The sequence below is a fragment of the Chenopodium quinoa genome, unplaced genomic scaffold (assembly GCF_001683475.1).
Source record: "Chenopodium quinoa cultivar QQ74 unplaced genomic scaffold, ASM168347v1, whole genome shotgun sequence".
Classification (NCBI taxonomy): Eukaryota; Viridiplantae; Streptophyta; class Magnoliopsida; order Caryophyllales; family Amaranthaceae; genus Chenopodium; species Chenopodium quinoa.
Genome location: NW_018743020.1, coordinates 506,025 through 578,113, shown reverse-complemented (window position 1 = coordinate 578,113; position 72,089 = coordinate 506,025). Strand labels below are relative to the sequence as shown.

The 72,089-nt window shown below is 37.7% G+C and overlaps 1 protein-coding gene and 2 long non-coding RNA genes across 5 annotated transcripts; 2 read left to right on the top strand and 1 right to left on the bottom strand.

Moving 5' to 3' along the window:
• The first annotated feature begins 4,900 nt into the window (after positions 1–4,900).
• Positions 4,901–19,359, top strand: LOC110729977 (LEC14B homolog). Of its 3 annotated transcripts, none has more exons than XM_021909761.1 (10): positions 4,901–5,042; positions 5,679–6,049; positions 6,157–6,276; positions 8,333–8,410; positions 9,985–10,167; positions 12,587–12,664; positions 15,940–16,115; positions 16,366–16,524; positions 17,074–17,134; positions 18,982–19,359. In XM_021909761.1, the coding sequence occupies exons 1-10, from the start codon at positions 4,985–4,987 to the stop codon at positions 19,168–19,170; spliced, it is 1,473 nt and encodes a 490-aa protein (XP_021765453.1). In that variant the 5' UTR covers positions 4,901–4,984; the 3' UTR covers positions 19,171–19,359. The 3 variants fall into 3 exon arrangements, with proteins under 3 accessions (XP_021765453.1, XP_021765455.1, XP_021765454.1); XM_021909763.1 differs by having other exon boundaries at positions 4,935–5,107; XM_021909762.1 differs by having other exon boundaries at positions 4,935–5,107; positions 5,458–6,049.
• An 18,774-nt stretch (positions 19,360–38,133) lies between these two features.
• LOC110729976 lies at positions 38,134–39,533 on the top strand. Its single transcript, XR_002512982.1, has 2 exons — positions 38,134–39,052; positions 39,130–39,533. It is a non-coding gene; the product is annotated as an uncharacterized LOC110729976 (long non-coding RNA).
• Positions 39,534–64,674: 25,141 nt separating this feature from the next.
• Positions 64,675–70,848, bottom strand: LOC110729975. Its single transcript, XR_002512981.1, has 3 exons — positions 70,315–70,848; positions 64,872–65,376; positions 64,675–64,780 (listed from the first exon to the last, which is right to left on the bottom strand). It is a non-coding gene; the product is annotated as an uncharacterized LOC110729975 (long non-coding RNA).
• Positions 70,849–72,089: the final 1,241 nt, after the last annotated feature.

Genomic DNA, 72,089 nt, shown 5'->3' with positions numbered 1-72,089 from the left:
CAATAATGTTAATCAAAATTACGCACATGAAATACTTAGAATTTTTTGAGTCTCGTCCACTCATTCTAAATCATTGCCGAAATAAATTTCAGGAATTAAAATAGAAATCCTCTCCAGTGGAGTCGCCAAAAACTATAGGGAATATTTCAAGCGTTAATCCCCTAGCTTGAACCCCACTGTGATCATACACTAAAGTACGGTGGCGTCCAAAGGGAAATACGATAGAGCAAAAGAGTCGCCAACAAGTTGTTTAGGAACTTGTAAACCGTTCACGAGGTGAAGGTTACACCCCTTAACGATCCAAGAGATCGTCAACTCCATAAGGTCTTGAACCAAATAGGGTTTGGGGATGAAGGTACAAATCTAACCTAAAAGAGATTGAACCTGCCCTAATAATAGGCCTCTACTTTATTCTGATCGTATTCATGTGCGCTTTCTGACTAACATGCAATTAATAGGATTAACCCTAAACCTGTTTATCTATGTTGGTTGAATATAATGCACAAATAAACTATTATTGGCGATCACTTGAGTTATAATCATAATTAACCCTAAACAAGATTATTAATTATCTTATTAAACGTGATTACAAGTACCAATTCCCTTTAAACATGTATAAAAGGTGTGATCAAGCAATGAAAATAAATATAATCAAGCAACATAATAATAAACAATAATAATTAAAATCATAATAATAATAAAAATAATAATTATAATAATAATTATTATTATAAAAATAATAATCATGTTAAAGCATAACAATAGCAAGATCCTAGGCATGATACTAACAAGATTAATAACAAACCCTAGCATGTCACTAAGCATTAAAAATCAAAGCTTTAACCCTAACATGATACTAACAACCATAAATATTAGGAAGAACATAGGAAGCATCATACTTTTAATCATATTTGATATTAAATTTACCCTAAACATGATACTATGAATTTATTGTTGTCACCCTAAACATCAAATTAAGGAAAATATCCTAACATGATGCTAGGAATCATAATAACAATCTAAGAATGATTTCTATATAATAACATCAATAAAAACCATTAAAGTACTTAGTTGGATGCCTCGTACCTCTTTCTAATAACAAAATGGACACGTTAGTAACTTCAAGGAAAATAATAATTAAAACAAATTAAATTAAATAATTATTAAAAGAGATATTTGGGACCAAACCCTCAGAAATTAAAACCTTTCACGTCTAGGGCGAAGGCAACTTCGAACAATGCTAGGTGTTTCTAGTGCTAATGTATGAGGAATTGTGTTTGTAAAAGGGTAGTTTAGAAAAGAGAGAGAGAATCAAGAAATTCTTTGAGAGTTGGTTAATGAAAGAGAGATAATTGATGATTAAAAAAGGGGAGATACGACCTTTATTTATGGAGAAAAAAGAGGGTCGAAGAATAAGAAAGGAATCCGAATTCGAATCGAAATAGAACTCGATGGACATCAGTTTTTGCGGATTTTGTTTTTATCATATCTTTTGATCCAGAAGTCCAAATAAGGCATATGATATGTCGTTGGAAATCTCTTGAAGTATAATTTCTAACCCAATTAGAATCAGATTAAAATATTTTGCATATAAAAATATATGGATGAAATAGTAGGAAGGTGTCAGTTTTGGATATAGTTTCATATCTCATTCATATCTTTTTCGTTATAGCTCGGATTTAATATTATAATATATCATTGGAAAGATAATTTCAAGATCTATCCAACCATATAAGATTTGGATAAAGATTATGAGGCACGAAAATAAAATTTGACTGTCTTTGAAAATCTTTAAATTCGAATAGAATTAGGATTTAAGAAAAAGGAAAGTTTTAAAAAAGGAAAGTTTTTATTTAACTCAAATTCTTTGATTTTATCTTTTCAAAAAGGATAATTAAGATCTTTTAGAAACTTATAGAATCTTCTAATTAATCCTAATTATTTTAGGAATAGGATTTAAACCTTTGGACCCTCCACATGATCATTGGGTCGTAGGTAAAATCCGATTTGGGCCCAGTTTAGTATTTTGGCCATAACTTCCTCATTATTCATCGGAATTGGACTTATAATATATTGTTGGAAAGGTCTTTTCAAGCCCCATCCAACTAAATCATTATTGGACCCATATCATGGACCAAACTAAACATGAATGCACGTTTTTCAAAAATAGGGTAAGAAAAGAAATATTTTCAAAAACAGAAAGAAGAGATATTTTAATAAAAACATCCTCATCACTAGACTTTTCACACTTTCGCTTTGTTTGATATCAAATGACGTAAAAGTTATTCATCACTGGGTTTAGTTTTGGGGAGACACATTTGGGTGTCTACACTTATGCTTCTGATTTCATAGAAAATCTTGCTCTGTTAAGAAAACCATTACAACAAAAACTCAAAAAAGAAATAACTTGGAACTGGAAGTAAAGTGATTCCAAAATTGTTCAAGATTTAAAAGCTATGTGTAAAGATCATCTTGTACTAGCACTACCTACTAGTAAAGATGATTTAATTCTTGAAACAAGTACTAGTAATGAGCACTAGAGTGCTGTGTTAAAAATCAAAGAAGGAGAAAGACTCTGTAGATATAACAATGAAAGTTTTAATAAAGTTGAGTTAAATTATCCAACCATACAAAAGGAAATCCTTGCAGTCAGTAGAGGGATCGAGAAGTTCTTAATTTTCTTAGCCCCTAAGCAGTACTTAATAAGAACATATTGCAAAGGCATACTTGGTTTTGTTAAAAAGAATTTGTCTACTATGCAAGCGCAAGGAAGACTCATGTGCTGGCAATTATGGCTTAACCAATTCTCTTTTACTGTTGAACATATACAGGGATCCGAAGAATTCTTTGGCAGATAGTTTGACTAGAGAATTAGCCAATGGCAAAGAAGCACAAGACATCAGAAAAACCTCTTGCCCATCAACTAGAAAAGATGGAGGCAGAGAGAAAAACTCTTATTGAAGAAACTAATAAAGCAATGGAGCGGTTTCACCCTCCAAATGGGCCTTCATGGAGGATATGATTTTTTCATAAAAAAAAGAGATCTCGAGATGGTTTGATTAAAAGTTGTCATGTGGCATTTGAAGGTTCATAATGTACGAAGTAATGGTCATGATCCTGCGACTCATTCCAGATATTCAGAATATGACACTAAATAAAATAAAAGATAACGAATTTAGATTCCGGTACGATATAGTTGTATTAAGGTCATACAAGTTGTATGATGTTTTTGATATATGGGAAAGTAGAATAATGTTCAACACCAATTCAGCGTGGGTATTGTGTCAATTCATCCACATTCTCTGGAATGGAGGGCACCATATGTGGCGGAACACTACAAAGCTTGGGATTATGGAATGGTTTATAACATTGTACCATTTCCTAATAATAATACTACTTTCTTTGAGAAGCTCACAAAATTTCAAAGGTATATATTTAGTAGAATTTATGATGCAACAAAATACAAAGGAAGAATTGAAAAGGTCTAAGTGCAAAGTGCAAACATTGAAATGGTTGAAGGAAAAGTTAGCTCTCCACATTTCCTGATCATGTTTGAAGATGTTCATCGCAAAATCAATATCCAATCTGTATCAAGCACAGACGAATAAAAGATCCTACAGAGGCAAGAGCTTATGGATTTTTCTATATTACTCAATATCTTAACCAGTTCATAACGATAAAGGAAGAACCACCAGTCATAATACATGTGGGAAATACCACAATAGTAGCACTTGAATGGTTAAGAAATTATTTAGAAGGAGTATTATATGGCGAATCAGTGTATGATTATCTTGAACAAGTTGAAACTAGGAGATATTTATCCTTAGAAGGAAAAGAGCACTTATTGAAGATCTTTGTCACATGGGATGAATCATATGCTGCCAAATGTGTGATGGATCTCGGTGTAGAAGAAGATAGCCAAATGTATGTCCATGATGAAGACAGTAAGGACAATAAAGGTGGTCTACAAGATATGATGGAGTCCTGAGCCCACACCAGCAATTATGTACGTATTATACTTTTACTATTGTAGCACGTTTTATTTATCTTTGGAAAAGCAATGAACGATATTCACTTGCTGAGTCGTGGTTTTCTGTAAACCATAGAAAGTATCGGTGACCTTTGTAAGCCTTCCCCTATATAAAGGACATTAGGCAAAGAAGTCAAGGCAGGCTTGAAGTGAGTTGGCTAAAGCATTTCTAAAAACAAGAAAATTCTCTAGAGAAAATCCTCACCTTAAGAGATAGATTGGTTCTCCATCTCTCTTAAACTAGAGAAAAACTCTATTGCTTGTCATGTCTGTTTAGACTTTCTGTTTTTAATTTTGTAAGAAATGAGTGTTGTAATCTTTTCAAATTAAATAAAAAATTTAATTTCAAAACGGAACATTATTCTTTCAAAACTTATGTCACAGATGAGTTATTTTTATGTTTAAAAGTACCATCACAAATACAATAGAGATTGTTTGAGTAGAGACTACGATTCAGGTAGGAAACGAATTAGATCTGTGTTGTGCTTGATTTAAAGAAGACATGGTTGGGGTTAGCTACCTTGATAAAGCGGAAAGCTCAAAATGCCGGAGGTTCCATTGTCAACTAAGTCAGGTATTGGTCAAAACTCTCTAAGTAAAACATATTATATTGCGAAGCATGGAGGACTATAAAATATAAACCTTAATCTGTTTAAGATATAAGTAGTAAAGTAGTGATAACTAGTACCAATAAAAGTCATATAAGTGATTATCAAATCAAATAATAGTAATAATTAGTGTATTATTAAAAACTGCTATTTTAAATTAAGGTGCTATTATTAATTTATCTAGTACTGTTATTGATTTATTAAGTTAAATAAAATATGTTAAAAAAATTGATATCACTTGGTGGTATTGGACTAGGTGACCTATAGAGGGAGGGTAGCGGACGACTAGCGATCATCATTCCCCATTGTCGGATAGTGTTACATTGGCACAAGAAGAACATTTTGGATGGTTAGCAAGCTTGTGACGTGTCTCGCTCTTCTGCTTCAGTTCAACATTTTTTTAAGTAAGCGCACACTCTCTGCAACTTCTTTGTCTTCAAAACCACCAAACTCCTGCTCATTTGCCATAGTAAGTTCAACAAAACTTTGAGTGTTTATAATATTTACTAAATTCCTGTTTTTGAAATTTTTGAGTTGATTGAATTATTCAGCAACATAATTGATGTTTTAGTCGAATCGATCACTTGTTTGAATAATGAATCGGATGATTATGTTATCAGAGTCTGAAATTGCATTTTTTAATTTGATTATTCTTGTAGAAATGGTTTGGATGAAGAGAATTTGAATTGATGCTTTAGTCGAATTGATCACTTGTTTGAATATTGAATTGGGTGATTATGTAATATCAGAGTCTGAAATTGCATATTTATTTTATTTTATTTATTTATTTATTTTTAATTAATTTGATTATTCTTGTAGAAATGGTTTGGATGAAGAGGATTTTTGTGGATGATCACGGGGAATAAGATCGAATAAGTTTTTGATTCATGTAGCCGACAATATCTTTTTTGAAATAACATTTTGGTGCCGTCGTTGATGTCATTCTTGTAGAAGAATTGGTGAATTAATTGAAGTATTATTTATTATAAAGTTACGTGGATGAAGTTCGTTGAATTAATTGAATTCGTATAAAAAATTAGGTTATTGCACAATGACAAGTTCTAGGAGAAACACCAAGTTTTGTGATGAAGCAAGTGGTAGTTCTGCTGGTACTAGCAGTGAACATTTTGATCATGAAATTGCCCAGCTCACAAAACTTAGATCAGGACCTAATGAGTATATTAGTAAATTGTTTGGTGGGAAGAACAAGGATTGGATTTCGCCAGTGAAAATGTTGGCTGCCCGCGAGAGTAATTTTTTTCGAAAATCAAAATTCTCAATGGCAGATGGTTGTCATATGCTTAGTAGATATTTGCCTGTTAATGGACCTTACTTGGTGGACCAAATGGAAAGCTGTGCATATGTCTCGCAATTTTCATCTGACGGTTCATTGTTAGTTGCAGGATATCAGGTATTCTTTTAGTTACTTGTACAAACATGGCTGAGGCTTGCCAATATGGTTTATCAGTTTATACGTATTGAGTTTTGATCTTCTAATTATGTTTTTTTTGGACATAGGGAAGTCACATTAGGGTATACAATGTTGAAAAAGGGTGGAAGGTTCAGAAGGATATATTGGCTAGGAGCTTGCGTTGGACGGTCACTGATACATCCCTATCTCCTGATAAACGCTATCTTGTAAGTTTGTGAAATTTATGTGATTTGGTGTAAAAAAACCCTTAAGGTATTTGTTACTTATAGGGCAATCATTTTACTTCTCTAAGAGGAACCCTTAAACCTTATGATTATCTAAATTGATTGTTTTGACCCTTTAGAGGCGTAGATTCCTTGCACAGTTATTGTAACCACCAGATTTGGAAGGGTAAAACTTATTGTAATCATTTTACTTCTCTAAGAGGAACCCTTTAACCTTATGATTATCTAAATTGATTGTTTTGACCCTTTAGAGGCGTAGATTCCTTGCACTGTTATTGTAACCACCAGATTTGGAAGGGTAAAACTGTTAATTCAACTGTTTTGATATGGAAAATCATGATAATTCAACCATCTTTTGATTAACTTAGAATATTTTAAGTTGTTAACGACAAATTTTCCTACATTTATAAATATATAATGATTAAGAAAAATTGCATAATCATTAAAATTTCCTTTTAAAAAATTCAAAGTTAGACAAGGTTTGATCCCAAATGTTAGAATTATGTCCTTTTGATCTTATATAAATGGAGGAGAATCATTTGCATGCTTGAGTGGCAAATTACTTTATCTGTATTTTGACTAAATCTGTTAGATACTAATGCTATGGATGTTGAATGTCTTATACATGATTTGCATATTGTATATGCTGAAAAGTAATTTATTTGCTTTTGGTAAACATCTCTTCTAATGCTCAATGCTTTGCTAATCCTTGATTCGAGGTAGTTATTACTTATTAATGCTTTCTTGTTAATTCATGTTAGCTTTTACTACCAGCAATTTTTATTTTTTTTTTTTTTTTTTTTTTTTTTTTTTTTTTTTTTTTTGTGTCTACTATGCCATTAGTCACTCTAATGAACCATGATCTACCACTTCCTTTTTATACACTTCAGATCAAACTATTATTGTTTGGTTGTTTATTCAATCTCCATTTTGAATAATGCTAGATAAACTTGACTGTGACTCTTCTCAGCTGCCCATGTTGCGGTTGGTCTTATTTTGTGTTGATATATGCATTGAAAGTAACTAGACTACTCTGGTATGGTTAAACTTTATTTATACTTGAACCTTGTTGCAGCTTAATTTATTGGAAGAACATGGACAGTAACCTAGTGTAGTAGTGTTAGGCTATGTAAAGATCAAATGAATAGATGATAGTTTAACTATGTGCTATGTCATCTTTGGCTATAGATATTATACTGTATCATTACTGGCTTCCCTAGTTGTCGCTGCCCTCTTGATGCCCCCGCCATCATCAATGTTCCTCTTTATCTCTTTTTTTATTGAAATTGTTTAGTTCTGGTGGGTTTTGGGGGTTTCAGGGGCCAGTGGGCTGGTTTATGAGTCGGTGGGTTGATCTACATTGGGTTTCGGGTGGTTGAGTGTGGGTGGGTTTCGGGTGGGTTGGTAGCTTTATGGGTGGATGAGAGGTGGTTTTGGGGATAGATGGGGTGGTTCGAGTAGTGGGTGGTTATGGTGGGGTTTTGAGTGGGTATGAGGTGGGAACCGGCAGGGGCAGGGACGGAAATGCCAGTGCAAGTTTGGGTGTTGTGATGGTTGGGCGGTACTGGAAAAGGCAGTGTTGGGTGGTGCCAATGAGGCGATGAGTAGTGCGCTTGGCAGTGGTGTAAGGTATTTCAAGAAAGGGAATGGAAATAGCATGGGAGGTGGGGGAATCAAAGTAGAGGACTATAGGGAGAATGGAGAGGGTGAGGGGAATAATTGAAATGTTGTTACAAAAAACAACAGGAAATAGCCTAGTTCATTCTCTTTCCCATTGATCATTACCCCATACCAAACACCCCCTAATTATGTAAATAGTTAGCTATTGTGGGATAAAGGAACTATAAAGCTAAGATTCGTGATTTGTTATCTTCATTGAGTTGATGCTCATGTTACCATAATTACTAAATCATCTAGATTCTAATAGATTCACTATGGTGTTAAAATATTGTCATTACATATTGGCTATTACCATTCTGTGCTAATTCTTTTTCATTCATCCATCTAGCTAACATAGGTTTGGTATTTGCAAGTGCAGGTTTATTCAAGTATGTCACCCATTGTTCATATTGTTGACGTGGGATCTTCAGTTATGGAGTCTCTTGCAAATGTTACGGTATGTCTCAAATTAAGTCAGAAGTGGCTTTTGGATTTTTGGTTCATTCATGATATGTTCCTCTTTCATAAAACAGATTAATAAGATTACTAATTTATATTTTGTTTACTGATATGTGGATAGATGAGTTTCCCAATTTGGTGGGGTTTTTATTTATTTATTAATCATAACCCTATTATTTCCGAGTCTTGTTCAGCCCATTGTGTTTTCATCCCTTTTTAATTTCTGAACATGGACGTCAGTCATGCTCAACAAATTTTTAGAGTGATGGCAAGAGTGTCAGAGAGAGGGTTGGAATTTGGCAGAAGCTAACTGACACATCCCCCCCCCCCCACCCCACCCCACCCTCTTTTTTTTTTTGGAAAAATGGAAGTAAAAAATAATCTTACCTTTGCTTGCTCTTCTGAAACCAATCTCACCTTTCAATTATTCCAAAACAATCCCAACTTTGAACGGCTTAAATTTTGTCATTGTAAGTAAATTTCAGCTATTCCTCTTAGAGGATACCTTGTTCTCTTTGGTTGAACTGCTTCACATTGTAAATAATATTTCGTTAGAAAGATGAATATTATAAATTTTATTTTCTGATATTTTCTATTTTGTACATGTTCATTTTGGCAAATATCAACTTGTTTACAATTTCTGTGAAACTGGGAAGTAGTAGCTAGGGACTGCTAAGATAAACAAAGTTGTGTGTTATGTACTACACGCTCTAGGAAAGAAAGTTGCAAGAGAATTAAACAAGGAAAGCTTGAATTGATTGATTGCTAATGATTTAAGGGGATATAACAATAGCTTTAGGCTATCAATCTCTCTCAAGTGACTTGAGGGCACAAGTCTCACCAAGTTTCACTCAATTTTCTGGACAAACTTCTTGATACACAAACTACCTTACTTATACTAAGGACCCCTAATGGTCAAGCTGACCTTAATTTAATACATGTGGTACTTAGCTAAAATAGAAAGACCATAAACAGACATAAAAGAAACTGATGGCTTTCCTTCCCTAACTCTTTCTTAATTAAACTTGTCTTGTTGCATTCCCCTGCTGCCGCCCCTAGCGATTTGCTGCTGTCAACCCTAGCTGCTTCCCCCTTTTTGCGCCTTGTATACACAAAAAGAGGTGGTTGACTGGGGTTGTTGACCCAGTCCATAACATTGTGCATTATGTATGCTGCAGCAATAATTTCTAGATTAATTATTCTCATTATTACTTGTTTAAACTCCCAAATAGCTATGTCGTTATATGAACGTTAACACTGGTAGATGTATTGAGCATAAACTTAAAGATTCTCAGTCAAAAAAAAAAAAAAAAGTATGCTATCGATGAATACAGCTGTACAGTTAAGTCTTAATCCTGGAGTAGCAAACTGTAGATTCTAAGTTGACAAGTAATTTATGTCAATGATCATCATCAACTTGTTCAAAGTCTTATCCTTATCTTCTTTCTTTCTATACCAAAGCTATATTCCAACCTGTATAATTTCAGTTCTTTTGTTTTCAGTGCTAATACTGTTGGCTTATGCTATACAGATATAATTAATCATTAATTTTTAAATGTAATACTGCTTTAGGAAATTCATGAAGGTCTGAACTTATCAATAGTCGATGGTGAAGACAATGGGGATAGCTTTAGTGTCTTCTCTGTAAAGTTCTCAACAGATGGTCGAGAGATTGTGGCTGCAAGCAGTGATAACTCTATATATGTCTATGATCTTGTAGCAAACAAGCGAACTCTCCGAATACATGCACATGAGGTATTTCGGCTTCTATAAAAGTCTTATTATTTACCTATGCTTTGTCACTGTGTGCACCTTTTCCAATTATGTCTTGAGGAAGCTTCGAATTCTTATGAAGTATATTTGTTTTCCTGGTTAATACATTGGTTATACATTGGCCTTCATCCTAAAGTTATTGTATCTTCGGTTATGTTATGTCCAGAAAATTTCCACTTCTGAATGTGTATGCAGTAAACTTTTAAACTTCCTGATTCACCCTTCAATGTAAAGATGATACTTGTTAGAAAATGATATCTCTAGTCTTTTATGTTTAATTCGAACTCAAGTATTAGATAGGATAATTTTTGGTGCCCAGTAACTATTTACTAGTAGTAAAATACAAGATCATAATGTGACCCTTTTAAAGGTGGGTTTTTCTTAGAAAGAATAGTTTTAGTATGCAGGAATAAGAGGGTACGTCACATTTTTGTTCCTAAACTAATTTTGTAAGTAAGAGGCCCATGATTTAGAATTCACTCATTCTTAGCATTATGTATTAGAAAACCAGATCTCTTACCCACATTATTTGTAATTTTTAATGTGATTGATAAATCCTTACAAAAAGTGATTGAAACTCGCGTACTTTAGAAGAAACTGTCAAGTGTCAGGTTTCTGAATTTCTCTTGGTCTTGAGATTCTTTTTTAAAGTGTAGTGTGACCTGCTTTGATATCTATCCTACTAACTTAAATTGGCTCTCCTCTTTGTTCCTGGAACGTGGTTGTAGAAAAGGTCTCTGTGCAGTTGGGCGGGTGGGAAAGGCTTAGCTTTCATGACTTACACATTGTTGTAACCTTCTCTTGTATTTTCCTTCCCCATCAAGCTTCTGATGGGTGTAGCTGGCTGGAGAGACTTATGAAAGATGTTTCGTGGTTTGAGAGACTTATGAAAGATGTTTCGGGGTAGGTGAGGTCGTGAGGGTAAGTGGTATCACCTTGTTAGACAGGCCTATGTTTGCATTTCAATAGAGGATGGTGGTTAGGTTTTGGTATTTTGGCGTTGGAAAACATTGTTTTAGTGACATGACTGCTGTTATATTGTCACATGGCAGTGTCTCGTTACTGGAGGTTATTTGTTATGGTTGTCATCCCTTGGATTTCCACTTTTATTCTTCCAGGTTATTCATTGTATATGAAGTTTTGAAGGCGAGAAGGGTATAAACTAAAGGTCCTTTTTATTTATTGATTCCGCTGAATACAAATTTATAATACGTAATAAGTCAAAATATTAAACTAAAACAAATGCTACCTAGAAAATTGTCCTTCCTTATATTAACTTTAAGTATGCCATTAATTGCATGGGAGTATATCCATGCTTGTTCTAACTTCTTACATTTTTAGATTATCCTAGATTAGGATTATGCTGAATGGAGTGTGTAAAAAAAAAAAAAAAAATGATAGGAATTCTTGAAAATAAAGTTACTTCTTGCATAGCTGGTCGGATGGATTTGAGATATTGTAAAATGATGGACAAAAGGGAACTCCTTGTTTTGATTTCCTTTAGCTCAACTGCATGCAAGCTCTTAAAATATAGGATTGAAAAGAAAAAAAAAACAGTAGTCCCTTAGAACTAAATTCCAAATCGAAGAAGAATATTCACCAACTTGCTAGCTCTTTTAAAAAGTTTAGAGGTCTCCGATCCAGTACTGACCTCATTGTTCCTGGTACTGTTTCTGAGTCAGTCCCACAGTCTGATAATTTTGTTCTAGAATCTGTTCCTTGAGTCGTTGATTTCCTTTTTCCCTAGATCCATATCATAAAATAGAAATTGTTCTCCGTACTATTCTTTCCTTTTTCAGGATTTGGTCAATACATAACATGCCATACCCCTGAATTGCCAACTCATAGGGTATAGAAACCATTGACCTATAGCTCAAAAGATTAGTTAATGTCTTTTGCAGTGCTATCCTCTCTGATGGCAATATGGCATCGCTTAATTACTCTTACCAAACAAGGTGGTAACAGCTCTAGAAGCCTAAACCTCTAGTTAAGGCTTGGGAAACTTCTAACAACTTAAGTTTATCATCCACTCGCGTGTGTGTCGCATGTGTTCAATTAAGTTATATGAGCTGTGTTATTTACTTATTTGTGTTATTGTGGTGGTTGAACAACAAATTAGGCAAATTTCTTTTTATAAGGGATTTTTTTTAATACTGTGAAAAGGCTGAATGGAGACTTCTTCCCTTGGTCTGGATATTGCGCTGCGGGTTTATGTTAGTTTTTTGTTGCTAAAGTTCTTATTTACTTTAAGCTTCATCAACTCTCCCATTTTGTAAAACAAGGTTTGGCTTCTTTAAACATAAGCAGAATGTGTGAGTTTAGCCTCATAGTTTTCTTGTAGATTGTTTGATTTTATCTCTTGTATTACTGTTACAAGTGTGTTGTGGATTGTCTGTTTCAGGAAGATGTTAATACTGTGTGCTTTGCTGATGAATCTGGTCATCTGATATATTCTGGAAGTGATGATAACCTCTGCAAAGTAAGTCGTTTAATTGTTTTTGCTTAGATAATTGACAGGGTAAAGTCGTATCCCCTAATAAAAAATAATTCCTAAATCACTAACTAAGGTAGATAGGGAAGTAGGGTCGATCTCCACAGGGAAACAAGTCTTTTTACTCCTAATTAAATATTATAATCTAAATTATTTAAGTAACCAATATTTATGAATGAATAAGAAACTAAACTAAAAAGAGTAGGAATAGGGAGAAAATAATATATAAAAGGTTCTAGGGCATAGGTTCACCAATAAATAAAACTCCGGGGTAAAATAGGGTAATCAATCATTGACATTGCATAAATAACATGATTAACAGGCTCTCGCAATTTATTAACCAACATAGATCTAACAGGCTCTCGCACTTTACTAGATCTAAGTTCTTATTGAAAATAGCCTTTATCAAATTAACATCTGCTCGATTCATCAATTTAATATTGCTATACTTTTACAAGCCGCAATTGTAAAACATTAAAACAATCCAATTAGAAATTATCATGCAATACCAACAATCAATAATAGTCAATCATCAATGCATCAATTAATTAACCAGATTGTAAAGGGCTCTCGCTACTTATTACAATCACACAATTAATTTATCGGTATTAAATCTCATCTCTCGAATCTTGACTTAACCATTTATAAATTAACTTGCCTATTGAAACTAGACCTAAACATTAATTCTCATCTCTCGATTCTTGAATCAATATTGTCAAACTCATGCATAAAAGATAGGCCTAATCTAGTCACAGAGCATTAAATCAATCAATAGGAAATTAATCTAGCATTGATAATCAACAACAACGATTTACCCCTTCATATTATTTATTAGATCCCCATAAACCCTAGAAATTAAACTACTCACACATAATAGAAACTAAACAAATCAAAGCAATAAAATAAGACATGATTAAAGGAATAGAATAAATAACTAAGATTAAGGGAAGAGAAATCGTTACCGAAATAAATCTGGAATTAAGAGTAGAATTAAGAACAAAAGTTTAGAGAGAGAATTCTAAGAGAATAATTAAGAGAGTAAAGAAAAAGTAAAGAGGAGAAGAAGAAGTGATCCTAAAATCGTATTATGGAGGAGTATTTAAACTCCGTACAAAAATCCTAAACTAAAACAAAGTAAAACGACGCTAATCGTCTCCTAAATATACACGCGCCCGATCGGGCGAGGCATCGCCCGATCGGGCGCGCCTTTTTTTACTCCAATATAAATCTCGCGCCCGGCTGGGCGCGTCACCGGGCGCTTCTCCCACCCGGCCAGGCGCGGGCGCCAGCCTTTTTGGCCGGGCGGATCATTTGGGCCACTATTTGGACTTCGATTGGGCTCCAATTCTTCGGGCCAATCTGGGTTTCCTCTTTGGGTCTTGAATACTCGGTCCAAATGCCCCGGTATCACCTATACCGAGCCCTTAATCACCGGTTCGATGACTCCAACCAGCCTGGGCTATAAAATCTGGTCGTGCTTCTCCAATGCTCGTGATTGCTCCAAAATATCTCGGGAAAAATACTCCAAAAGCATAAATCCCTGCAAAAGTCAACCAAATCTACGAAAACACTAGAAAACACCAATTAGTAATAAAAGTGGCTCTAAAGAGCCAAAAACACTACTAATTACGACCAAGGGACGGGGGTAAAATACTATATGAAATGGACACATCAATAATTCGGCATCCATATTCGTTTCAAGAAGCAAGTCGAATATTTGGTTCTATTCTTTGGAAAATTTCACATACTCCATACCTTTTTCAATATGACGTGAATACTTGCACCAGTCTTCACAGTATTTTTTATAATATATTTTTTTTATTTTGGTGCTCGAGATAGTAAATTATGTATGTTCCAAACTTCCAATTGCTTATTAATGACAATGAAGGAAAACTACAGCCCTCGACTAATGTAGCCCTTTTCAAAATCTAATCAACCAAAACAAACTACAAGCTGGGCATCTTTGAACTTCAATAGCAAGTAATCCAAAGGAAGGAACCTAGCAACCTTTTGAATTTTCTATTGGATTAAAGCAGAATTGCAGAAAATATGACTATCGGAATTTGTATTGCTGATTCATTTTCATTCAGATTCCAATTCCCTGGTATTTTCTTCTTTAATGCTTAGCGGTGTTCACTATCCTAAAATTATGTTGGTAAAACTGTACTGAGTGGCTAGAGAGATTTAAAGTGCGGTTCAGGCCTTGTTTCAAAAAAGTGAGGTTATCTCTTACACATTGTTTGGATAGAAGATAATGGAAGGAAAAGAAAAGAAGAGAAAGAGAGGGGGACAAACTTTCTTGTTTGGGTAAAGGATTGAGGGAAGGAAGGGAAAGGAGAGGGAGGGATCCATTTTCCCTCTCTCTTTAATAAGTATAATCCCTCTAAAATTGGAGAGATTTGGAGGGAAAATGGAGTTCACTTCCCCCTCCCTTTCTTTCCCCTTCTCTTCCTCATATTTCCCTCCCCTTCCTTTCCTTATTTTTTATCCAAACAAAGCGATAATGTATTTGAATTAGATTCTTTCTCCTAATTTGAAAAATTGCTGTGTTTAGTTTAGGCCAATGTTTCTAGGTGTATGAAATCTGGTGAATGAAATAACTTTACTCCTGCTAGTGTATATGTTTTTGGTAGAGGAAGAATTGATAAAAAGTCATTGGTGGCTTGCTGATGCTGGGTGAGAGCAGTGACTTGTAGGTGAGTGTTGATGGGGAGGGGGGCTTACTTTTCGAGAGATAGTGGGGGAACTTACTTTCTAAGAGATAATCTAAGAAACTGATTAGATCTGTGGGTAATTAATTGTTTCATTGTTTAATCTTATCAATTAATTTAAATGATTGTAAAATTCTATCTGGGGTATATTCGTAAGCATTTTCCAAACGACAAGGCACCTCAAAATGTAAAGCTTTGAGTCTATTTTTGTTATCTCTTTATCTTTTTTGAACTAAAAGAATTTATTTCTCAATTACTATAATATTCTGTTCAAAGAAGCTGCACCTGAAAATTACAAACCTGTCATTTAAACAATTCTGTCAATAGTTCTCGTGTTTGTTACTTGGTTACTAGTCATGTATGTTAAGCTGAAGTTCTGGCCTTTCTATTTCATGTTATGACCAGTTCCAAATTTGTGTCCAAGTATGGATGCTTTTGGTCATGCAAAAATTTAATGAATATCATGTCTTGTACTGCCATTTTCATGTCTTTGTCTGATACTGTTCTACTTATTTGCAATCTTAACCAAAATAAAGTGCATATTTCTTTTAGGTGTGGGATAGGCGTTGCCTCACATCAACATGTCAACCTGCTGGAACATTAATTGGTCATCTGGAAGGCATTACATTTATTGACAGCCGTGGTGATGGACGTTATTTTATATCCAATGGGAAAGATCAGACTATCAAACTGTGGGATATTCGTAAAATGTCTTCTAACTCTGAATGGTAAATTTTATATCCAATGGTAAATTTTATAACCATTAAATAACATGATACATCCTTTCTTATGCAAAGCTTTAATCTTTAATTGGTACAGACCTCCTAATATGTAGATCGTAGAGTATTGAAAGTAAAACTTGAACCATCATTGATATTGTACTAAGAGATCTTTGTCAGTCAGTTCTTATGTTGTGTTACTGTTTATAGTCTACGTGCTTGTTGAGCATAACAATTTTTTTCTTTGTGATTCTTTCAGTGCTACTACACCAAGAAACTATGATTGGGATTACAGATGGATGGATTACCCTGAAGAGCTTAAGAAGTTAAGACACCCAAATGACCAATCTCTGGCTACATATAGAGGTCATTCAGTCCTTCGCACTCTAATACGTTGCCACTTCTCCCCGGAATACAGGCAATTATTTTCTTCTATCTTGTCATGATTTAAGAGATCTGCAACAGTTTTGCGTTACAACAATTTGTTGCCTAGTCAATGAGTTTTGTTTGAAACATTTTGAGTATATTAAATGCTTTGGCTAGAAATCAAAATTTTAATTTTTGGTTGAAGATATTCTATAATTGACTCTAATTATCCTTCTCAAGATGATAGGGGCCAGTTAGAGCTTGAGGTACTAGTGCCGGCTGAAATAACTGCTCTATTGCTGCCACAAAAGCACCTAAGCTTCTATATTATTAAAATGACTGATTTTAACATCTAATGATTTTTCAAAATTCTGTATCATGAACATTATACACATAGCTAGTGATTTCACTTGGTGAATTTCTCCTTGCATCTATGCTATTCATGAGAATTATTCGATGGTACATTGGTGAAAATACTCCAAAATAATGGTAGCAGGGATTTTTATTTTCACATAGTGGTTGCCATTTTACTTGTTTTGTGGTGTTGGTCAAGTAGCATTTCTTTGCTTTAGATTCTAATGCTTGTGTTTTCTTGTTGCAGCACTGGTCAAAAATACATTTACACTGGATCAAATGATGGGACTGTCTATATCTATGATTTGGTAAGTAGTGATTTATACCTCTTGTGCTTAATGAAATTTATTTTGGATCTAACATATTATAACCTTCATAAAACAATTTGCACTCCCATGAACAAGAGTGGTGTTCTAATAAAAAAATAAAATATACTTTTACTTCTTTTTAATTAACTTTCTTAATACCCGTGAAATCAGCCCAAAAGGGTCGTTCTTTCGGGGATGAAGGGAATAATATGTTTTAATCGATTTGCGCGTGAAAAATGTTCCGTTAAAGGTTTTGGGGGCTATTTTGTCTCTTAAGGGTCTAAATTGAGCTCAGATTTGGCAAAAAAATAACTTAAATGCCTCGTTTTCCTTATTAAGTAATGTCTCGATTTACGTGTTTACGTTTTAATACTTAAAACGAGGCATTTATTTTATTTTATTTATTTTTTTTTTTTTTTTTTTGTAAAATCTGAGTTCAATTTGGATCCTTCGGGATTTAATGGAACATTTTCCAACACGTAAATCGATTACAAAATATTAATAAATTGAGAGTAGGCCCCACTAACGGTATTTTTAACGACGGGATAACGGCAAGGTTACCGCATGGAAACAAAATGTATATTGGGGTTACAATGTAGAAAGTGATATATATAGGGGCACAACGTAGAGAAGCGAAATTAACAGAGTTTCTATATAGAAAAACCTTTTTTATTTTTACGGGACTGAAAAATTTACATCTCTTGACGATGATTCAAAGTATAACTCCAATTAAAAAAAAAAAACTCCAGTTATATTAAGATCCCACGTTTTTGGACTCGTAGTATCTATTAACTATTACTCCCTCCGTTTTTAAATACTTGCTTCACTTTTCTTTCCCGACCGTTTTTAAATATTTGCTCCAATTCTATTTTTGGAAAGCTTTTACAATATTTAATTCATTTGTCATACTTGGTGGATCCAACATAATACTCTTTCTCCTCCTATTCTTCCACTACTTTTGTTTTTTACAATTTTTTATTTTCTAACTAACCTACTACCTTCATATTTTATTATTTTATCCAATTTCTTTTAAAACTCCGCGCATGGAGAAATGGAGCAAGTATTTAAAAACGGAGGGAGTACTAAAACAAAATGTAGATGATGTCATCAATTTCTTAAAGTGCTTACCATGTCAAACTTTCACAAAAAAAAAAAAAAAATTCCCTCCAAATTTAACATATGATGTCATTAATATTTTTATTTTTTGTTTTGCTAGAAAGTAGGACTAATTAGGTGTGAAACTTGAATTTGACATCAATATTGTTGTATATACTCCACACTACTTTTGATATTTATAATACAACAATCTTAAATAGACATAGATATTGGTAGCTAATTATATATATTTTTTTTGAACAAATCAATAATACACATTTTTTAAGATTTTTTTTTAATAGTTATTTATCTTCCACTCTAAACGTATAAACTTATTGAATTATACATTTATACAACATTAATACGAAGTATATTTAATCTAACCATCATTTTTATATATAATTAATAACATAGTAAATATTACATTATGATACAACATTAAATAATAACCATTTTTTTATGTACATTTTTTTAATAAATATTTATATAATAATTATTTAAAAAAAATAAATAATGAGCCAAATCATATTAGAAAGTTATCAACAACAAAAGATAAAATATATAAAAATTACTAAAGCCACCGTAACGCAGGGGTACTACTCTAGTTGTCCTAACAAAATAAAAGGGGGAACTCATTGCATTGGGAATTGAGATGCCAATATTGTGGATTGTATAAGTCCTGTCCTTTTACATATTTCTTCTGTGTTAACAGATTTGCTTTACTTAAACTTGTCTCTTTTCTGCTTAACTAGGTAACTGGAGCGTTGGTTTCCAAACTCAGTCATCATGAAACTACAGTGAGAGATTGTTGCTGGCACCCTTATCTCCCAATAGTCATAAGCTCATCATGGGATGGGATGGTTATCAGATGTGAATTTCGAGGCGATGAAGTAAATCCGCCTCCTCTTAAGCGAAGACGTCGTAGAAGATACTTGATATAAACTTAGCATTGGCCGTGGATCAAGCGCGCTGACTTTTATAACAAGAGCTGTAAATTCCGATGACACTGGTTTGTAGATTATAGAAATTGCGTTGTAAAGTATGCCGGTTTTTTTTCCTTCTGTTCAACGATTTCCATGGAAGATGTTAGAAGATATCGTAATTCCTTAATTATGACATTCTTAACTAAATCCCAGCCTCGTCCATGTAAGCAAAATGCTCAAAACAAAAAAATAAAAGGCGGTTTTCTTGTAAAAAAAAAAAACTGCTATTTAAACAAGCCAAACAATACTTACAGAAATTAAGTAAAGACTATAAAGAAAAATCTCACATCAAAAACATATTTTTCTCCAAATTTATTAACTTCTCCACTAAAGAACAGGCTGTAAACCATTGATAACGTCCTTGTGTCTTTTTAAAATGCAGCAATCTCACAAATTCGTGCAGCATCAAAGAGCGACCTCACAACAATGCTATTTAAATGAGGGTAAGTTGGGATTTTTGTTAAAAAAAGGTCATAATTAAAGAACTTTATTACGTAGTAATATATTCTACTCCATCCGTGTTTTTTAAGTGACACAGTTTAACCGACACGTAGTTTTAGGAGATTTTATTGATTTTAGATGTTAGTGGGGTAGGTTGGAGGAGTGAGAAATGATAAAGTAAAAGAATGTGAGAGGAAGTGGGGACCATGAAAGGAGTGAGAAATGATAAAGTAAGAGATAGTGGGGTGAAGATATATTATTAAAATCTAAGGAATTTCTAAAAGAGGAAGTGTGTCACTTAAAAAAAATGGTTGTTTAAGGAAAGTGTGTTACTTAAAAAAACACGGAGGGAATATCATTATACATGTATATTGTTTATTTTTTAGGGCACTAAAGTCATTTATCTTGACTTGTTTGTTCCTTGCTATTGTCTTGAAAGCCTATTGTAAATGTAATCCAGGAACCATCCAGAGAATATGATCCAAAACTAACTACTTCCTTGGGTTATTTTTACGTGACATACTATCTTCCGTCGTATACAGTATTAGAAGCATTATAACTTTATTAGTGGTTTGTTCGGTTTGGTAGATTCTTCTTATACGAAGTAATGTTTTTGGATTATATGTCTAAATAAGTAAATATGTTTTGTTAAACAAACTTTGCATTATGGCTTTATTTGTGCACATAATAAGTAATCCACATACTACTTCCGTTACAGGTTATGTACAATGATTAGACATTTTCCCTCTCTACTTTATGTCAAATCGTTGCACATAACCAGGTTATAATAAAAACTAGGAACTAATCTAGGCCCTTAGATCATGTTAAAAGGACGGTCAACATGTTTCCTGTATCATTAATGGCATTTTCGTAATATTTCAACTTTACAAAATGATTTTCAAATTCATTTCTAAAAAATAAATGAAAAGTTAGTAAAAGTAAATGAAATCAGTCATAAATGATGAGTGACATTTATGTCACTCTTAGGAAGTATTTTTAGAGTAATTTTCGTGTTTATTTTACCTTATTTTCCCTTTTATTCTCTTGTTTTCTTTTAAATAAAGTTTCTAGTTTATTTCTTATTTTTAATATGTTTTAATTTAATTTCTTTATTTAATTGGTTTCTAGTTTATTTTCGTATTTTATTTGCTTTCGATTTATTTTATTTCGTTCCTTTTCTTTGTTACAATCATAGTTTTTATTAGTTTTAAGTTTATTTTGTTATTTATTTGATTTTATTTACTTGTATTATTTTATTTAATTTTTTATTAGTTTAGCGTTATTTCTTTTATTTTCTATCACACCAACGTTTCCCCTGCTCCCTCACTCAACCAACCAACCACCAGCTCACCACTCCAGCTCCCACGCAACTGCTGCCACCACAACCCAATCAACTCCACCACACAGCAGTCCACCAAAACCGGAGCAGCACCGTGCAACCCAATTACCAGCCACCCGCATCTTCGCGCAACCACCAACCCTTCACCCACAATCAACCACCAAATTCCAGCCACAACAAAACACCAACACGAGCTGCAACCACAACAACCTCCGCATCAACCAACCATCACAAACCACCTGCAACAGCAACAGCAACAAACACAACAACACCAGCACCTCAATTCCACTTCCACGCAACCAGCACCCCGCAACATCCCTCACACCAACCATCCCGCAACAGCAAAACCAGAGCAACCCGCATCTCCAATTCTCCAACCACCACCAATCTCCACACCTACTGCAATTCGGCCCCTTAATTAAGCAAATATCAGAGTAAATTTTGATTTCAATCAAGTTCGGGCAAACCGCATAGGAGTTCGATCGAAATGCAAAAAAATGTCAAAAGAGTCGGAAACTTTGGAGGTTTTGTTATTCGAAGAGGAGTGGTCGAACACACCCATGGTTCGACCGAACCAACCCCGTAGTACGGTCGAACCAACCATCGGTTCGATCGAACCATTTCACGTGACTCGCACATGATGTTTAATAAAATCGAACGGTTGATATTGAAGGCCGAAGCGAGGATAGCCGATGAAGATGGTTGATGAACGGTGGTGATGGAGTTCAGAGAAGCCATAAAATCGAAGAAAAAGAAAAAAAAAACGTCTGTTGGTTTTGTGGGAATTGGAATTGTGGGTTGTATTATTCTTTTTCTTTTAATTTATTTCTTTTCTTTCCTTTTCCCTTTTTCTTATTTCTTTCTTTTATTTTTATAATTAGTTTCTTATTTTATTTTTTCCTTTTTACTTTCTTTTTTTTATTTACTTAGTATTTTACTAGCTTGGTATATATACCCATTTTTGGGGTAATTAGTGGAGGATGAAATAGAACAATTACCATTTATTCAACTCTCTAATTAGTTTTAGGGGAGCTTCTCTCTCTAGGTTTAGGTTAGGATTAGAGTAGTTTAGATAGAGAAAGTGAGTGTTTCACCATTGTTGAGTTTGGATATTAAAGAAGAAGATTGATCATCTTGTTTGTAGATTTTCACATTCAATCAATGAGAATCTCTAACTCTCTCTCCTATATTTTATTTGCTTTCTTTTGATTATTATTTTAGTTGTTGGTATTGCTTGTTAATCATGTTTATTCTTGATTATTTATTAATTAATCTTGTTATTAGCATGATTAGTGAGTAATTTCCCCATTAAGGGGATGGTTGTGGTGTAAATGGATCTTGAGCATGTTCTAAGGTTTAGAATTGATTTATTTGTGATTAAAGTCTTTATATGCTTGATATTCTTTAATCTTCTTGCAAGTGCACATTGTTAGTTGATTAAAGGTGAATCATTGCTAACAAGGAACGGAAGTTGACTTAGTTAAGGTTCATTACTATCGATTGTTCTTTGATTGCACCTCCCAATATATGGTTCTAGTGTGGAAACATAGAGGCTATGTTAGGAGAAGTCAATTGACCCCGGAAGGCGGCTAGATTGGATCTTTTACTTTGATATTCGAGCATGTTTAGTTCATAATTAATTCAATTTCTATGCCTTTGTTTATGTTCAATTGAATGCTATACCTAAACTATTTCCCTTAATGTTTTATTTCTTGTTTTAGCATCTTTAGAATTTAGTCTATTTATCTCTTATTCTGGACTAGCTTAATTGTCGATAACATTTGGTGGTGTTTATTCGTTCCCTGTGGTTTGACCCCTATGCTTGCCTTATACTCGTATTAGGTTTGTTTAGGTTGTATAAATTGTATTTGATCTAGGGATAGACAATTGACGACGCGTTTATTCCTTGTCAAATTGGCGTCGTTGCTGGGGAACGACTTCCATTACCGTTGTATTATCTTATTGAGACTAGTCCATTGTACATATTTTTCTTTTTATGTCTATTTTCGTAGACTTGTAGGGTTTTTGAACTATAATGGTTGTAATCCTTGTGAAGCTTGTGAGATTTGTTATTCTGGCATGAATGAACAAACGAGATATGAAGTTGAAAGTAGGTTTAATGGCGAATTTCAAGCATTATCGGTTCATAGTGCTTGGAGCTTTTTTGTATGGTTTTCTAAGGATGTACGCAATAGGGCATGTAATGTTGTTAATTTTGATTCTCAATGTGATAATAGTTTTATTAGTGGCATGAATCCCCATGATTTGTCTTGTGATCCTATTTGTGAACCTAGTACAAGTGATTTCAACTCTTTATCTCCTATTGTTGATGATGAATCTCATTTGCTTGATTATGCCCCCTCTCCCCAATATGATGATGCTCATGTTTATAATGTGAATGATCCTCCCTCCTCATCTTCTTGTTCTTACATGGCTTCAAATGATTTCCCTTATGCTTCTAATGAGACCTTTTATGAGGGTAATTCTATGGAAAATTTGAAGGAAGAGAAGATAATGAAGATAATGGAGATGATGGAGAAGTATAACGAGATGAGGGAAGTTGAGAATAGGGAGACGAAAGCTAGAATGAAGATGCTCGAGAGCCAACTCTCAAGAAAATGCCATTCCTTATTTTCTCTTCCCCATATGAGTGAAGATCCCATTAGAGAGCATTCGAGTGATGGTGAAGGAGTTGAAAATGAAGAGAGTGTTGATTTTGAAAATCCTAATCCTTCTTCCCATCTTGATGAGTCTCAAGTGTATGTTTGTGACCCTTCAATCTATGAGTATATAGACTCTTTTGAGGTAATGTCCCACATATTTTTCGAGAGTCATATGAGGACTTATAGATTATTGGATTATTTCATCGAGAACGCTTCTTGGGACTTAGATGAGTTTGAGATGAATATACCTCCATTCATGCACGATTTTGGGACCTTAGGTTTTGAGATAGTTGAAGGAAAGGTTGTCTATTGTGGTGAAAAGGAGGATAAGGTTGATTCCCTTGGAGTTTTTGGGCTTGAGGGAGGTGTAGATCGTGAGTGCCCTTCATTTGAGGATTCTATGATTGATTTTCATGCCCTCATTGGCGATGTGAGACCTTGTGGTGAGGGAGTAGCTACCCCTTTTCCCGTTTCTCATACCCCTTTTTCTCTAAGGCTCGACCACATCCTTCCTTACCCTATTTCTCTCCCTTCCTATCTCAAAGAGCCTATTGGGGAGCCGCCCTCTATGGATGATTTTCATGTCCCTCATTCCATCACTATTGAGGAAGAGAGGAATTTTGTCAACCAAAAATTTTGTGATGAGGATTTGCCTTTTTCCTTTTCTTTCCATTCTTCTTTTCCTTCTTCTACTTCCTAATTTCTTGAGTTTCCTTTCGATCCTTCTTCTTCTTTCTTTTGGCATCTCCTTCTTCACTTGCGTGCAATGATTTTGTTGCACGTTCTTATTCCGTCATTTGCCTATTTACACCCCATGAAATGTGTAGTATTGCATTTGACAAGCTCTTGCGTACGTTGAATTATTATTTCCTAGAGCGGTCTCGCTTGGACGTTAAACAAGCCTTTGCGGGAAGTAACCCTTGTATTATTGCTTTCATTTTCCTTTCGTTTTAGATTAGATTTTCTCTCATGGACGTGTTTGTGTTTCTTTCTAGGTACACAACTCGATATACTCTTGTGCATTGGTGATGATCAAGAATCAAGGAAATGTGCCTCAACTTACCCATGTGGAATTCAAGCCTTATTTGTAGAGATTGTGGATCCTATAAGGTTATTTCGGGTTTTTTGTGTGATTTTGCATTTTCCCCATATCCGGTAATATCCTTCTTTTCCCTCTCTCTTACTCATTGTGACTTGAAGATCATGTGTTGGTAATGTTGGATTAATTTCTTCTTTTTTTCCCCTCCCATGGATTATTTGGTCTATGTTTGAGCATGTTGCCTCATTCAAGCTTGGGGTAGGGTATTCTATCATGTTTGGTGGGATGTTGATTCATATATGCCATGCACTTGAGTATATGCGTTTCCATGTTTTCCATGCTTTTGAAAAATCCAAAAAGATTTTCGTTTTGATCAAGGCAATTAGGTGTTTTGTCTTTTTTTCTAACTTGGATTGGACATTATATCTTGTGGATTTGTTTACTCTTGAATGCCTTTCTTCCTAAGTGGTTAATGTGTGCACGATTTGAAAGTGTCATTGGTTGACTCTAGGATATTACATGCTAAGGTAGTCGGGTTAAGAACTTTTAGGAATCCATGAAGCCTTAGTTCACGGGTATGTGGTAAGATGGTGTTGCTCTCTATAGTGAATTGGGCACCCTTAGTTGGTACTTGCTTTGTTCTAATCCCGTGTGAGGTAACATTGTTTTAGCCTTCATCACTTTGTTGTATGGCACATTTGGATCCTTAGCTATGCATGTCTTGATCCTTGTTTTGATTTATAGCTCCCAAGATCGTGACCGAAGCACTCTAGGGGAGGAAAAGGGCACCCCTTTCTCATTTTTCTTTATCTTCTTTTTGTTTTGTTACAAATTTGATTTTTTATTTTGCATCCACCTACTTGCTAACCAATTTGAGCCTTATGTTTCCCGCTCTTTTTTAAACCACGTTACAAACCTAATGGCCTATGTTTACCAACCTTTTAGTTAAGTGAAGCATTGGCATGTGAGGTTTAAGTTTTGAGTTGTTGATCATAAACAAGAAGCACTTTGAGATTTGGTTAGAGTTGAGCTTGTAAAGAATGATGCAAATTTATGAAAATCAAATGAAGTTTCAAGAAAAAGCCGTCCAAAGTTAAAAAAAAAGGCAAGGACAATGAATAAAGTTAAAAAAAATAATAAAAAAATAAAAAATAAAAAATAAATTGGAAAAGAAAAGAAAATAATAAAAATATTTTTGATGGTTTCGTTTTCTTCCCTAGTTTAAGCATTAGGGACAATGCTTTGTTCAAGCTTGGGGGGGATCGTTCCTTCATTTTGTATATATTGTGTGTTGGTGTTGAATAAGCTTGGGGGAGTGGCATTATTGATATTTTTGTTTGATATTTAGTGACTTCTTGAGTTGTTTTTGAGTGTCGGCCGCACTTTTTTGCTTCACTTAGGAAATTTCACCAAATTTCAAATTTTTACCCCGCCTTAACCCTTAACCTTACGTTACAACCAATAAAAATACCCTTGGACTCTAGTGGGTTAGGTCAAAAGAACGGTGGAGGGTGATAGACTTCAAACCTATGGAAAGAGAATCCATAGTTGAGATGTCGGGATTACCTTTTCAAAGTTTTTCATTTCTTTATCTTTTTCCGGTTCCTTCGTGGAATCTTGAGAAGCTAGCTTAAGGGTTGATTTGAAGCTAGTGGAGAGAACGTGGCCCGATTGGTTGGGGCAAGGGTGGATTGAGTCCTAAGTAGTTCTTTATGCTTAGCATGTGTTATATTTCAATCAACCATTGACATCTTGGAACGTGCATACATTTGTCCATTTAGAAAGGTTTGCATTCATTAGTACTTGTCCCTATCTTTTGTCCATACATGATCTTGTGTTTGTTTTCTCTTTTCATGTTTCTTCTCTTTTTCCATTTGTTGCCTTGCCTTGGTTTTTGTCGAGAGTTGTGGGTTAAACCTCTTAGGAAACCCTCACGAGAGCTTACTCGTCCTCTTTGGCGACATGGGGGTTTAAAGGGCTTGATGCATACGCTAAATGCATCCGTGATTCCTACGGCACTGAGTTAGTGTACATTCTTTCTCTTTGTTTCTATTTTGTTTCTTTTGCTTTCAATAATTCCATCTTGTTCTCTTTTGTCTTAGCTTTGCTCGAGGACGAGCAAAGGTTTAAATTGGGGGAATTTGATGAGCGACATTTATGTCACTATTAAGAAGTATTTTTAGAGTCATTTTCGTGTTTATTTTACCTTATTTTCCCTTTTATTCTCTTGTTTTCTTTTTAATAAAGTTTCTAGTTTATTTCTTAGTTTTAGTATGTTTTAATTTAATTTCTTTATTTAATTGGTTTCTAGTTTATTTTCGTATTTTATTTGCTTTTAATTTATTTTATTTCGTTCCTTTTCTTTGTTACTTTCATAGTTTTTATTAGTTTTAAGTTTATTTTTTTATTTATTTGATTTTATTTATTTGTATAGTTTTATTTAATTTTTATTAGTTTAGTGTTATTTCTTTTATTTTCTATTTTATTTATTTTATTTTATTCTTTGTCCCAATTCTATTCTCGGTTTTGTGTGTAGGTGTTCGGGTTTCATGTCAAGTGAGTTCGGAGCTCGGGGACAAGTTCAAGTGTGCATTACTTTGATTGCTGCTGCCTCCTTCCACCGCTTTCAGCCACCCAAAACAGCAGCCCCTGCACCACCGTCCACCAAAACTCACTCAACCAACTGTAGACACCTAAAAATGTCTCCCCAAAACCAAACCCGATGATGAGCAATCTTTCACCGCCATTATTGGTCGGGGTGAGTATTTAATCTTGGAGTGCTTAAATCCATATTTACATTTCATAAAACAACCCAATTCCTAGCCCATTTCCCCAAACCATAACTTATTTTCCTCTTTTCGTGCCCTTAAACCCAAAATAATTCATTTTGTGTCCTTTAAAACCATTCATTTCGTGTCCTTTTTATAGAAACGTTTAATCCAGTTTATTTTGGTCCATTATCTGGGTTCAATGATTGAATAATTAGATGGGGCTTGAAAATAGCTTTCCAACGATATATTATAAGCCCAAATCCGAGTTATAACGAATAAGTTATGGCCAAAATATTAAATTGAGCCCAAACCGAACCTAAGCCAACCTTACCTACGACCCAATGATCATGTGGAGGGTCTAAATTATTTAATCCCATTCCTAAATCAATTAGGATTAATTAGAAACTTCTATAAGTTTCTAAAAGATCCTAATTATCCTTTTTGAAAAGATAAGATTAAAGAGTTTGAAATTGAATAAAACTCCTATTTTTGAAAGTCCTAAGGGGCCGTTTGGTTCACACAGGGTAATCGGAATGGAATGAACAAAGGGAAAGACAAGGAATGAAATGAAATTACCTAAAATTGTGTATGCTGTTTGTTTTACAACAAAGTGAATGAGCCCCACCACCACACCACCACCACACAGCCACCTAAAACTTTCACTCTCCACCGTTTCCAGCCACCAAACCCCTCGCCGCTCCTCCCTCACCGTGCGCTTCCCTTCGCCGCCCATCCCCCCCCTCGCACAGAATTGTGTTTGATAACATTGTGACCTTGCGACATTGTTCTGATAAATTGAAGAGATTAAGGTGTTGTTCGTTGTTGGATTTTCCGAATTGAGAGATGATTGAGGTGCAGAAACCTTCATTTTGTTCTTCAATTGGGTCGAATTCTTCATGGTCTAAACCTTCAATTTCCATATCCATGGCAGATGAAATTGGGGAAGAAGACGGTATTAAACCCTAGAATTGATGGCAGATGATGAAACGCCAGGGGTTTTGGAGGGTTTTAGGTGTTGCACGTTTTACGGGGATAGGGAGGGCTGGGCTGGGTGGTGGGAGGGTTTTGCGGGGTTTATGGATGTTTTTGTGGGGGATGGGAGGGCGGCGAGGGTCGGGGGAGGGGCGGCGGTGGTCAGGTATGTAGGTGGGTTGGTTTCCGGTGGTGTTGGTAGGTGTAAAGGTGGCAATGTGGTGGTGTGAAGGAGGGTAGGGAATGGGAATGGAAATATCTAGGGGGGTGGGGAATGAAGTTAGAGGGATTTGAGGGAATGAAGAGGGTAAAGGGAATGAAAGAAAGTGCTTAACAAACAACAACAAAGGGAATCAGGGTAGTTGATTCCCATTCCCTTTCCTGAATACCCCCAACCAAACGACCCCTAATTCTATCTGAATTGAAAGACATTCAAAGATAGACAGATATTATTTTCGTGCCTCATAGTTTTTATTCAAATTAAATATGGTTGGATAGCCCTTGAAATTATATTTCCAATGATATATTATAATATCAATTCCGAGCTATAACGGAAAAAATATGAATAAAATGTCAAACTCTATCCAAAATTGACACCATCTCACTATTTAGGCCATATCTTTTATTCTATAAAATATTTTAATCTGATTTTAATTGAATTAGAAAGTAGACTTCAAGGTATTTCCAGAGATATCTTATTCCTCTTATTCCGATTTCTGGATAAAAAGATATGATAAAAACAAAAACCGCAAAAAACTGTTGTCTATCGCAAGAGTTTTAATCCGATTCGAACTCGATATTTTCTTGATTCTTCGACCCTCTTTTTTCCCTATAAATAGAGGTCATATCACCCCTTTTTCAATCATCAACAAGCTTGAGCATAAAATAATTCTTTTTTCCCTCTTTAGCCTAAATATTAGCCTCCCCATTCTTTTACTATTCCTTCCTTTAAGCACTCCAAGGAGTCCATACAATACCTGAAGTTCTATACTTTAACCAAAGCTTGAAAGGTATAATTGACTGAGGGTTTGGACAAAATCAAATCAAATCTTTATTTAATTTAATTTTCATTTGATTTATATTTTTTATTGAAGTTACTAACAGTTTATTCATGATGTAGCAATTTCAAGGAAACGCGGAAAGTGAGTAATTAATCACTTAATTACTCTTATTTTTATTCTTGTTGCTAGAATCATGATTAGGTTTACTATTTGATTTGACTAATGCTATTATTGTTGAATTGTTTCCAATATTAATGTTAATTCTATTATTGTTATTATGATCACCATATTGCATGTTAAAGGGAATATGTAATTGAAAATCACGTCTAATAAGATAATTTGGACAACCGGTTTAGGTTCCTTTTTAATCTTGTTGTTAATTGAAGTGATCACAATATTTTAGAATTATGTGTTGCATTAATATACAACCAATTTAGCCTAATAATAGTTTGGATCAAATTGAATATTTTGTTTGTATGCCTTTGAGATCGCAGGAATCACTTTTCACTATAAGAATCGAGTAGAGGCCAATACGGGCAAATGTGACTCCATGACTCACTTCGTACCATCATCCCCGATCCTCCTTTCGTGGTTCCGAACCATATGGATTTAGTAATCTCATGGATTATGAATGGGGTGTAACCTTCAGGGGTCAATCGTTGTTGCCTATCATTGTCCCTTTATCGTGGTTGCCTTTTATGATCCGGGAACGGTTTACAAGTTCCTTAAAAACTTTTTGGCGGCTCCGTACTTTACTTTGTCCCTAATCGTAACGTCAATTCCCACTTCCTAAGAGTGCCAAGTATATTCACCTCATGCTTTAACGTAGGCGCACTTCGAGCGACGCCTACACCAACCAACCACCAGCTCACAACTCCACCACACCAACAATTCCCCTGCTCCCTCACTCAACCAACCAACCATCAGCTCACCACTCCAGCTCCCACGCAACTGCTGCCACCACAATGCAACCCAATCAACTCCACCACACAACAGTCCACCAAAATCGGAGCAACACCGTGCAACCCAATTATCAACCACCTGCATCTTCGCGCAACCACCAGCCCTTCACCCACAATCAACCACCAAATTCCAGCCACAACAAAACACCAACACGAGCTGCAACCACCACAACCTCCGCATCTACCAACCATCACAAACCACCTGCAGCAGCAACAACAACAAACACAACAACACCAGCACCTCAATTCCACACCCACGCAACCAGCACCCCGCAACATCCCTCACACCAACCATCCCGTAACAGCAAAACCAGAGCAGCCCACATCTCCAATTCTCCAACCACCACCAATCTCCACACCTACTGCAATTCGGCCCCTCAATTAAGCAAATATCAGAGTAAATTTTGATTTCAATCAAGTTCGGGCAAACCGCATAGGAGTTCGAACGAAATGCAAAAAAATGTCAAAAGAGTCAGAAACTTTGGAGGTTTTGTTATTCGAAGAGGAGTGGTCGAACACACCCATGGTTCGACCGAACCAACCCCGTAGTTTGGTCGAACCAGCCATCGGTTCGATTGAACCATTTCACGAGACTCGCACATGATGTTTAATAAAATCGAACGGTTGATATTGAAGGCCGAAGCGAGGATAACCGATGATGATGGTTGATGAACGGTGGTGATGGAGTTCTGAGGAGCCATAAAATCGAAGAAAAAGAAAAAAAAACGTTGTTGGTTTTGTGGGAATTGGAATTGTGGGTTTTATTTTTCTTTTTCTTTTAATTTATTATTTTTTTCTTTTCCCTTTTTCTTATTTCTTTCTTTTATTTTAAGAATTAGTTTCTTATTTTATTTTTTCCTTTTTACTTTATTTTCTTTTCTTTTATTTACTTAGTATTTTATTAGCTTGGTATATATACCCATTTTGGGGGTATTTAGTGGAGGATGAAATAGAACAATTACCATTTATTCAACTCTCTAATTAGGTTTAGGAAAGCTTCTCTCTCTAGGTTTAGGTTAGGATTAGGGTAGTTTAGAGAGAGAAAGTGAGGGTTTCACCATTGTTGAGCTTGGATATTAAAGAAGAAGATTGATCATCTTGTTTGTAGATTTTCACATTCAATTAATGAGAATCTCTAACTCTCTCTCCTCTATTTTATTTGCTTTCTTTTGATTATTATTTTAGTTGTTGGAATTGCTTGTTAATCATGTTTATTCTTGATTATTTTTTAATTAATCTTATTATTAGCATGTTTAGTGAGTAATTTCCCCATTAAGGGGATGGTTGTGGTGTAAATGGATCTTGAGCATGTTCTAGGGTTTAGAATTGAATTATTTATGATTAAAGTCTTTATATGCTTGATATTCTTTAATCTTTTTGCAAGTGCACATTGTTAGTTGATTAAAGGTGAATCTTTGCTAACAAGGAACGAAAGTTGACTTAGTTACGGTTCATTACTACCGATTGTTTTTTGATTGCACCTCCCAATATATGGTTCTAGTGTGGAAACATAGAGGCTATGTTAGGAGAAGTCAATTGACCCCGGAAGGCGGCTAGATTGGATCTTTTACTTTGATATTCGAGCATGTTTAGTTCATAATTAATTCAATTTCTATGCCTTTGTTTATGTTCAAGTGAATGCTATACCTAAACCATTTCCCTTAATGTTTTATTTCTTGTTTTAGCATCTTTAGAATTTAGTCTATTTATCTCTTATTCTAGACTAGCTTAATTGTCGATAACATTTGGTGGTGTTTATTCGTTCCCTGTGGTTTGACCCCTATGCTTGCCTTATACTTGTATTAGGTTTGTTTAGGTTGTATAAATTTTATTTGATCTAGGGATAGACAATTGACGACGCGTTTATTCCTTGTCAATAAAGTAAATGAAATTGCCTTAAATGGTAAAAAACTGGAAAAAAAAGTTTTAAAATTTGCAAAATTACGAAAATGCCATTAATGAATGCGGGTGAGATGTGAGCCGTCGGATATAGCTTGATTAAAGGCTGAGATTGGTTCCTACTTTCTATTATTCACCTTGGTTCTCACATGATATCAATTATATATATATATATATATATATATATATATATATATATATATATATATATATATATATATATATAGGGGTGTCAATTCGGTTAAACAGTTCGGGTTTGGGTTGGATTTATCAGTTTCGGGTTATCACGGGTCGGTTTATAACGAATTGAAATAATAACCGGGTCGGTTTTGAAAATTATCGGGTCAGTTTGGTTTGGTTTTTTTAATTGCAGTTTCTATTCGGATCGGGTCCTTATCGGGTCGGGTTCTAGTCGGTTCGGATCATAATCAATTTGGGTTGAATTGGGTCGGTTTGAAAACGGGTTTAGCCATTTAATGTGGGTTTCGGTTAAAAACAGTTCGGGTCTTAATCAGGACGGGTCGTAATTGGTTCGGGTCATAATCAGTTTGGGTTTAACTGGGTCCGTTCGAAAATGGGTTTCGGTTCAAAATAGATCGGGTGAAATCGGGTCCAACCATTATTGTTTCGGTTATAATCGGTTTAGATTGAACTTGGTTTGTTTGAAAATGAGTTTACCCAATTTGAAACGAGTTTCTAATCAAAATCATATCGGGTTAAAATTGAGTCGGATGATTATCAAGTCGAATTAGTCAGATAATGGGTAGGTACGAGTCATGTTATAATCAAGTCAAGTCATAAATAAGTTGGGTTTATCGAGCAGTGGGTTGAAACAGATTAGATCATAAACATATTGGGTAACAGGTTGTAAATGACTCAGTCATAACAGGTTACGGGTTTTAAACAGTTTGGTCATAACAGGCTACGGGTCGTAAACGGTTCGGTCACAAGGGGTTACGGGTTGGAACGATTTAGGTTTATCGGATTTTTATCGGGTTTTAACAGTTTTCGGTTTAAAACGGGTCGGGTTACTATCGGGCTTAAACGTAATCAGTTTGGGTTGCTTTCAGTTTCGGGTTGTAACGGTTTGGCTTGATAACGGGTCGGGTTAGTAACGGTTTGCACAAATTCGGTTTAGTTCAGTTTCGGTTTGGAAAAAATTGGGTCGGGTCAGTTTTCGATTTCCAAAAAACGGGTTTTAAACAGTTCAGTTCCTTTTCGGATCGGTTCGAAATAGTCGGGTTTAACGGTTTGGGTCAGAAACTGACAGCTCTATATATATACGTACATAGGTTATAATGAGAACCAATTGCAAAATAGGAACTAGGAACTAATTCGGACCGCTAAATATAACAAAAATAGGCACTCAATCAACGACCTAGATTAAATCACGCAAATTCCACTTATTTTCAAAAAAGCAAGCACACTTATCTCTCCTCAAGGATTTTCTCTCTCCTCCATTACAAAGAGGCTCTAAAATTCTCCATTAAAGCGACCTACAAGCTTTATCTACCCCATTGAAGCGAATTTCGTGTTTTCACTACTCCATTGAAGCGGCTTACTGGTAAATGAAGGTTAATTGTTCAATTTGGTGAATTTGATTCAAATATCTCTAAAAAAAATGCTTAAAATTTCACTCGAGCATGCAAAATCGAGCTCGTAAAAGGTATAATTAGAATTTTAGTCACAATTTCTGTAGTCTTTTGTAATTTTAGCTATAATTAGGTCTAAATTCAACAAATCGTTGCAAATTAATTTTATCTATTTGATTTTCAAAGAGATGCTTATAGATGTTTTTAATAGAGAATTGTGCGATTTGATGCTGTTGTTTTGTTTGATTCGTTTCTTTGATTGTTTTATTTGATTGAATTTAATCTGATTATATGTGAAATTTATCTATTTAAATGAATTTTTTTTATCTAATTTGATGCTGAAACTCTTTAAATGGTTAAAAGGTGATGAGGTTGGATGTTCTTTTTGGTTTTGTTCGATTCCTCTATTAGAACTGTGAACAATTTATTTTTTAGCTTGAATTTAAATTGAAATACCTTGTCTCTTTTTTTCTATAATTGTTGGGTAAGATAGGTGCATTAGTTTTCAAGTAATAAAAGTAGATACAAAATAAGTTAAAGTAAGTCCAATATATCTAAAAGCTAATAGAAGTGAAATTCACCTTCTATATGATTTTGAAATCATGATATTGCTATGAAATCTAGGATAGGTGGGGAGGAGTATGAATGGGGTGAAGGAGTTATGTCTTTGTCTTGTGCAATTACTAGATATATAAATGGATCAAATTATGGAGATAATTAAGTTCGTACATTTGGGTTGTCGTTTTGCCATAACTAGAGGTACTAACGATCTTTGGACTAGTAAAATAGCCCAAAGCCCAATTGGACGGATCCTATAAGATCACACAAAGGGGCTAGATCGAGCATTAGAGGACGAGGCCCATCATGGGCCTCATCACTCTAGGTGGCCGGCCATATGGGGATTAGAAGTGGTTTTGGGCTTCGTGCCCTAGTGTTAGAATCCAACTCCTTTTGATGTATTAGATTCCATTTAAGTGCTTTCCTAGAGTTTAGGTTATGTTTTCTTAGCTTGAGGTCCCATTATTGTGTTACTGTCAGATAAGTGTTCACTAGGGATTCTCCTTGTATGTCATTTAAAGCTCTTTAGAGGGCGAATGATTAATGAAATCTTAAAACCTTCTACCAAGTGTTGCCTGGCTTTTATGCTTGTTTGTTGTTAGACCTTTATAGATATTGTGTCTTACTTGCATATTAGCTCCCCTCCAACCCAACTTGATGCGCTAAGGACTCGTGGTTCGGACCCGCTTGTGCCCGCTTTGAAGTATCGGCCGTCACAAGCCCCGACCACCCGCACTCCGTCGCCCAGATAGACGTGAGTGCTCCTGAGATTCTATTGCCCGCTTGTGTTGCTTTGTGCTCACAAGCCCCTCTTCCGCTCAAGGCTAGCGTTCTTGCCGCCAAAAGGCTAGAGCGCGCCGCACGTTTCGGGGTCCAAACTCCCGGACCGTGACAGTTGGTATCAGAGCCGAGGCTCAAACCTCGTCGCAAGCAACCCGTGTAGACACCAAGGAGGGCTACACGAAGATGGAATTCGTAGAAGAAAGGCTCGCTTGGCTCGAGGAGAAGGCGGACAAATGGGCCGAGCTCCAAGTCATTGTACACGAGCAAGCCGAGCAAATTGTGAAATTGATGGCTGACAGAGATGCCCTCCGCGAACAATTGCAATTTGTTCAAGGAAAAGCCGACGAAGCACTTGAGAAATGTGCTACCTTAACGCGCGCTGTGGGCAGAGACGCACTGGGTGTTGGTGCGGCGAAGACAAAGCCGCCCAAACCTCGCGACTACAGTGGCGCTAGAGATGCGAAAGAAGTTGATAACTTCCTCTTCGACATGGAGCAGTACTTCCGAATATGTCAACTAAGTGACGATCAGAAGGTGGATACTGCCATCATGTACTTGTCCGAAGATGCTAAGCTGTGGTGGCGCACCAAGCACGCAGACATCGAAGCAGGAAGGATCAAGATTGATACATGGGCGGAGTTCAAAGAGGAACTTAAAGAACAATTCTACCCCGTCAACACAGCGTTTGTTGCACGGATGAAGTTGCAAGAGTGCCGCCAGAAGGGTTCTCTTCGCAACTATGTTAAGGAATACTAGGCGATAATGTTGGACATCACAGACATGAATGAAAAAGATCGTGTGTTCAACTTTGTCAACGGGTTAAAGGAATGGGCGCAGCGAGAGATTTTGAGGCAGAATATTGATACCCTCGCTGCTGCTATGTGTGCTGCTGAGAGATTGATGGACTACTCAGTCGGGAAGGGTCGTCAATCTGAGAAGGATTCAAGTGGGACGTCAACACGCTCTAACAGTCCGTCTCCAAGCTCTCCAAAGGGTACAGAGAACGGCTCACGAGTATCGTCCAACACCATTAATACATATCATAGAAGAAGTGGAGGAGGTGATGCCCAGAGACAAACATCTACCCCCTCCCACAACTCAGGAAACTCGAGGGCCGGCGCATCCTCGGCAAACACAAGGGCAATAAACTGCATACTTTGTCGAGGTCCACACAAATGGTGGGATTGCGAGCATAAAGAAGAACTTGACAAGATCCAAAAGAGATTGTCATCCATGTCCGTTCAGGAGGCCACAAAAGAGACTAGCAGCGATGAGGAGCCCACATATAGGATGGGTTCCATACGACGCCTGAGTGCTATGAGAATGATAGCACCTCAAGAAGAACCAGAAGTCTGATATCTTTCGACAGTGCGAGTGATGGAGCCTGAGAAGAAGACAACATCGAAGAAACAAGCTCGCACCAGAAACCCAGAGAAGCGAGAGATGAAGCCCATGGAGTTGGCAACATCCCAGATACACACCCGCCAAAACCAGAATCAGTCACAAGGTTCGAAGCAAAGAGCGACGAGCCCAGAGACACCAAAGAGACACCAAAGAAGAACCTCCCAAGAGGGAGGAAAAACAGTGGTTGAGCAAACAACGCAGGGCGCGTGCAAGGGATTACAAAGAAAATGGTCACCCAAGAGGCACCAGCCACAACTTGAAGCTCTCCACCACAGTCTCAAGGAAGCAGCTCCCCAACAGATGATGGTGGAAGCAGTTGTCCCCCTTAATTCAACAGATTCCACTCCCAGGAGGAAATTTAGAGATGAAGCTCTCAACAAGATGTTCGAGCCGAGCGACTCCAGAGACAAGCTCCTCGTCAACAAAGAAGATCCAGCTCAAGAGTCAGATAAGATTCCAGAAGATAGCCGCACCAACGGCGCATCCGAAACTTGAGATAGTTTAGGGTTTTCTAATTTTGATTGTAACTTTTGTAAGTCGACGAGGTCGTCGACAGCTTAAGTAGGGGAGGATGTTAGAATCCAACTCCTTTTGATGTATTAGATTCCATTTAAGTGCTTTCCTAGAGTTTAGGTTATGTTTTCTTAGCTTAAGGTCCCATTATTGTGTTACTGTCAAATCAGTGTTCACTAGGGATTCTCCTTGTATGTCATTTAAAGCTCTTTAGAGGGCGAATGATTAATGAAATCTTAAAACCTTCTACCAAGTGTTGCCTGGCTTTTATGCTTGTTTGTTGTTAGACCTTTATAGATATTGTGTCTTACTTGCATATTAGCTCCCCTCCAACCCAACTTGATGCGCTAAGGACTCGTGGTTCGGACCCGCTTGTGCCTGCTTTGAAGTATCGGCCGTCACAAGCCCCGACCACCCGCACTCCGTCGCCCAGATAGACGTGAGTGCTCCTGAGATTCTATTGCCCGCTTGTGTTGCTTTGTGCTCACAAGCCCCTCTTCCGCTCAAGGCTAGCGTTCTTGCCGCCAAAAGGCTAGAGCGCGCCGCACGTTTCGGGGTCCAAACTCCCGGACCGTGACACCTAGTCTAATTATAATGAGATTATAATTAGACTAGGTGCCTAGGTTTGAAATGAGAAGAAGCAATTAACTAATCAGTGTGATCAAACCCTAATTAGCAAACATGAAACCCAACCCCTCTCATAGTCCTCTCTCACACGACTCTCTCCTCCTCCTCGGCGCACGGTGGTGTCTCGTGGTGGTGGTAGTTCGTGCGGTGGTCGGTTGTCCATAAAAGGTGGTGATCGCGGTTTTCCTCAATCACTCGACCAATCTAGTATTGGTGGACGGCTCGTTCGAATCTCGTGGACTAAGTAGAGGAGAAACGCTTGGGGCTCTATTCTCTCCCTGATTTGCCTGTCGAATAGCTTCGTGGAATTCACGCGTCAAAGGTATGATTATGTGTCTTGTGTGTTATGCATGTGATTCTTGGGATTGGTACTTAATTGAATATGATTCATATTATTTCCGCTGCGTAGTACCTATAAACTCCTACATGGGGCAGCTGCTAGGAGCTCCTAGATACCACCTTTTGCTGTGATTAAATTAAAAAAAGTAATTGCAATGGCCTTTAATAAGTAAACTAAACTCTTCTAAAAGTAAACTAAGTACCTTTTAAAGTATATGAAATCACTCCTAAAGTAGATAATTTTTTCTAGTTTGATCAGGCTAATAAACTTTTCGCTTCAAATAAATTTGGTTGAACTATAGTGTTAATTTGCCTGCTTATAAAACAAATTTTGTTTAAGCCATTATGGTAGACGTTGTTGCTGTTGTGTTAGTTTTGAAGAGACTAGAAAGTAGGAAGATAGCTGCTTGTGGACAACTTTGTGTTGTTGTTATGGTGTGGATAAGCTGGCAGCAAGATTGATGAGAGGAGAGTGTGGATTTTTGTGTAGGTTGATTTTTTATTCTAAAATTTGTAAAATTATAAGTGGACTTGAATATAATTCCACTAAAAGTAAACTAAATATTTTTAATAGTAGATTAAATTACTCAAAAAGTAGATAATCAATGAATTTATGGTTGAGGATTTTATCCCTATTGTAATAAGCAGATAGAAATATGATAAGAGTAAATAAAAAACGAGGTGCTGGTATGCCCTTTCCTATAGTTGGTCACCAACACGTCACCTGATGAGGGGTGGGGAAAGATGAATGTTGATGCTGGAGTTGTAGAGGAGTTGGGGGCTGGGGGCAGTGTTGCGTGACTATAATGGCTCGGTTTAGTGTTGTTCTGTGGTGCAGGGCATCGAATGGTTCAGGGTGATCCTGTTGTCCAATGGGTTCTTGCTGAAATCTGAGTTTTGGGAAATTTCACGGTTTATGCATGCTCATCGCTTGATTGTAAGTCTCTTCTTTGCTCAATTAGTCTGCAGCTACCCTCATCAGCAAAAACACACAATGTATTTTATGTGTCTCAGCTCAAGGAGTATAGGGGAGTGTCCCAAGTATTGGTACTGTACCAGATTGGGCTCAACAACCTTTACCCGCTGAACAATATCCTACTGCTGTGCTTCAGAAAAGGGTGATTCAGGTTCCCCTAAAAAAAAGGGGGTGATTCAGGTGGATGGACTAGATCAAGTTCAGTTTTTGGTGCATTGGAAAGGGTTTCTTGAATATGAAGCAACTTAGGTGCATGCTACTGCTTTTCTATCTCAATTTCCTATTTTTCAGTTTGCTGATTTGCAGACTTAAATCAATCCATGATTAGTTAAACATTCTCAGGACTACAATCAGAAATTGTATTTTCTGTATCATAAGAATGGTTGTGCACTATATCATGGTAGACGGTTAGCGCCCCTAGATCAAGAATTTATATTATACATTGGATTTAAATTGTGATACGTGTAACTTTGAACCTAGTTGGGCCTTTCCAATACACCTTATCGGGGCAGGGCACCAGCTGCAGCAGCACCCTTGGCAGGCAGGGCTAGCAGCCGCAGCAGGGCCAGCAACTGCAGTAGCAGCCTTGGCAGGGCAGGGTAGCAACCTTAATAAAAAAAAAAATTATATGCTTGAGGAATGAGTGTATAAAAGTAAATAAAAATTACTCAAAATATATTACTCAAAATTATATGCTTGAGGAATGAGTGTATAAAAGTAAAAATTTCTCTAAAAGTAAAATGAGAACACTTTAAATTTATTCAAAATATATTAAAAGTAATAAAAAAAAAAGTAACTATCAAAATAGTAGAAGTTTATGTACTAGTAAATAAGGTACATGTCAAGATCTAAGCTCTATTTCAACTTCTAACAATCTCAGCTTTCTCTAATATCACAAATAAATGATGCATAAAAAAGGTATTTGCTAGTTAGAAATATTGTCTAAATAACATTCAAAAGTAAATAAAAAAAAACCACAATGTAAATCAAACTATCTTAAAAGTAAATAGAGAAATTAAAAAGTAATTCAAAAATCATCTCTAAAGTAATTTAAAATAGCTCTTGTTCTTATATATATTAATTTCCATCTATCATAACTTCCTATTCCATAATTTCTACTAAATAAATTCAATAACTTCCACTATCATATTTACACAAATAAATTAATAACATTGTTTGGAGTAGTAATAAAAAAACTTAATACATACGATTAATATATCCTATGCTTTAGCACGATATTTTCCCAACTTTTCACCGCATCACTCCAAAACCCCAATCTTACAATTTGGTGCGATCTTCTTTTTTCTTTTTTTTTTTTCCTTTTTTTGTCAATAACTTCCACTTCTCTAAATTTTAGATGAAATAAATAAATAAATGTTTTCAAAAAAGTAAATAAATAAATAAAACACTTTCACTTTCACTTTTACATTTTACAATACAATATGTATCTCCATATATAACTGCACATTTTTTAACAACATTCAACTAAAAGCATATTTATTATATTTTTTCATGAAAAGTTAATATATAAATTACCCACTTTACTTTTTAATTTTTGAGAGGACTACCCACTTTCCTTAATATTACAAATATACACACTAATTTTTTATAACACAATATTGGAAGGAATTTATATTATAATTGCACGTTTCATTTTAAAATTTTGTATTATCACAACTCTTACAAACTTCAATCTTAAAATTGTAGGCATTTTATTTATTTTTGAAAATAATATAGCCCCCCATGAGTTCACTAACTTTTAGCTGGCCACTTTATTAAATTACTCGGTTAGTATTATAAGGGTTATTCTGTTACGGATATAGAGCTTAGTTAATAATATAGGGCTTATGCTGTCAATGTTTTACGGGTTACTTTGTTATTTCAGGGTTACTCAAAAAATATAATAAGCGTTTACCATTTCAATATAATACAGGTTACTCCATTTTTCTACCAGTGACCCTACGGTGTTGCAGCGCATAGAAAACACGCAGCATAAGTTCCACTATTTTATTTTTTAAAAAAAAAATTTATACATTGTATTTATTTTAATAACTTACTATGTGATATATATTCGGTGCATTTTGCACCGATACACCCTAGTATATTTTAAATAGTCACCATAATAGGTAATTTTCTATAAATTGCTATATTTTATCTGTCTTAAAAAATAGATAATCATATATCTAATGACTAATCCCCAACATTAAATTATATCTAGGGCCTTTTTCGGCAAACTTTTAGACTTAGTCAAAACACTACCTTAAAATAATGGAAAATTTTTATAACACAATCTTTTAAAAGACACTAGGTTAGATCCCGTGCCATGCACGGTGATCATTATATATTATTAATAGATAAATATTGTTTCGGGTTTTTCTGATGTCCTGCGGGAGAGTTACAATTCCGAGACTGGAACCGGACGCCTGTACCTGCAAAACAACGGAGACTCCTGGTGGTGGGAGCTCCGCCTCCAACGATCAAGTTAGTACTAGATTAAGGAGTAATTAATGCGGAAATTAAAGTGATTGGGTCTCTCTAGGTGAGAGTGTTTAATGTGAGTTTTTAGCGTAATCTTTTGTAATCCCCCTTAATGAGGATTAAGGGAGGTATTTATAACCTTGGGAAACGTGCCAATCCTAGGTTTAGGTTAACCTAGGACTGATTGGGCTTCCCTCGGAAGTTGGGCCTGGGTGGCCGGTTTCTCCATTAGGCATGGAGTATGCCACGTGTCATGACATAATAGGTCCAAGGTGGACGAATAAGCGTGTGCCACGTGGCAAGCCCTCACAGTTCCAACTGGGGGACACTTGGCAGGACCTGATTGGCCCACGTGGCGCATTCCGATTGGTGGGAGCAAAATCCCCTAATCATTTGCCCCTCACAGGTGGCACGTGACTGGTCACGTGTTACCTGTGACAGGTGCCGCACTGTAACAGGCGACGGCCTGCTACAGGTGTCACTCGGCGAAAGGCCGAGAGATTCTCCCGCCCAAATTTTGAATTCTGGAAGTGACCCTTCGCCTTCTCACTTCGCCTATATAAGGGAGTGTTGACTTCAGTCATTTTCACTTGAGAACTTTTGAGAGAACATTCGGACCCCTGAACTTGCTCTGACATTTTGGACCCTTTCTGCCTACCGCCTGTTCTGACAAGCCGACTACACAGGATTTTCAGAACTTCATCAATCGTCACTCGTTCAGGTAACCGTCGGTTCTCTTACTCTTAATTTTCTCTTTATTTTATTCTTTTTTGAAATGGCACCACGGAAGCACTCGACACGACCTAGGTTAGTGATCAGCCGGTCACCGGGGACGGCTGAATCTAGGACTAGGAGTGCCGCCTGCCCTTTTCCGGACCCATCTTTGCCCTTTATACAAAGTCCGACTGTATCTGTGTCTATGCAGAGCATGATGGCCAGAACAAAAAAGACTGCCAGGATCTCAAATTCAGACGGCTCCTCCCACAGGGTGCCGATTAGTGAAACATCTGACCAGGCGCCAGATGTGGAAGTGAAACAAAGCGGCTTGAAAGCCGGCTGTTCTGAGGGAGGAATCAAAGTGACCCCTTCCCATTTCACAGTTGACAATTCTTCATTCTCTCCTGCTCCTTTTGAAGGAGAGGAGGCGGGCCCCTCCGGGAGAGAGGAGGAGTCGTCCTCTTCGGACTCGTCAGAGGACGATTCCGAGTCTAGCTCTTCTGGCCATGCTTCTCTGGACACAGAAGAGAAAAACAGTCGCCTGCAAGAGGCGAGGCTTTCTCACGCAGTTGAGAAGGGGGACGATTGGGCGGAGCCATCCGCCTCTTACCGAGAGCAAAATACCCCCTACTACTGCATGGTACCTCGGGGCCGGATCACAGCCATGCAAGAGAAAGTGGAGAGCTTTATCGCAAACCACACAATGGGCCCCGGCTTTTTCGTGTTTGTGCCGGATCCAGAAGACACAGTCGTTTGGCCGGCTGGTACAGTTATGATAGCGCCTGCTTTGGCTGCTATGAAGCGGCCATCAAGGCTGGGCTGCGATTCCCATTACATCCGGCTGTTCAGCAGATCTTGGATGGGTATGAGTTGGGGTTATGGAAGTTAGCCCCGAACTCCTGGGTCAACGTACTCGGCTATGTGGCCGGGTGCGAACTGCACGGGGTGGAGCCGAGCTTCGAGGCTTTCGCCCACATGAACTACCTCAACCGGACCCCTAAGGCAGGCGGTACCGGCTGGTATCAATTGACGAGCCACAGGGGCTACCTCATGACGAGAGGTAAAGCAAACAAATGGAAGGACTGGCGGTGCACCTTCTTCATCATTGAGAGTTCAGACACAGAGCTGAACAAGCGCTTCAACAGGTGGAACAGGAATCCGCCCCTTCTTGCAGGCGGCCGTAGCATGCCGCCTGTTCCCCCCAAGGCTAAGAAAGAGATCCTAGATAAAGGACTCTTTAAAGTAGAGTCGAAGGTGAACTCTACTTCAGGGGTACGAGAGCAAGTACCCCTGCACTGCGTCCCGAGCTTCAAATGGCTCTACGACGAGTACTTTTTGGCCGCCTGTGGCCTCAGCAGTCGGTGCTCAAGAGGTAGTCGGCCTGTCGAATACTCTGTTGTTCCATGCATTTCTTGTTATGACTTATTAACTTTGCTATTTGTTTTTGCAGCGGACGCTATAAGCAAAATTACCGCCTCCAAGACTGCGGCGGCCATGTTGCGGGCCTCCATCATGCAACAAGCTTCAACCGACTCCCCCAACAAGGGGGCACCCTTGGTGGGCTTCGAACTTTTCACCCTCTTTTTGGAGTTGTGTTTATGCATATACTGACTTTTTTCTTCTTTTTTAGACGGGCGCTCCAAGAGCTTCTTCTTCCCAACAGCCGGACCCCAAGGCCTGGAGGACGACTGTTGCGAGATCTCCTGGTTCTGCCAGGAAACATGCGGCGGCTGAGAAACAGCCGGCCACTTCTTCTAAAACTCCAGCTGGGCCGCCTAGAAGTATGAAGTTGTCCTTGTAAATTTTAGACTTGCTCCCTTTTTTACTAGGTCTAATCCGTTTGTTTATGCTTGATGCAGCCGGCCCTCAGGAGCCTGACTTGGTCGAGGTGGCCAAGTTTATGATCAAGGCCGTTCCTCCAGCTGAAAGGGAGGCGGTCAGGGGTGTCGGCACCCTTGACCTAGACGGGATTGCAGGGATCCTTGCTGAGGTATACTTAGCATATTTTTGAGTATTTGAATTCCAGGACGCCTGTTTTCATTTTTGTTTGGAAACTGACGCCTGTTCCCCTTTTTACTTAGGCCCTGCTCCGAGTGAACGGCCTTCGCAAGCCGCTTGACCGGAAGAACAAAGAGGTAACGGCTGCAAAAGCTATGGCCGCCTCTGACTGTGATAAAGCAATGTTTCAAATTGCCCAAAATGAAGTTCTGACCATTGATATTCTTTATTATCAGGCGCAGGCTACCGCCGCTATCCGGGCTCAGTTAGAGGCGGCCCAGAAGAGGAATGGCGAGCTGGAGGCAACCATCAACAACCTCAAGGCCGAGCTGAGACCTCTTCGCCACAAGATGTCCTCATACGAAGCCTTAGAGAAATCCTTGGCCAACGTAAAGGAATGCCTGGTGACCCAGGAGAAGAGTCTTACTCAGGAGCTCTCGGCAAAGGCCGAGCAAGAAAAGAAAGAGCTGGTCCGGGAGATGATGGAAGACTCTGCTCAAATCCAGCGCATGACTTGGGGCTGCTTCTTCCCCAATGCCAACTTTGCCTCATGGGAAAAAACGTACCGCCAGTGTTCTGATACATATAATCAAGAGATCCTGGCGGCTGCTGAGGAAGAGGCGTTGGAGGTAGCGTTGGAGGAGGAGGAGCCGGTAGTGGCGCTTGTGCCACTTGGGGGTAATGCATCAAAGAAGGATGCAGCTGAAGCCGAGTCCAGCAAGAAGAGTGCTGACCAGGCGGCATCTACTAATATTGAAGATCTGCCCCCTTCTTAAGCTTTATGTATTCTTTCCACGGCCTGCGTGCCGTTTTTTTTTGTATTTACCCGGCCAGGGGGCCGGGGCTCTGAATATTTTGCCGGTCTTTTATGACCGGCTTCTTTTTAATGAATTTTTTTGTTTTGCTTCAAATTTGTTCAAGTATTGAATATTCTGATCCAATTGTACACTATACCGACTGTTTTACATGGCCGATAGTTGCAGACAGGTACGAATAGTTAGTCACGCCGCCTATGCCCCTGGACGACTGGTTGTCTGTTTCCAGGATAGACGATCAGTCGGCCATTTATCCAATCGGTATTCGAACCATTTTAAAGACTGGATCCCCTTTAGGCAGGCGGTCCTGTCATTTGTAAAATTAACCAAGTAGGAAAGTGGTTTGACCAAGTAAACATGATTGTTACCTAGTCGCCAAGTAATTGAGTAGTAGAGGTATCAAGCGGTGGGTACCGGTTGTTCCCCTTTATTCGCCAATGTTTGTTGGCTTTTAACTCATAGGTTGTTAACCTAGCAGGAGTAGTGGTTGAGAGCCCCTGTTTGCTAAAAACAGGCGGACGACTCATACCTTTTAGGCTCCATACTAAGTTTGAGAGAGTGACTATGAGTTAACTTTGGTGTTACTCAGTCGCCGTCACTCCTACTTGAGTAGTAAAGGTACCAGGCGGCGGAGGCCGACTGAACCTTTTGATTCGCCAATGTTTGTTGGCTATTAACTCAAGAGGTACCCCCTGCATTTATCCCAAGTAATACAGGCGGTCATCTGACTCAGATGTCAACTGCTACCACTGGTTTGGTTAGTGATAGAGTTATCCTTGTCTCAAAAACGGCTACGTGGTTGCCCTTGGGGACAGTCGTGTAGGTGCCGTGTAATTAGTTTATAGAGCAATGTTCCACCCAAATGGGAGCTGCTCTCTGCGAAGAATTTCATCCGGAGGGATGCCGCCGGACGCCTGCTATGATGTTGGGACAGGTCGTATTAGTTTTGAAGATTGGATCAGTTGGCTTGGCGCCTGGTCTGATCATTCGGCCTGTGGCCTTGGTTAGTTCTTGGTGAACGTAGGTGCTAAGTAAGAGGAGGGTAACCGCCTGTTTAGGCACAGGGTCGGCCAGGCCCTAATCTTTTTTTTAGCTAAGTATAAGGGGGGTGGTTGTGTGCTTTGGAACCAGTCGGCCATCTTCTATGGAGAGTAGCCGACTATATGTCCAGACGACATGCCCCTATGGTGATAGAGTAAAATACTCAATGGAGAGTAGCCGACTGTAAAGGTACAGGCGGCATGCCCCTCTGAAGAGAGTAAAATACTTAATGGAGAGTAGCCGACTGTAAAGGTACAGACGGCATGCCCCTCTGAAGATAGAGTAAAATACTCAATGGAGAGTAGCCAACTGTAAAGGTACAAACGACATGCCCCTCTGAAGATAGAGTAAAATACTCAATGGAGAGTAGCCGATTGTAAAGGTACAGGCGACATGCCCCTCTGAAGAGAGTAAAGTACTTAATGGAGAGTAGCCGACTGTAAAGGTACAGACGGCATGCCCCTCTGAAGATAGAGTAAAATACTCAATGGAGAGTAGCCGACTGTAAATGTATAGGCGGCATGCCCCTCTTAAGTAAGAATAAAAACTGAGTATGGAGAGTAGCCGACTGTTTGTTAGTAGGCGTGCCCCTCTTAGTACAAAATTGAATATTATGCAAACTTTTATTAAGTAGCCCTTGACTATTTACATCATTCAAAAGAAATATTTCTTAAGATTATCTACATTCCAAGTTCGAGGCAACGGTTGTCCGTCTGGTGTTCCCAGACGGTAGGTACCGTCCCTGACCTCTTTACAGATTCGGTAGGGTCCTTCCCAGTTGGGAGTTAGTTTGCCAGACTCATTAGCCCTACCAACTGCTTCCATTTTTCTAAGTACAAAGTCCCCCACTTTGAGTGGACGCCTGTGTACTTTTTTGTTGTATGATCTAGTCATTCTCAGGCGGTAAATTTCATGGCGCAAGACAGCATTGCCCCTCCTTTCAGGAAGTGAGTCTAATGCCAGGCGCATGGCTTCCCAGTTTGCCTCTTCGTCATATAGCATTACTCGAAGAGTCGGCTCGTAGTGTTCTATTGGAAGAACAGCTTCCGCACCATAAGTTAGGAGGAATGGAGTTTCTCCAGTCGCCCCCTTTTCAGTCGTCCTAATGGCCCAGAGAACATGTGGTAATTCATCCGCCCATAGGCCGCCTGCTCGTTCAATCTTTTTCTTGAGACCGTCTGAGATGATTTTATTAAAGGCTTCTACCTGGCCGTTTGCTTGTGGACGGCCGACAGATGCAAAGTAGTGTGCAATTCTTTGGTCACCCAACCAGCTTTTGAGAACAGACATCTCAAATTGGGGACCATTATCAAAAACCATAGACATGGGAACCCCGAACCGAGTGATGACATTTTTCCAAATGAATGAAATTACATCCTTCGTCTTGATTCCCTTTACAGCCTCCGCCTCTACCCTTTTAGTGAAGTAGTCGACGGCAAAAAGTATGTACCTCCTTCTGCCTGTAGCAGGCGTATATGGACCCAGAATATCCATGCCCCACTTAGCAAACGGTAGTGGGCTATGAATGGTAGTGAGGTCAGTAGCCGGACGGTGAATTAGCTTGCCAAACCTTTGGCACTTGTCACATTTTTTCACTATCTCCATTGCATCTGCTTCTAAAGTAGGCCAAAAGCAGCCCTGCCGCCTTGCCCGTTGAGCAAGCGTCCTACCGCCTATATGAGAAGCACAGTAACCAGAGTGAAGATCGTCTAGAATCTCTCGTCCCTTTTCTGGAGTAACACACTTTAAGAAGGGTTGAAGGTACCCCCTTTTGTGAAGTTCTCCCTTTATTATTTCAAAACTGGATGCTCGTTTTTTTAGTGCTGCCGCCTGTTGATGATCATCCGGCAGGGTACCGTTTGTCAGATATGCCCTGATTGGATCCATCCAGGTTGAGCTTCTGTCTAGAATTGCAATAGGTTCTTCCTCAATGCTTCTCCTAACCATTACTTCCCAAAAAACAGTTCGAGGAGTATCACAGGAGGCGGATGATGCTAATTTTGAAAGTGCATCCGCCTGGTTTTTTTTTCTGATCTCGGCACTTGGATTAGATGGAAATCCTCAAGGGAGCCGACTGCTTGTCGGACCGCCTGTAAGTACTTGATCATGGCCGGATGGGTTGCTTCGTATTCGCCATTGTACTGACTCACTATCAATTGTGAATCGAAACAGGCGTCTATTTTTCTTGCCCCTGCCGCCTTGCACATGCGGATTCCGGCTAGTAAAGCTTCATATTCTGCCTCATTGTTTGAGGCCTGAAAACTGAAGCGTAGAGCATACTCGTACCTTTCGCCCTCTGGCGACTGACATATGACGCCTGCTCCACAACCATTTGAAGTAGAGCTTCCATCCACATATACCTTCCAGACTTGGTCTGTAACTTGAGAGTCAGGAGGACGTGTCATCTCAACAATAAAGTCAGCAAAGGCTTGCCCCTTCACTGCTTTTCTAGGCTCGAAAGTAACTTCGAGGCTCTGAATTTCTATGGCCCATTTGATCATTCGGCTGACGACTCCATGATGGTCAGTGGCCGCTTGATAGGTTGGTCTGTATACACGACGACTGCATGTGCCAAAAAGTAGGGCTTCAATTTTTTAACAGCCATGAAGAGTGCAAGACCAAATTTCTCCACTAAGGGATACCTCAACTCGGCATTTTTCAGTACATGACTGACAAAGTAGACCGGGAGCTGACAGCCGTCTCTTTCAGCAAGGAGAACAGCGCTTAACGCATGATCAGAGACGGCCAGGTACATGTAGAGTACTTCTTTGGGCAAAGGGCTGACCAGCCTCGGCAAGGAATGCAAGTGAACTTTCAATTTCTGGAAGGCCGCCTCATCATCCGACCCCCATTCAAACCTTGCCTTTTTCTTAATTGCCTGGAAAAAGTATAGGCATTTGTCGCCTGATTGGCTTAGAAATCTTCCCAAGGCCGCCAGACAACCTGTTAACTTCTGAACCTCTCGGATGGTACGAGGCGACTGCATGTCAATGACCGCCTGCACCTTCTCAGGGTTCGCCTCTATTCCTCTCTGATTGATAAGGAATCCGAGAAATTTCCCAGACTCAACTCCAAAGACACATTTCTTGGGATTGAGCATGACATGGTGCCGCCTGAGTGTGGCGAAAGTTTCTCGGAGGTCCGACAGATGATCTTTCTGAAGTTTAGACTTGACAATCATATCATCAATATATGCCTCGACATTTCTCCCAATTTGATCAAAGAACACAGTGTTTATCATTCGCTGGAAAGTGGCCGGGGCATTCTTAAGACCAAACGGCATGACCGTGTAACAGTTTAACCCATGATCAGTGACGAAGGCCGTCTTCTCCTGATCTTTCTTCCATAAAGGAATTTGATAGAAACCAGAGTAGGCGTCCATAAAGCTCATCAAAGCATGGCCGGCTGTTGAGTCGACCAGGTTATCAATTTTAGGCAGAGGGTAACTGTCTTTGGGGCACGCCTTGTTTAAGTCTATGTAGTCTACACACATTCGCCAGGTGCCATTCGACTTTTTAACAAGCACCACATTTGCAACCCAGTCTGGGAAGTAACATTGCCGAATGAACCCTGCATTAAGTAATTTTTTAACTTCGGCGGCTGCCGCCTGACTTCTTTCTTCGCCATGGTTCCGCTTCTTCTGCCGTACCGGCTTCTTTTTCGGATCCACGGCCAGTTTATGTACCGCCACATCAGGACTAATGCCTGGCATTTCATGGACTTCGAATGCAAAGATGTCCTTGTATTCTTTCAATAGTTTGTGAAAGTCGTCACCAAGGTCTCTCAGAGCAGTCGTCCCAACTTTGACTGTTCGCTCAGGACGTGAGTCGTCTAAGATCAAGTCCGTATGCTCACCAGCCGGCTGAGGGCGGAATTCTTGCGGCCCCTGTCTGGGATGCCTGTCTCTTCTTGCCGCCTGCTTCTTGAACAGGCGCACTCTCCTTGACATTGTCAAGGTCTGTTTTTCCACCACTTGACCCAGTGGCCATAACAGTGGGCTTGACATCCGAGAGATAGCACTCTCGGGCCATCCTCTGATCTCCCCTTAGGGAGCCGACTGTTCCATTATCCCTCTCAAACTTGAGCAACATAAGAGATGGGATTATAACAGCCTTGGAATTATTCAGGGTTGGTCGTCCCAGAATCATGTTGTAGGCCGAGAGTTCTTCTACTACCAGGAATCGGACTACCATGTGTCGTCCTTCCCCTTTTTCGCCCAGGCGGATGGGTAAGTCCACTCGTCCCAGTGGGTGGACTCCTCCTCCTCCAAACCCTATTAAAGGGTGGGATGCCGGATGTATGCAATCAGTCTGATATTTTAGTTTCGACAGACATTTGCTACTGATGAGATCTGAGGAGCTTCCGGTATCTATGAGGATTCGGCCAACTATCTGGTTGGCCACTTTACATTCAATAACGATAGGGTCGTCATGCGGCCCTCTTACCCCTCGTAGATTTTCTTCAGTGATGACATCTCAGGAAATGAATATTTGGAGGGCCGTTCTTGGTGAACGGAATTTACATCTAACCGTCTGATGTTGTCTTTGTTGCCCCTAATAGTGGGGCCGCCTCCTGAGAAGCCGCCTGCAATGGTGTAGACGACTGCATCATCTGTATCGGAGCTGTCGGCCTGTTGATTCTTATTGGCCGACTGCTTTTTTGAGGAAGTGTTCCCCGTAGATTTCTTGACATAAATGTCAAGATCACCTTGCTCAGCCAGGCGGTCCAGATACCGCATAAGACTGATGCAATCATTGGTGTGATGACCAACATCTTCATGATAAGCACAAAATTTTTCTTGGTTCCGGTTGTTTGCAGAACCCTTCATGGGGACCGGCTTCTCAATTGAGATCCGTCTCTTGATTTCCTTTAGGATAAATTGGCTATCCTTGTTAAACGCATACTTTGGGGAGTATGGTTTGAATTCTTTTTTCTTTTTCTGGGCCGGCTGTTTAGAGGAATCGTCCGCCCAGACCTCTTTTCTCTTCTCGTCTTTGTTTGACGACTGTTTCTGTCGTCCTTCTCTTTTGTTGAACCTTTTCCCGTCCGACTGTTTTACCGTACTACAAAGATCAGTCGCCTGTATATAGGCTTCCGCTTCAATCAAGGCCTCTTGAAGAGTCGCCACCCTCTTTCGGACCAAGTCAAATTTGAAGGTCGACCCGTCCTTGAGACCTCTGAAAAAGTCAGTATAGGCTACCTCATCCGGTAACCCTTGAATCTGTATTCTCATCAGGTTAAACCGCCTGATGTAAGAACGAAGCCCCTCCTTCTCTCCCTGCTGAATTGTTCCTAAATCAAGGGTCGTCTTCTTCGCAGGGATGTTCATGGCGAAGTTGGAGGTGAATAAGTAAGCAAGCGTCCTGAAGGTATTTACACAACCAGTCGGCAGGTTGCCGAACCATTGTTGTGCGATTCCTTTGAGAGTCGCTGGGAAACACTTGCACCAAGTGGGATCATCCAACCCTTGAAGGTACATCAGGTTGGTGAATGCCATCAGATGGTCTTCTGGGTTAGTAGTGCCGTCATAGGCGCCTACTAATACATTTTTCACTTTGGCCGGCTGAGCGGCTTCAGTAATTTCCTTGGAGTAGGCCGACGGCTGTTCACCAAGTCTAAGCAACCGTAGCTGCCAGTCCATAGGTTGGACATTTTTTGCTGCATGACCACCAAACGGAGGTGGCTGTAAAAAATACTGTTGTTGCGGCACAAACGGTAAGTTTGGTACCGCCTGGTCGCTATGAAAGCCGGACTGACGGGAGGTGCCGCCTGACTGACTCTCATGATACGACTGAGTATGCCTCATTGAGGTATTTCGCAGACTGTCTTGGAAGTTTGAAGTAGAGGCCGAATCTGACAATCGGTCACTCTTCTTCTGCTCTAGCAGTAGCCGAGCGTCTGTGTATGATTTCCTCGACCCGTCCGCCTGAATATGACGAACAGGTTTCCTATTTCCTGGAGTAGGAAAACGGTATTTTGTGAAATCAAGGGCAGTCGGCTCCCGCTTCCTAGATTTAGGATGAGGAGTCGCCTCTCGCCCTTGAACTGGCTTCCTCTTCAGTGAAGTGGAGGGTTTCTTAGCCGACTGCTCCTTGTCCAGAGCAGGCGACTTCTTGTTGATCAACTCTTGAATTTCTCCCTTGAAGTCCCTCATGAAGGTCATGAGTTCACTCCTTGTGATGGGAGCAGACCCATTAGTCGGCTGTTGCCGAATAGGCGGTGCGCCTGCTGACTCGCTTCCTGTATGAAGATGTTCCCGTTCCCTCCTTTCGGTATGACAGGTACGTCGGGCCCTTAGGGTCCCGTCTGAAGCTGTGTGAGCTTCAACTTCAAATTCATTCTCAGTATCGTGGTCCGACTGAACTTGAGGGTCGTCTAGGGGACGCCTCTCTTCAGGAGTCGGTACAGACTTGGATGCCATCTCAGAAGTACTCTCCGCACAGACGGCGCCAAATGTTTCGGGTTTTTCTAATGTCCTGCGGGAGAGTTACAATTCCGAGACTGGAACCGGACGCCTGTACCTGCAAAACAACGGAGACTCCTGGTGGTGGGAGCTCCGCCTCCAACGATCAAGTTAGTACTAGATTAAGGAGTAATTAATGCGGAAATTAAAGTGATTGGGTCTCTCTAGGTGAGAGTGTTTAATGTGAGTTTTTAGCGTAATCTTTTGTAATCCCCCTTAATGAGGATTAAGGGAGGTATTTATAACCTTGGGAAACGTGCCAATCCTAGGTTTAGGTTAACCTAGGACTGATTGGGCTTCCCTCGGAAGTTGGGCCTGGGTGGCCGGTTTCTCCATTAGGCATGGAGTATGCCACGTGTCATGACATAATAGGTCCAAGGTGGACGAATAAGCGTGTGCCACGTGGCAAGCCCTCACAGTTCCAACTGGGGGACACTTGGCAGGACCTGATTGGCCCACGTGGCGCATTCCGATTGGTGGGAGCAAAATCCCCTAATCAAATATTATAATCATAAATTAATCGAGGAATAATAAAATCATGTGATATGTTAAATTTTAATTGTAGCTTCTAATACACAATTAAAAATAAAAGTAGGCAAAAAATCCGAGCAATATTTTTTTTTTGTTGTAAAACAGATCACAAAATATTTGTAAGAATATAATTTTTGGTTTATAGTTGTCCAATTTTTTGTTTTAGAAAAATTATTTGTGAAATCTTTTTATTTTAAATATACTACATTTATATGGAATATGTACAACAAATAATATTATTTTTAAAATTGATTTGTTTCCTTGATTTTCCATTTTAGAAAAATTATTTGTGAAATCTTTTTATTTTAAATGTACTACATTTACATGGAATATGTACAACAAATAATATTATTTTTGAAATTGATTTGTTTCCTTAACTAGGTTAGAACCCGTGCGATGCACGGTTTATGTGTGTCAGCAACTTTTGTTTATAAATCGCTATTATACATGAATATAAATAAAAATTACTTATATTTTGTAATTTTAAATTTTTTTATTTAAATCAAAATTATGATATAGTATCTGTTCAACGTTGTCTAATTCATAGTTCAATGTAGGAGGCCATTAATTAGTGTGTTATTTAAAATTGTTTCAATTTCCTAATTTTAGTTGTAATGTAGAAGCTTCCAATATTTAAATTTTAAACATTTTAAATATGATAGCTTTCCAAAAAAAAAAATAAAAAAAAAATAAAAAAGAAAGATGACATAATCATTGCAATTAGGCGGAAACTTTTTATTGAGAAAGTGACACGTGGACAATGGTGATTTCATGAACTTTTGTTTTAGTAATAGTTAATAGATTAATAGATTTTTTTAATATAAAAAAAATAATAATAATTAAGAACACACCATGAGATGACACGTGTCATTGCTAGTGTGTCTTTTAGTATATAGTATTGATTTTTTTATCTAGGACAACCTTTTAAATTTTTTTTTTGACAAGGTTAGACCCTAATTAATTTTTTTTTGACAAAGTTAGACCCTAATTAAATTTTTTTTGTTAAGGACGATCAACCCCCACTTTTAGACCATTGACCACCGGAATTCGGCGTTGACTCGTACGTGACTTGCACATGATCTTTATTTGTCCTATTTGCACCCCTTTCCCCTCCAATTTTTTCACTTAAAAAACCCATTTTCTTCTTCAATTGAACTCGTTATCTCTCTCTCTCTCTCTCCTGCTCTCCACTAATTTTCTGCCATACCTTATTTATTCCTTGTTCCCCCAATTAATTGAAGACCTTATTCATTCCTCAACCACCAAGCAGTTAGTTTTATTTTTGTTTTTTTGTTTAAAAGAGGAAAGCTTTCCTTTTTTAGGTAGGTTTTGTTTCAATTTTTAACTGGGTATTCAGCCATGGGTAAACATAGAAAACAAGCAACGTCGGGACGAAGGAAGAAGAGGGAGAGTAATTACGTCATTATCGACAAAAAGAGGTACCCATACAACTCCAATTTTTAATTTTTGATTGATTTGGGTGGAAAAAAGCAGGTCTTTGTTTTTCGTGCATGTCCAGTTTTAAGTATTTAATTGTGTTGATTATGCTTTTGATGACGTTTAAGTACTCTAGTGTAACATAAATTATTGGTTTAAGTATGTAATTGTGAATTGTTTATGTGTTTTTGCTGTGAAACCCTAATTTTAAAACCATAAATTGTCAGACCCAATGTGAATTAATGTACCTAAAGCAAGCTATTTTTGTGTTTTGCATTGATTAATCAGGTTTAATGGTAAATACACTTTGATTAAGCTGATGGAGGCTATAAACATGGAGTTGTATTATGGTGGGTAATTTGTGACAAAAAAAAAAAAAGAAAGAAAAGAAAACCACATATGAAAGGGGAAGTAGTGATTTCTTTGGTCTTTCTCTACATCCTAATGTTAAGGAAGTATGTCATTTTGAGTTTGTTAACTGGATAACGAATGAGTTAAAATACAAAGAGGTGGGTGAAATTTGGTTTAGGAGACATGGTTGTAGCTTGGACCATGGAAGGAAACAATTTAAGGGAGATGCTGATGCACCAGAGTTCTTAGATGCACTTGGAAGTGATGGTGGGTACTATCTATACTTGGTGCATCCGGAGAAGGAGAAATACAGGGTGAATTCTAATGTGAAGGAGAAGCATGTGACTTGGTATACATATAGTGAATCTGTTTACATTGATAAGAAGTGTAATAGTAGGGGTAATGGTGGGCCACAACTTTAATGGGGGGTCCACAAACTAACACAGTCAGCACTAGGGATGACAACGGGTCAGATTTGGACTGGGTCCGAATGGTCCCAGATCAAAATCCATTTTTTTTAGCTTGGATCCAGATCCGACCCGGATCCGCGCGGGTTTGAAAAATGAAGACTCGGATCCAGATTTGACGGGTTTACCGAGTCTAGGTCCGAATCCGGGTCTAAAATGGGTCCAATATGTTTTGCCTATTTTTTTACAATAAATGTAGTGTTTGTGTCAAAAATCTTCCAACGGAGGTTTATTAAGTTCAACCTTGTAGGCGTCGTTTGAAGTGCGCCTACGTTAAATATGTTGTGAATATGCTTGGCACTCATAGGAAATGGGAATTGACATAATAATATAAGGGACAACGATTAGGGACAAAGCAAAGTAGGGAGCCGCCAACAAGTTTTTAAGAAACTTGTAAACCGTTCACAGATCATTTAAGGCAACCACGATAGGCAACAACGATTGACCCGTGAAGGTTACACCCCATTCATAATCCATGAGATTACTAACACCATATGGTTCAGAACCATGAAAGGAGGATCGAGGGTGATGGTACGAAGTGAGTCATGGAGTCACATTCGCCCATATTGGCCTATACTCAATTCTTATTGTGAAAAGTGATTCCTGCGATCTCAAAGGCATACAAACAAAAAATTCAATTTGCTCCAAACTATTATTAGGCTAAATTGATTGAATATTAATGCAACACATAATTCTAAAATATTAGTGATCACTTGATTAAACATCAAGATTAAAAAGGATCCTAAGCCGATCGTCCAAATTATCTTATGGCATGATTTTCAATTACATATTCCCTTTAACATGCAATATGGAGATCACAAAAAATATAATAGAATAACCATTAATATTTGAAGCAATTTAACAAAAATAACGTTAGTCAAATCAAATAATAAATTAACTTAATCATGATACTAGCAATATTAAAAATAAAATAAGTAATTGAATTAATTAATTACTCATATTCTGCACGTTCCTTTAAATTGCTACATCATGAATAAATTATTAGTAACTTCAATAAAAAAAGATAAATCAAATGAAAATTAAATTAAATAAAAAGTAGAGTTGATTAAGTCTAAACCCTTAGTTAGTTATACCTTTCACGCCTTGGTTTAACACTACTAGAAAATGGCCTGTTTCCGACCGAATTATGCCGATGGAGCATTTTTTCTGTCGCAAAATACAAAGTTAACGACGGAACTAAGTGTGTCGTTAAAATCCGTAGAAAAATCGGCCTTGCGAAGGAATTTCCCTCGCAAATTTTCCGATCGAAAATAATTCCGTCGAAAAATTTCGAAAACAAAAGCAGCTTTCACTTTTTGAAATCTTTTTTACGAATGGGAAAAAAGGGGGAAGAAAGAGAGAAAGAAAGGGAGAAAAGAAGGGAAACAAATTTCACTCAGATCTGCTGTAGTCGAACCGTCGCCCTAGGCCGCAGCTGGTCTTCCGCCACCGGAGGTCACCGTTTCCCAACCCTTCCGTTGTTTAGCCGCCGGTAAGTGTAGTTCTGGTTTTGTTTTTTTTGAATTTTAAATAAAAAAACGCCTCCACTCACCGCTGGACCCTTTGAACAGCCACCATCGCCGCCGGTCAAAGGTCCTGCGTCGCCCAGCCTTCCCGCAGTTCTCCGCCGCCGGTAAGTGTTGTTTAGGGTTTTTTTATTTTTTTAATTTTAGTTTAAAAATGCCACCGTTGGTTTGAACAGCCACCACCGCCGCTGGTCTCAGGTCACTCCAGTCGGCGCCTTTACAAATAGCCACCACTGCCGGTTAGTTTAGTTTTTTTTTTTCTTTTTTATAATTTCTGGTTATTTTTTTTATTAAAAACCCTAACCACCACCACCCTTTTTGTACATGTTCATCCAATCTTGTCCTTTTTTTTACAGAATTGAGAAAGAATGAGTTCAAAAGTTAAGAAATAAAGAAAATAGGCATGTAAGAAGCCATTTTGGCTTGAAATGACTTTAATTTGAGGATATGGACCCATAACCTTAGAAATTTGCTCCTTTTATGTGATTTCAAGTCATAATCTCTTATAAATATGTAATTATGAGATGGTTTGAGAAAGAATGAGTTCAAAAGTTAAGAAATAAAGAAAATAGGCATGTAAGAAGCCATTTTGGCTTTAAAAGGCTTCATTTTGAGGATATGGAACCATAAACTTAGAAATTTGCTTCTTTAATGTGATTTCAAGTCATAATCTCTTATAACTATGTAAATATGAGATGTTTTGAGAAAGAATGAGTTCAAAAGTTAAGAAATAAAGAAAATAGGCATGTAAGAAGCCATTTTGGCTTAAAATGGCTTCATTTTGAGGATATGGACCCATAAACTTAGAAATTTGCCTCTTTTATGTGATTTCAAGTCATAATATCTTATAACTATGTAAATATGATATGGTTTGAGAAAGAATGAGTTCAAAAGTTAAGAAATAAAGAAAATAGGCATGTAAGAAGCCATTTTGGCTTAAAATGGCTTCATTTTGAGGACATGGAACCATAAACTTAGAAATTTGCTTCTTTAAAGTGATTTCAAGTCATAATCTCTTATAACTATGTAAATATGAGATGATTTGAGAAATAATGAGTTCAAAAGTTAAGAAAAAAAGAAAATAGGATTGTAAGAAGCCACTTTGGCTTGAAATGGCTTCATTTTGAGGATACGAACCCATAAACTTAGAAATTTGCTTGTTTTATGTGATTTAAAGTCATAATATCTTATAAATATGTAAATATGAGATGGTTTAAGAAATTATGAGTTCAAAAGTTAAGAAATAAAGAAAATAGGCATGTAAGAAGCCATTTTGGCTTGAAATGGCTTCATTTTGAGGACATGATCCCATAAACTTAGAAATTTGCTTCTTTTATGTCATTTCAAGTCATAATTTTCTATAACTATGTAAATATGAGATGTTTTGAGAAATAATGAGTTCAAAAGTTAAGAAATAAAGAAAATAGACATGTAAGAAGCCATTTTGGCTTGGAATGACTTCATTTTGAGGATATGGACCCATAAACTTAGAAATTTGCTTCTTTGATATGATTTTAAGTCATAATTTCTTATAAATATGTAAATATGAGATGGTTTGAGAAGAATGAGTTTAAAAGTTAAGAAATAAAGAAAATAGGTATGTAAGAAGCCATTTTGGATTAAAATGGCTTCATTTTGAGGATATGGAACCATAAACTTAGAAATTTGCTTCTTTTATGTTATTTCAATTCATAATCACTTATAACTATGTAAATATGAGATGGTTTGAGAAAGAATGAGTTCAAAAGTTAAAAACTAAAGAAAATAGGCATGTAAGAAGCCATTTTGGCTTGAAATGACTTCATTTTGAAGATATGGACTCATAAACTTAGAAATTTGCATCTTTTATGTGATTTTAAGTCATAATATCTTATAACTATGTAAATAATGGATGGTTTGAGAAATAATGAGTTCAAAAGTTAAAAACTAAAGAAAATAGGCATGTAAGAAGCCATTTTGGCTTGAAATGACTTCATTTTGAGGATATGGACCCATAAACATAGAAATTTGCTTCTTTTATGTGATTTCAAGTCATAATATCTTATAACTATATAAATATGAGATGGTTTTAGAAATTATGAGTTCAAAAGTTAAGAAATAAACAAAATAGGCATGTGAGAAGCCATTTTGGCTCAAATTGACCTTATTTTTATGAAATGGACCCATAAACTTAGAACGTAGCTTCTTTTATGTAATTTCAAGTCACATTCACTCATATGTTTATTTTCTTTACTTGTAATTTATGTTGTTGGCAAATTATTAAAATCATATATAATAGTATAATGTATTTCTTGTAGGGGACCTACCAAAAGAAGGTTGAAGAAGCCACCACTCAAGGGATTAAAAAGAGTCCTAATGAGTTGTATTGGGAGACTGTGGGTGGTCGCAATAAGAAGGGCCGAGTGATGGGACTTGGCCAAAGTACAGAGCTGTACTATGGCGACCGGATGGGTCGAGTTTCTAGGTCTTCACAACAGTACACACCCTCTGTTGTTTCTTTGATGCAGGATCAGATGGAGCATAGGGTTGAGGCTCTTTGTAGTGAGATCCGCAGTGAACTCTGGAGTGAAATTTGGAGTGAAATGGAAGTTGAGATGCAAGCCCGAATTCAAGCTGAAGTGGCCGAAATGGAGAGGAGAGCCTAGGAGAGGTGGAATGACTTCATGAGACAATTCGGCAACATTGACACATGTTCCACCTTTCAGCCTCAGCGTCGAGAACCTAGGGATGACGCGGGTAGTGGAGGAGCAAGCCAGGGCACCCCTGCAGTTTTTTAGCCTTGCTTAGGTTTATGTAGTTTGGACGTGTACTTAATTTGAATTTATGTAGCATTTGATTATGTTCCCGCTTTTGTAGAACTTACTATATATTATGTAGCTTTTGGATATGTTCTACTTAAGTTTAGCTTTTGTGGAAATATATTTATTAGTATTTCCGTAATTCGATTATGATTTTAATTATCACATGTATTAGGTGCAGGAACATACGCTATTAATGATATTTTTTATTATTGAAATCTATTAGAATGTGTTTGACATGAAAAAACAATTTTGCAACGGAAAAATAAGTGATATTATTAGTCGGAAAAATAAAATTTGCGACAGAAACAAGGGAAGAAATCGGTCGAAAAATTTACTATTTGCGACTGAAAAAAGTCCAAAAATTCTGTTGGTATGTGTTGTATTTTGTGACGGAATATTGATCTGTCGTTAGTTAGCGACCGATTTTTCCGCCGTAAGCTAGCTACGGATTTATTTTCGTTGCAAGTTTCAAATTCAGCGACGGATGTTTTTCGGTTGTAAACTTTAATTTACGACGGAATTTTCCGTCGTTATGGTCATTCCAACGACGGATTTTTCCGTCGTAAAATTGCGACGGAATATTAACAAAAGTCAAAATAATTTCCAACAAACCATTTTCGGTCGGAAAATCCGTCGGAATTCACCTTTCCGACGGAATTGTCCTCGAAAAAACATGTTTTTCCTACCAACTGTTTTCTGACGGAACTCAACGACGGTATTTCGTCGTAAACGTGTTTTGCGACGGATTTTCGAACTTCAGCGACGGATCTTTTCGGTCGGAAACATGCCATTTTCTTGTTGTGTAAGGACGGAACCTCGGGTTTAGTATAGACTCCTTAGAGTGCTTACGGGAAGAATGGGTAATTAGGCATATAGTTTTAAGGCTTAGAATATGAGACAGAGAGAAGAGAATGATTTTTGGTGTAAAAGAGAGGAAGAGAGAAATATTTGATGTCTCGGACTGTAGAAAGGGGTATTTATAGGGAAAATGAGCAGGGGGAACACACGGAACCCTAAAAAGGATAAAACCCTAAAAAAGTTACCGCGACACGGCAGATTCTACCGCGACATGGCAGAAAATCCCGTGACATGGGGGAATATTGTGTGACGCAGGAAATAATTAGGCTACTCGAGATAAAACGCGTGAAGGGTTTAAACGGAAAGGACACAGAGCTGCCGCATGTCACGGTATGTGTACCGTGACTCGACAAAGTCCACCATGGCACGGTACAGTATACCGTATCACGATGAAAAAAATCATGTGGGGAATGACGCGGAAAAGCACCGTGTTACGGTATGCGACACAGTACAGACTTTCGTGACACGGTACCAAGCCCCGTGCCACGTCACTATCCCCCGCGACGCGGTGGTTTTAGTTAATCTACGATAATTCAAGTTTTTTACGCGTTTTTATAACTACGATAACTTTTGATCCTTAACTCAAATTAAGGAATATAATATATCAATGAAAATCTTATCAAGTATACTTTCTAACCCAATTAGAATCAGGTCAAAATAATTTGTAGACTTTAAGATATTGCCGTTTTAGTAGAAGGGTGTCGGTTTTGGCCCGAGTTTATTGTTTGACTCATATCTTTTTCGTTTTAAATCGGAATTGGGATTATGATATATTGTTGGAAATATTATTTCAAGGCCTATCCAAATAAATAATAATTGGATAAAAATTATAAGACCAAAAAATCAGTTTCTCTCGGTTTTGCGATATGGGCACGAAAAGTGGAAAACAAGTTATGGTTTAGGGAAATGAGCTAGGAAATGGATTGGTTTATGAAATGTATTGAATGAAAGCATGGATTTAAGCACTCCAAATATTAAATACTCAACTCGACCAATAATGGCGGTGAAAGGTTGTTCTTCATCAGATTTGGTTTTGGGGAGACATTTTTAGGTGTCTACAAACCTAAATTAAAGTTACACAACAAATCTAAAAATACAAAGTAACCAACCTATACACTTGTCTTTTGAAATAAAAATTATAAAAAATGAAAAAAGTACAATGTTACAAATGAGTAAGCAAAAAACAAAAAAAAAAAAACAATAATGTAGCCGATATGAGCATAAAAAATCCATCTTTTGAAAGGGATTATCTTCATAAATAACATCATAAACATGTTATATAAAGACACAAATAAATTTATTTTTTTAATAGGAAATATATAAAACGGGTAAACGGATATGGGTCCGTGTCCGGGTCCAGGGGTTGGACCTAGATCCAGATCCGTTTTTTTTAACGGGACCCGGATCCATCGGGTCCAAATTTTTAAGACCCATATCCGTAGAAAACGGATCTGGATCCACGGATTAGAGTCGGGTCTAGATCCGCTGCCATCCCTAATTAGCACAAGTGGTCAAAACACTACAAGAAAACAGCAAAATTGCGATGGAAAAAGTTCGTCGTAAACTATGTAAATTCCGTCGTAAAGTTGGTTTACGACGGAATTCTGTCGTAAATGGTTGTCGGAAAACCCTTTGTAGGAAAATGGCCATTTTACGACGGAAATTTCGTCGTAAACCAACTTTACGACGGAATTTACGACGGAGATAATATCGTCGGACTTGGAATTGGCCTTTGATGAAGTTCCGTCGCAAACTTCCGACGGAAAAAGTTCCGTCGCAAAGCTAGATTACGACGGAATTTTCCCTCGCAAAATATAATTTGCGACGGAATTTTCCCTCGCGAAATATAATTTACGACGGAAAATTTCCCTCGCAAAATATAATTTACGACGGAATTTTCCGTCGCAAGTTATAATTTACGACGGAAAATTCCGTTGCAATGTATATTTTTACGACGGAAAATTCCGTCGTAAAATATATTTTGGGAGGGAAAATTCCGTCACAAATTATATTTTGCGAGGGAAAATTCCGTCGCAAATTATATTTTACGACGGAAAATTCCGTCGCAAATATGTAAATTACGACGAAATATTCCGTCGGAAATTGTATTTCCAGCCCAAAACAAATTTTTGTAATTTTCTGCATTTTCAAACCTAAATTTTTTTAATGATAAATTGACAAAAAAAAAAACTAAATATTGAGTCCTAAAATTGTCTTTTTAAAAAAATTAATTACAAACCTACGAAATTAGGGTTATGTACATATATATATAATAATTATGTCCTAGTACAAAAGATAGTCCACATTTTGGTATCTGTACCAAACAAAAGCTAGGTTAGAGTGATTCTATGCTAGACTAAAGCTAAGCTACGCAATCGCCTGGAAACCCTGGCCTGCTCCACCACCACCCGGGTCGTTCCTAGGGTCTCGATGCTGAGGATGAATGGTGGAACATGAGTCGTCGTTGTTGAGACGACTCATCATCTCATCGAAACTCTCCTTGTATCTCCTCTCCATTTCAGCTATTCGGGCTTCCAATTGAGTTTGGAGAGTTTGCACCCTGTGTTCCATCTGGTCTTGCATTTGAGAAATGACAGACGGCATGTATTGCTGTGAAGAACGGGAACCTCGACCTTGTTTGCCATAGTAGAGCTCTGCACTTTGGCCAAGTCCCTTCACACGCCCCTTCTTATTGCGCCCACCCACCGACTCCCAGTACAACTCATTGGGACTCTTCTGAATCCCTTGACTCCTTGTTTCTTCGAGCTTCTTCTAGTAGGTGTCCTACAAAATATTGAAGATAAAAAAAAATATTGTTAAAAAAACAACCAACAATATGGAGTTATATCGCATACTTTTAGGTGCCTATGGATAGAAATTAAGAAAATTAAGCACATAAGTCAATTTTCAACCCCCACTCATCCAAAATCATCCAAATTTGGGCTATATCGCTAAAATCATGCCTATTTTCTATGTTTTCAAGCAAATGTAAGGTTTCTTTATTCTAACATTCCATATCAGTTTCTTTTAAGTGCCTAAGGATAAAAATTAAGAGAAAAAAGCACATATGTCAAATATCGACCCTAACTCATCCAAAATCATCCAAATTTGGCCTATATGGCTAAAACCATGCCTATTTTCTAGGTTTTCAAGCAAATGTAAGGTTTCTTTCTTCTAACATTCCAATATCAATTGCTTTTAAGTGCCTAAGGATAGAAATTAAGAGAAATAAGCACATATGTCAAATATCGACCCTAACTCATCCAAAATCATCCAAATTTGGCCTATATGGCTAAAACCATGCCTATTTTCTAGGTTTTCAAGCAAATGTAAGGTTTCTTTCTTCTAACATTCTAATATCAATTGCTTTTAAATGCCTAAGGATAGAAATTAAGAGAAATAAGCACATATGTCAAATATCGACCCTCACTTATCCAAAATAATCCAAATTTGGCCTATATGGCTAAAACCATGCCTATTTTCTAAGTTTTCAAGCAAATGGAATCGTTCTTTCTTATAACATTCCAATATCACATACTTTTAAGTGCCTAAGGATAGAAATTAAGAGAAATAAGCACATATGTCAATGTTCGACCCTAACTCATCCAAATTCATCCAAAATAAGCATATATTGAGTTCTACTTTGCTAATTTGCCATATATCAACTCATATAATAAGTGTTTACCACAATCCTTTTTGCTTTGTTGTTGGAAGCCACTTGGCCTTTACCAGGCACTTCCTTGAAGTGTGTCTTCAAGAAAAGATCATGGGCATTTGGTAATTGGCCTTGGTTTTTTGCAGCCTTTATATGTACATGCAGAAAATCAATGAAAACATGTTAGCCCACCAAAATTCATTAATAGAAAAATGACATAATTGTTACTGGACATATTATAGGAACCTTACCATATTTTTAGCATGTTGTACAGATGACATTGAACCTTGAAAGTGGGTCGGTTCAACGACATTTTCCATGGATCCGCCTCTTCGGTTCTTCTTGTTTTGTTCCGACCGCTTCTGATATTTTGGATCGGTGGCAACAATTTTCATAATGCCTTCGTGGACATCCTTATTAAGCCATCTTGGTTTGCGAACATTCAGCCTGTGTGTGATGTTGTAGAACGTGTCACGTAGGCGATTTGCAAACTTTTCTTCGAAAGTGTCCTTCACTTGGTTGTTTAACTCAGGTGCCCACTTGAATTTTTTCTGCAAATTAAGAAAATGTCTTTATTACAAAATTCAACTCCATCAATATAATTTATAAAACATGTATTATGTTAGGTTAAAGTTATCATACGTTGAACAAGTTCCAAAAGTGCTCTCTCGAATCTTCATCAACCTCTCCATAATTCCTCCAAGGCTGAACATAGTAGCCGGTTAGCGAGTCGGAGAGTACATTCTTCACCGGCCTTTTATCAAACCTATAATAAAGGATAGACATTCATGTAAGTAGATAATCAACAAAAAGTGAACAAAACATGGTTAAAGTAATACAAATTCACTTTATCAAAGTAAATACGAATTTAAGGATATTTCATTATACAAATACATACGCACCAAAGTGTGGAAGGGTCCAACTCTAGCAAGTCATTAGGATGCGGGTCTTGTAGCTCCTGTTCCTGATGGTGCTGTTGCTCCTGTTGCCCTTGTACATTTCTGACGATTTCTTGAGAGGCCCCCAAATCATGTGCCTCCTCTTCCTCCATTGACTCATCCTCGTCAACACGTACAACCGGAGATTTCCCCTTAGACTTTCTCCTCTTGGACGTTTCTCCTTTATTTCCTCCTCCCATGATGACCACCTGAAAAAGTTGTTAGTACCATAATCGCACATTGTAAATTCATAAATTAGATCCATAAGACATTAAAATAATAAAATGAGACCAAAAATGTAATGCAATATTACAAGTCCGAGTAGTCATTAAAAACTAAACATTCGAAGACAATAGTAAAAGGAGTAACTAAATATTCTCCTCTTCATTACTCTTATCACTACTACCACTATCATTATCACTATCATTATTACTATCACTAGTTTCATTTAAAAATACATCGATGTCCTCTTCTTCGTCACTATCACTGGAGCCAATGCTTTCTTCTTCTTCTTCATCGCTTGAGATAATAAAGCCATCATCATCATCACTATCAACTTCATAGTCTGGAATGTCATTTGGTGGACAAAGCGTTGCATGTACTTGTGGTGAAGGACCCTGCAAAAACTCTAAATCCACCGGAGCATCAATCACCGACCTTGCTTGAGTTCTAAATACAGCCCACCATTTAACCCGATCACGTTTAAGGCTAGGGTAAGATGCATAATACACTTGAGACACTTGGTAAGATAAGACAAATGGATCATACTTGGGATACTTCTTAGTATGATTTACTTCGACAAGCTTGTATTGTTCATGAATGTTCATTCCTTTACCACAATCCATCCAACTACAACTAAACAAAATAGTCTTGTACTCTTTTTCGGGACCGGTGTAGACAAGTTCAATTATGTCGTTTAAAATGCCAAAGTACTCTCCACCGTCCTCACTTGAGACACACACCCCGTAATTCATTGTAGATTTGTGTTTTCCATAGGACTGTGTGTGGAAATTAAAGCCATCGACAAATATCTGGTTCCAAGTTCGAACACGCTTGAAAGGCCTCATAGACAATGCTCGCAACACATCGGAACTTGGTTTTTGTTCTCTCACCTATAACCGTTACGAATACAAGCGTCACACTAATTGAAATGAAATATATTATATTATATTATCACAAATTAATCGAGATGCAATATTCGAAAAGTATTATAACCTTGTGATGAAACCAATCAGGGAATTCACTTTCGCATTTCTCCATGACATCTTCTCAACGCAAATAAGTTCGAGTACTAAGAATGTAGTCCTCAAACTGCCTAATAGATTAATGACACATGGTTATTCATTGCATCAATTATATTAAATTTAAGGGATTTTCAAAAGTTTATCGTAAACATATATACCTTTCGTATTCACCAAGAATGCCGGTATTTCTTAAAACGAACAAATGAGCACGTTCGAGTTCCTTGTCATCTAAATACCGAGTTTTACCCAAATTTGACACATGACCCTTATCCACCGTGAACAGCTCTGGGATTTCATCGTTGTCAGCCGGGGATTCCACATCAGCATTCACATTTCAACCTAGATCTCGTGTTTTTGTGTCAACTGAGGGCTAAAAGTAATTGGAGCAGAAGTTTGATATCTCTTCAGTGAGATAAGCGTTGCATATGGAACCTTCAACACAAGCCTTATTACCAATTTTTCGTTTCAGGTGATTGAGGAACCTGTAATTATGTTTATGTAGCCATAGAAGTATAAGTAACGGAAATCAATGAAAGAGATGAAAGTAAGAGTTGAGAAAGGACCTTTGATTTACCTTTCGAAAGGATACATCCACCGATATTGAACAGGTCCACATAACTTGCCCTCATATGGAAAATGAATTGGTAAATGATCCATGGATTTGAAGAAAGATGGGGGGAAAACCTTCTCAAGCTTGCACAAGATCTCAACTATGTTTTTTTCCAATCGCTCCATGTCGCTAACTGTAATTGTGTAGCAACATAAATCGCGAAAGAATTGGCTTATCTCTATAATTGCATTCCATATATGGGTAGGGAGCAATTCTCTCAAAGCAGTGGGCAACAACCTCTCCATGAACACGTGACAATCATGACTCTCATTCCATGTAACTTACCTGATTGCAAATCAACGCATCGGCTCAAATTGGAAGCGTAACCATCAGGAAACCGCAGCTGTTTGACCCACTCACACAAAACCTTTCTCTGAGCCTTGTCAAGAGCAAATGGAGCCTTTGGCATGAATTCTTTTCCTCTATCATCCTCTTGAAGATGTAGCTAGGGCCGTTTACAGTATTTAGCAATGTCATTCCGAGCTGATGGGGTGTCACAAGCTTGCTTTTTCACGTCCATTATAGTGTGAATCAACTGATCAAAAAAGTTTTTTTCAACGTGCATGACATCTAAGTTGTGACGAACAAGCAGATGTTTCCAATATGGAAGGTCCCATAGAGTGCTTTGCTTGAACCACCCTTTTTTTGCATTCTTGAGACGTTTCAATGCCTCGGGGCCATCTGCTGCTTTCGGGAGGTTTTTCACACATTCCCAAAGTTCCTCTCCTGACATGATGTGAGGTGGTGAACCTTTTTCGACTTTGTTTTTACAAAATGCATTTTTACTATTTCGAAAAGGATGATTTATCGGAAGGAATTAACGATGGTAGTCAAACCAAGAAACCTTACCACCATTTTCGAGCCAAAATGCTTTGCTTTTCTCCATGCAATATGGACAAGCCTTCTTACTGGCTGTGGTCCAACCAGATAACATACCATAAGCCGGGAAGTCACTAACGGTCCATAGGATGGCTGCTCGAAGATTGAAATTTTGTTTTCTCGAAATATCGTAAGTATTTGCCCCACTTTCCCACAACTGTTTCAACTCGTGTATGAGTGGCTGCATGTAAACATCCAAGTTTCCCTTAGGGTTTTTAGGACCCGAAACGAGTAACGAAAGAAACATGAACTGTCTTTTCATACACATTGACGGAGGCAAGTTATACGGGGTCAAAATGATAGGCCAACATGAATACTGTCCCCCAAACTGACCATGTGGAGCAAATCCATCTGTACATAGGCCAAGTCGAACATTACGAGGTTCAGAGGAAAACTCAGGAAAGAAACTATCTAGGTGTTTCCACGCTTCACTATCGCTAGGGTGTGCCATTGTGCCTTGAACTCGAGGATTTTTAGCATGCCATGTCATTTCCTCAGAAATGTTTTTAGTTGCAAAAAGCCTTTGCAACCTAGGTGTGATAGGGAAATAAAATAGAACATTCAAAGGCACTAAGCTACCTTTAGAAGTCTTCTTGTATCGGTCGCTGCCACACACCCTACATGTAGATAATTGAGCATCATCTTTCCAAAACAACATACATCCTTCCGGGCATGCATGAATCTTTTCATAGGGCAGCTCTAACCCCTTAACAATTTTCTTGACCTCATAGAATGTCTCGGCCATGTGGTTGTTGTTACGAATCGCTTCATTAACCAAAGAAGCAAATCCATCAACTCATTTGTGCGGCAAATTATACTCACACTTTAGGCTAGTGATTCTAGAAGCCATCTCTAACACAGACAATGAACTCCCTTCGTATAACGGTTGTTGAGAAGCCCTTAACATATCAAAAAATGGCTTGGCTTGTGCATTAGGCTCCTCCTCTAATGAAACAGGTGGCTATTCGGAATGGCCTTGATCTTGAGACTGACCAAAGGCATCCAAAACCATTTCACGATATTCATTTGACTCCCTTCTACAAGTTCCTGGAAACCCTTCCCCATGACACATCCACTCGTAGTAATTAGGTAAAAAACCGCTGCGATACAAATGAAGTTTGACCGTATCTGGATCCCAGAGACGTTTGTTTTTGCATTTAAAACATGGACACCTAACTTCATTCGGGTTGCTACTCTCAGGATGATCTTCCACATATTTAAGGAATTCATCTACCCCCTTCAAGAACTCAGGATTAATAGAATTCCCAACCTTCCTTTCGTACATCCAGCTACGTTCTTTTCGTTTCATGATTACAAGTTCTACACAACTAACACATATGCCATTAATCACATCAGTCATAAATCACAATATATATTCATTATAGATCAAACTATTATGGAAATGCAAATGAGAAGAGAAATGATTTCCAAGGGTCCTTATCACTCCAACCTAACCCATCCTTGTACGTTCAATCTCACTAGTGAATGTATGCCAGAATTTCAATTCTATGGAAAATCCGGCAGCATCTCCCTACAGTTCCCCGAGTACACAATATAGGCGATTAGAAACACCTATATGTGTACCTAGAGAACATTATAGAGAAATGACAAGCAAGGATCTTCCTTAGAATTAAAACAAAGGAATACATTCACCACCTAAGTGAGAATAAACGTACAAGGACAGTCCCAACCGGGGACTATTCAAGACATAATCCTAATGTGTATGCCTTGAACGGGTATCTAGGTATATGATTATGCAAACGATTTTTTAAAAAATATTAAAACTAAACTAACATACAAAAAATTATACAAATATATCATAATTAAACTTAACATAAACAAACATATCATAAAACCATAACATTAATATAAACAAATCAAACCAAACAAAACCAAACTAAACTAACATATCATAATATTAAATATAGTAACATGCATTATAAAAAATTAAACTTAAGTAAGAAACATTATATTAAACTAAACAAAACTAAACTAGATTATAATAAACTAAAGTAATCTAACATACATCATATTAAACAAAACAAACAAAACGTACCTAAAGTTTCATAATATTAAACTAATCTAATATTCTTTAGTAAAACTAAACTAAATTAAACCACATTATATTAAAATAAACTAAACTAAAATTTCATAATATTAAACTAATCTAATATACTTTAGTAAAACTAAACTAAATTAAACCACATTATATTAAAAAAAAAAACTTAACTAAACTAACATACTTACAAAAAGATAAACTAAACTAAACTAACATACTTACAAAAAAAAAAAGTTAACAAAACTAAACTAAAACACATTATATTAGAAAAAACTTAACTTAACTAAGTTATGTTAAACAAAATCAAACCAAAGTAACATACATACAAAATATTAGAGTTTGTAATGTGACTAACCTTTAGATCTGCACTTCTTTTTGACAATCAAACAATCTAATTGTACAAATCCTTCAAAATATTTAAAAATAATATATTAAATAAATAAGGGTTTATTATTTAACAAAAAAAAATTAAAAAAAAATTGGCATGACTCAAACCTTGGCGCGGCGCCGGCAACGACAACCATCCACGGGGAGGGAAGGAAGGAGGCCGGAGGTCGGAGGCTGCGGTTGTGGTGGTCGAAGCAAAAAAAACTCAGATTCGAATGAAAAAAAAAACAAAAACCAAAAATAAAAGGTGTACACTGACCTGACGGCGGCAGTTGCGTGACGGAGGGTTGTGGTTTGGGTCACCGACGGCGGAAGAAACGTGCGGCGACTTCTCCTTCCCTCTCTCTTTCTCTCTCCTTTTCTTTCTTCTGTGCCTCTCTCTTTCTCTCTCCTTCTCTTTCGTTCACCGGGGCGTCGCCGGAAACCACCAGGAACGCCGCGTTCTTTCTTCTCTTTCCTTCTCTTTCTCTCTCTCCTGCCGCTACTTCTCTTTCTCTCTCTGCGTTTCTTTCCCCCTTTTTTTAAGGTCAAGGATACAAAATTAAATTTCAAATATGACAATGAGTTTTACGATGGAAATAAGTTCCGTCGTAATTATAAACTTATTGCGACGGAATTTTCCGTCGTAAGTTTATAATTACGACGGAACTTATTTCCATCGTAAATTCTACGAGGGAAAATGCCTCGTAATTGTAATTTTCCGTCGCTAAATTGCGACGAATTTTGTTCCGTCGTAATTACCAATCTTAACGACGGAAAAACATGTCCGTCGTAAGTATTCCGTCGCAATTTAGCCTATTTCTAGTAGTGAAAAGGAGATAAAGTAATCCCTTTGGAATCTTGTACCAGATCTGAAACCCCCTTTGGCTTCTTTTTTTATCCTAAAAATTACTCACCTCTCAAAAACTTTCCCGGCACCTCTCCTTGTTTTCCCTCTAACAATGAAGCTCCTATTCAGAATCAGTCACCATCAATAACCTCACCTACATTTCAGAAAGTGACCCAACCTTGTACCAGTTCATAGTCTGGTGTGTAACCTTCGGGCAAATCAACCAAGTCCCATACTTGATTTTTAAACATGGAGTCCGTCTCAAATTTCATGGCTTTTTGCCATATATCAGAGTTAGGGCTCGCCATAACTTGCTTGCTGGTTGCCATATATCAGATTTCATGGCTTTTTGCCATATATCAGAGTTAGGACTGAGCATTTGCATCGTCGGTTTGATTTTTCACAGTTTCACCAACGTCAACTGATGCTGTTTGAGCACTTTGACTGTTAATTTGATTTTGTTACTTGTCCTGTCGAACTTCATTAAGTTCGATTTTTCTCCCACTTGTCATTTTGGAAAGGTGTTCCTTCTCTAAAATGACACCATTGCGAGCAAAAAACACTTTGTTCACAAATTTGTTGTAAAAGTAATACCCCTTGGTATCTTTTTGATATCCCACAAAGAAACACTTATCAGATTTAGGGTGAAGTTTGTCAGAAATTAATCTTTTGACATAAGCTTCGCATCCCCAAATCTTGATAAAAGACAATCGTGGAAGTTTCTTCATCCATAATTCATATGGAGTCTTTTTGACAGCTTTTAAAGGAGCACAATTCAGTTTTAGTGCCGCAGTTAGAAGTGCATATCTCCAGAAATAGATAGGAAGATCACTAAGACCCATTTTTTATCGTACCATGTCTAACAAGGTTCTCGGATACTTCGTTCCATTGTAGAGTTCCTAGAGGTGTCAATT

Excerpts from the sequence above, each read along its gene's own strand:
- LOC110729977 (XM_021909761.1), top strand. The coding sequence starts at position 4,985 with ATGGTTAGCAAGCTTGTGACGTGTCTCGCTCTTCTGCTTCAGTTCAAC. Across the intron at positions 6,050-6,156 it reads TGTTAGTTGCAGGATATCAG|GGAAGTCACATTAGGGTATA; the intron begins GTATTCTTTTAG and ends TTTTGGACATAG. Across the intron at positions 8,411-9,984 it reads AGTCTCTTGCAAATGTTACG|GAAATTCATGAAGGTCTGAA; the intron begins GTATGTCTCAAA and ends ATACTGCTTTAG.